The following is a 72,089-nucleotide window of genomic DNA, read 5'->3' as shown; positions in this document are numbered from 1 at the left end:
GTCTTCTCCTATCATTTTGGATCTTCCCCTCCCCCTCCCACTTTCAAATCTCTTACTATGTCTTCTTTTAGTTAGTCCTGACGCAGGGTCTTGGCCCGAAACGTCAACTGTGCTTCTTTCTATAGATACTGCCTGGCCTGCTGCATTCCACCAGCATTTTGTATGTGTTGCTGGAACAAATTGTCCAGTCTTTGGAGTGTACATGCACAAGTAAATGTGTTCGGTTGACCCTGCTTGAGAATAGAAGCCAAATTCTGATTGACTGTTGCTTCTTGCTTTGAAGGAAAAATGTCTTTGAATAAGTGGCAAGAACATGATTTACTAAATTGATCTTCTACTTAGTTTTTTTCTTCTTCTTCGAAAATGAAAATATAAAACGAACTACCAATGCTAAGAATCTGAATTGAAAACAGGAAATGCCATTTCCCCGTTCTGCTGAAGGGCCATTAACCTTAAAGTTGAACTTTGCTTCTCTTTCCACAGATGCTGCCTGACGTGGTGAGTGTTACCAGTATTTCCTGTTTGTTGTTTGTTCTCTGTTGCATCACATCCTGTGATAAAAACATACTGCTGATGGATATGTCAAGTTCCGATTGTCATGAAATATTTTCGAGAGTGGTCTTTTATTTCCTTCCTGGTCCTTGGAGTGAGATATATTTATTGCACTTCAGAATATTCTTTATCTGGCTAGCTCCAAAGCGGGATATAAATTTGCATTATATCATTTTGAGTCAACATACAACTTCATTCTAAGTTGAACTATGTTCAGTACTTAAATGAAATATGATGAGCTGCTCAAGAACGGAAGGAGTTGGGTCATTTGGCATCACTCAATAGTCAAAGTTGGAATCCATGTTAAGGAAATAGTAACAGAACATTTTGAAAATCATAAGGCAATCAAGCAAAGTGAACATAGTTTCACAAGAAGGAAATTATGTTTTAAAACATCTGTTCTTTGATGATATAACAAGCTAGGTGGAGAAAGGGGAACCGGTAGATGAAGTGCTGTTCGATTTCTAGAAGGCTTTTTGATAAACTGTCACATTAAGAATGTTTGGAACTTTTTATCAAGATGGTAGACTGTGGGGTGGTACAAGAGTCAGTGCTGGGACCCAAATTATTAGTGATCTATATTAATTCCTGGATCAAGTGGCCACACATCCGCCAGGGATACGAGATAGGTTGGAAAGGTTTGTGAAGAGTCCCGAATCTCTATCCCTATATCTACAGCTTCTGTCAATCATACTTCATTGAAAACCAAGATCTGACAAAGCCTTACCATCCCTTGCCACTGCTAACCTACAGCAGAACAAAAATCTTCTAAGTTATCTTGCAAGAAATGCTTAAGGGAATTGACTCAGCCTTTATAATTGCAACTTGTAGCTTGAGCAGGGACAGGCCATTTTACACATGACTACACTTTTGCAACCAAATAAAATACCAAGCATGTCAGAATGTAATGCTCTTGAACTTTAAACCAGCACAGGGGAGAAATTCATCTTCAGCCGCTTTTCCTTTTGTTTGCAAGATAATTGGTTGCTGATTGCAATCAGCTCTATGAAGTTATATTCAGCAGACAAAATAGGTTTAACAGGTGGAAGACATTTCTAAACATGTTTAGTGTTCCTGGCCACAGATTCATTTTTCCCCTTTTTTTAAAATCTTATCACAGCAATATAAGTGGAATTGAATTATTAATTTTTGAATGTATCATTTGAAAATTAAGATGTATCATATGAATTGCAAGTCATAGAAGTTTTGCTAAAGTGTTGTGGGATTGTTAATATATTTTTACCACAACAATTCATCAATTAATTGTATTTTATTTGTTACCAATAAAAAATATTGTATGTTGAAAGATGCCACCACTCCAGATGATCCAATGAGGGCTTTGCCAAGCTGGATATGGGCAGGGGTAGCTAGGTTTGCGCATAAGGATGCAGTAATAAATACAGGAGATTTTGCAGGTGCTGGAAATCCAGAGAAGCACATACAAAATACTCGAGGAATTCAGCAGATCAGGTAGCATCTTTGTAAAGGAATAAGCAGTCGATATTTTGGGCCAAGACTCTTCATCAGAAAGATGCAGTTATCTTTGGAATTCTGACAGAAAGTAAAATGCTAATAACACAACAGATAAAATAAATCTCTCTAGTGAGTGCTACAAATCTTTCTACATGATCTCTCCGATCATCTTCCTTTAACTCATTCATTAGATGATGCTTGATTACATGTTATCCAAATGCAGAATATAAAAAAAAGATTTAAAAATTCTGCAGATGCTGGATATCCAGAGCAACTTACACAAAATGCAGGAGGAACTCAGCAGGTTAGGCAGCATATATGGAGGGGAATAAACAGTTGAAGTTTCAGGCTGAGACCTTTCATCAGCGCCAAAAAATGAAGGGAAAAAAAGCCAGAATAGGAAGCTCAAGGGAGGAACAGAAGTACAAACTGGCCAGTGGTTGGTGAAACCAGCTGAGGGGAGGGGGTGTGGGTAAGTGCGGAAGGGGAGGCATGAAGTTAGAAACTAGAAGGTGATAGGTGGAAGAGGCAAAGGGATGAAGAAGAAAGAATCTGATAGGAGAGGAGAATGGAGAATGAAAGAAAAAGGAGTGGTATCAGAGGGAGGTGATGGACAAGTGAGGAAAAGAGAAGGGGCAAGAGTGGAGCCAGAATAGGAAATGGGAAAAGAGAGAAGGGGGAAGGCAGGTAAATTACAAAATGTAAAAGAATATGACATCAGGTTATTTGACTTTGCAAATCATTTATCCCTGTTTTGTGCCTTTTTTTCCTGTAAGGTTTTGATAATTTTGTCCAGAACATTATTTCACTTACAGTGAAAAATAATGTAATGCAATGGTTTGGAAGCTGGGTTCCAGCGACCAGGCTTGACAGAGAATTAGGGTTTTGGTTTGCTCCAGTGATTTCACATATTCTGCCATACTTTCTAAGCAGGCAGTGAAAGTCATCAAGATGCCTTGATAAATTGAAATTGCATTATGAAAGTCTGACTTCCTTTACAGATAAAGAAAAATTCTAGTTAGTGCTTCCAGCTAAGTGAGCATGTCTATTTCGGAACAAGAGATTATCACAAATGAAAATTGCCAGTTCTGAATTTCTTCATTGATTACTGATTTTAATTAAAGCATTGGTACATATGAAGCAGTTTTGCTTCTTCAAACACTTTGGATGCTTTGGAATATCCTGTGTCTGGTAAACACTTTAAAATGTTTCTAAGCAGTTCGCAAACAATTGACTTAAACTAAACTCCTCTTTCCTAATGGGAATGTATTTTAAAACAATGAGTGGTAGACACAGTTAACTGTTGCAACATTTGTGATCCATCCAGATGAGCACTCACAAGTTTCTACAGATGTACCGTGGTGGGCATTCTAACTGGTTGCCTCACCATCTGGTATGGAGGGGCCACTGCACAGGATCAGAAAAAGATGCAGAAAGTTGGGAACTCTGTCAGCTTCATCATAGGCACTAGCCTCCCCAAATCCAGAACACCTACAAAAGGAAATGCCTCAGAAAATCGACGTGTATCATCAAAGAAACCCATCACCCAAAACAAACCCTCTCCTCATTGCCACCATCAAAGAGGAAATACAGGAGCCTGTAGGTACACACTCAACATTTCACTAACAACTTCTGCCCCTCTCCCATCAGATTTCTGAATGGACACTGAACCCATGAACACTTCCTCAGTAATTTTTCTTCTCTCTTTGCACTACTTACTTAATTTATTTTAAAAATATATACTTGTTGTAATTTATAGTTTTTATTACTATGTATTGCAATGTACTGCTGCCAGAAAATAACAAATTTCATGACATATACTGTTGATATTAAACCTGATTCTGAATTGCATAGCTAAAGAAGGCGATGGACTGCTGTAGGTGCTGGTAAATGCGATTTGTATGGATAGGCACCTGAAGTTTGGCATGGACATGGTGAACCAAAGGATTTATTTCTGTGGTGCTTAAATTGCTAATTGCTGCTTTTTAAAAAATGTATTTTCTGATTTTAATGTTAACACCATCCTCTGTGCATCCTCCCCATGGGATGCATGAGATTTCTCCAGTTTCCTCCCACAATCCAAAGATGTCTCAGGTAGGTTGAATGGCTATTGTAAATTGTCCCTTGATTAAGTTAGGGATTATCTGGATTATCAAGAGTTGCTGGATGATGTGGTTTAAAGGGCCAGCAGGCCTATTCTGTGCTGTACCTCTAAATAAATAAACAAAAATATCCAAATTTTACATCATAGAGGAGGTGAAATTGGAGGCAAAAGCAAAGTGAGGTCAAAGGATTTTCAATGAATGGAAATCTGTTGTTGACAGCACATTTTGTACCATCATATGGGATGATCTTATGCTGGATATAACTCAATTTTAAAATCCTAAATTGACAGAAAATTATGAATTAATAAATGAAGTGGTTTGTTTATTTTTAAATGGATTACCATAGTTTCCTTGACAAGGTGAAAGATGTTGGAAAAGGAAGAGTTTCAGCAGTTTTAAGAATATAGGTAGATAGGCTCCAGTTACAAATTTCACACTTGTCTTTATTGCTTTTGTTCCATTGTCCTATTTACCTTTGCCTAAATTGTGGCATTTTCACTTGTAAGTCAGAAGAACTGTAACTGAAAGACAAGTTTATTGGTCTATCTATGTGAAATTAAAATCTAATTTTCTATGCCAATATTTATGTCAGCATTAATCTAGTCTTGCATGCCAACATTTTAATGCAGTATTGATAACATTACATTACTAGAGGTGCTGGCCTTCAGACGAAATGTTAATGAGCTGCTCATTCAGAAGCTGGATTCAAAAGATCTTTTGACACAGTTTGAAGGAAAGCTGAAATTCTACAAATATCCAGAACAACGTTAATCACCCAATCAATGCTATTTAATCATATCATCTAGACATGTATTCCATTTTTGTGAAACCATCATGTAAAAATTTACAGCATAGAAGCAACTATTCAGCACCCGGTCAATATCAGTATTGCTGCTCCATTATAGCCCACACCCACCTTATTGTGTTCAGTCTTAAATACTTACACATATTTATATTCTTTTATCACTGAAAGCTCCAGTGCAGGAAAATATTGGATCATTGGGCTCTCTTCCAATGCAGATGGAATCTGTACAAACGAGACTGTTTGCATCTGAGCTGGATGGGACCCAATAGCTTCCCTGGGAGGTTTGCCAGTGTTACTCGCAAGTTTGAACTGGAGTGGCAGAGGGATGTGAACTACAGAAGCAGGGCAACAAGTGGTGAGGTTGAGGGCAAGAAAGATGGTCTGACAAGTAAGACTGATAGGAAGGTGCAGGCAAATAATCACACTGGACTGGTGGGCTGAGATGCGTTTAATTCAATAGTAGGAGTATGATGGGTAAGGATGCTGAACTTAGAGCATGGACATACAATTACAATATTGCTGTTACCAGGTCTCTAGTTACATAATGGACCGGAGTGGTGGTTCACTGTTCCTGGGTTTAGTTGGTTCAGACGAGATAGAGAAGGGAGTAAAAGAGGTGGAGGAGTTGCATTACTGATAAGGAAAAATGTCATTTCATTACTCAGAGAGGACACACTGGAGGTCTTATCCACAGAGGCAATTTGAGTGGAACTCCAAAATAACAAAGATGCAGTTACACTGAGGGACTTATAATATTGCCTCACCCCACCAACAGCTATTGAGATATGGAGAAACAGATGTGTAGACAGATCATGGAAAGGTGGAATTGTTTTATAAGTTTATTATTATGTCAAATCCACCAAGGTACAGTAAAAAAGCTTATCGAGAAGTTCGTGTAAGGCATGTTGGTTGTGTTGATCCTTGTGGGCAAGCCATGTTTGAGTGTTTCTGCTTGAGTGCTGGACAGAACCAAATATATTTCTCTATTGGATATGGATAATCCTTAATTGTTCATTGTACTTAACATCACACTTGGAGACCTCCATCTGAGACCAATGATATATCAATCAAGGCAGTGTCAGTTTTCATCTGCCTTTGAAACCCTGCCTATTGTTGGTCTTGAGTTCAAGTTTCTGGACATCTTCATTCTCTGAAAGCCATCTGCTTATTTGGGAAGGCAAATGTTTGAGTTAGGATTTAGGCCCAAATACAGAAGATCAATGGACCTGGAAAAAAACCCTTTTACACCAATATTGTCCACTGTAATCTGGGAGAAAGAGCATTAAAAACTTTGCTTATCTGAAATGATCCTTGAACTTTACAAAGCATTTGAGCGTTCTTTACATATCTACCAAAACTTCAGGATCTTACTGCCTATTTAGATGTTTAAAGGAGGTTATTTTCTAATTGGGTGTCAGTTATTTAAAACTAATCTATTTGGAGCACACAACATCTTAGCAAAGTGAGCAGACAGAATCTGTTTGGAGCATTCAAGATATGTAGAGTTAATTCAGCCTTTACATTGATATGAGATACTGGAGGAAAATAATCATTTTGTGGATAAAGAATAGAAATTTGCTACTGAACTTGTAATCTTAATATTTTCATTTTAAGGAACTGAAAATGCAATTCATCCTTTAATAGGTACTGTTAATATAATGCTATTACCATTGTTTATTCACTAGAATATTTGTTAAAAGTGGTATATTAAACTCAACAGAAAGCATCGTGTTTTTATAATCTATTGCTTTCCAGAGAAATGAAATTTACAATAGCTACGTTTATCTAAACATCAAAGCTACTGAAAGTAACCTCAGTGTCAAAGGCAATAGAGAAACACTTCTGAAAATAATCAAGAGGGAAATATGAGTACAAGTAGAAACTCAGATAATGATTGCATAGAAATGAGAGTTTGGAAATTTAATTATCCAAATTTCTTATTTTTCAATATTTTAACAAATGCTTGAGTGTGTACAGATATCAAACTTCCAGGTATCAAATTACAAGAGTTATACTTATTTCTTATCTTATCGATTTACTATGTGATTCAAATGAAATAATGTAAAGGAGAAATTACTTCTTCATTTAACGTGCCATCATTATTAATTGTGGCAAAATTCTTTTAATATTAAATTAGAATGATTGCTAAAGGCTTTTCTTGCACTTAATAGATACATCTATGCTGACTAATGATCTTTCAGTATATAAAATTTGTAACAAAAAATCCATAATTTGTTTACTTTGATGGAAGTTAAGATTGACTTGTTATTGTTGAGATTTTAACCCAGAGAAACAGGATCTGACAAAAGAACAGGGAATGACATACAACATGACATGGATCTCCAAATGTTGAGATTGTATTTGAAATGAATCTGACCTAAGGCAAGTTAATGCTGATGTGACCTTTACTTGGAAAGGCAGAGCATGACTTTTTTTTATTGCATTGCACTCTTCCTTTGCATTTTCATTGTGTAAGGATGGATTGCAGCTGGAGGCAACTAAAAGTTTTGTAAATTTGGTGATGGTGTTTTCTGTGAAGATCAAGATTTGAAGAAATTGTAGTAGGGTTTTTAATTCCCTCATGGATATTCAAAAGGTAACAAATGACATCCTACAAGTTTTTTTTTCCTTTCCATTTCTGCGTAATATGCAGCTGAGGTCATTGTCTGCTAAAGATAAGGGTTTAGGTAAGTTATTTTCAATCAGGATCCTATGATGCAGATAAGAACCCCATCCTGTTTAGTAGTCTCCTGGGTGAAATCTATTTTATGGCTCAAAAAAAGATAGGTAAAGAATACTGCTTAATATTTTTTCCTGTTTGTTGGATTTTCAATCTGCTTCTTCAGAAAGTATCATGCTTTTAGGGCAGGTGAAGAGAATCTGTACTGTGGTGCATCAGGTATCAAGATCTTTCATTATGTTAAATGGATCAGTGGTTCTATATCAGTAAGTTATTACTTACCCACTTTTTCATTGAGTTAAAATCAAATGCTTCGGTCAATTTTGTTTGCTTCAATGCTTGAAAAATGTGACTGAAGGGATATATAGTTAGGGATTGGCCATCTCTAAAACTTGTGGCCGTCTCTGAAACTTGGCTAAAGGATGGTTGCCATTGGGAGTTGAATGTACAAGGACATACGATGTATCCAAAAGATAGGTTAGTAGGCAGAGGGGGTGGTGTGACCCTGTGTATAAGAAATAATATTAAATCATTAGAAAGGGATGCCATAGGATCGGAAGATGTAGAGTCTATATGGGTTGAGTTAAGAAATAGCAAGGGTAAAAGGACCCGAATGGCCGGTGTATACAGGCTTCTAAACAGCAGATGGGATGTGTATTACAAATTACAGCAGGAGATAGAGAAGGCACATCAGGAGGACAATGTTATGATAATCGTTGAAGATTTTAACATGGAAGTGGATTGGGAAAAGCAGGCCAGTACTGGACGTCAAGAGAGAGAATTTGTAGAATGTCTAAGGGATGGCTTTTTAGAACAGCTTGTTGTTGAGCCCACTAAGGGATTGGCTGTGTTGAATTGGGTGTTGTGCAATGATCTGCAGGTGATAAGAGAGCTTAAGGTTAAGGAACCCTTTGGGAACAGTGATCACAATATGATCGAGTTAACTTTGAAATTGAGAAGGAGAAACTAAATTCCAATGTGTCAGTATTTCAGTGGAATAAAGGAAATTACAATGGCATGAGAGGGGAACTGGCCAAGGTTGACTGGAACCTGGAACAAATACACTCAAAAACTTCTATAGTTGTACCATGAAGAGCATTCTGACAGGCTGCATCATTGTCTGGTATGGAGGGTCTACTGCACAGGACCAAAAGAAGCTGCAGAAGGTTGTAAATCTAATCAGCTCCATCTTGGGCACTAGCCTACAAAGTACCCAGGATATCTTTAGGGAGCGGTGTCTCAGAAAGGCAGCGTCCATTATCAAGGACCTCCAGCACCCAGGGCATGCCCTTTTCTCACTGTTACCATCAGCTTCTTCCCCTCTGCCATCTGATTCCTGAATGGACTTTGAAGCTTTCGACACTACCTCACTTTTTTGATATAAAGTATTTCTGTTTTTGCACATTTTTTAATAATCTATTCAATATGTTTGATTATATATTCAGTTGATTCGGAACGAGAAGGCAGTGGGAGTTCACCTAAGGATTTCCAGCGGGAAGACATTTTGAGTTCTTGGGGGAAGAGAGAGGCCAGACTGCGCAGGCGCGTGACGTCAGCCAGTTGAGCACAAACAGTTTAAAAAGAAGGCAGCCATATCCAGCGGGCAGCGTTGGGAGCAGGTAGCGGAGTGAGAGCCAGCAGTCTGAAAGGGCTTTGGCTCCACGGGCTTCGGTGGTAACGGGATGAGGTGAGGCAGTTGTTGATTGCAAAAGGAGGTAGTATGTGTGTGAGGCCAGATTTCTGTGGTCGGTGTCAGATGTGGGAGGTCCTGGAGTCTCCCGGCGTCCCGGAAGGCCACATTTGCACCCGGTGCATCGAGATGCAACTCCTAAGGGACAGTGTTAGGGAACTGGAGCTGCAGCTCGATGACCTTCGTCTGGTCAGGGAAAGTGAGGAGGTGATAGAGAGGAGTTACAGGCAGGTGGTCACTCCAGGGCCATGGGCGACAGAGAAATGGGTCACAGTCAGGAGAGGGAAGGGGAAGAGTCAGGTACTAGAGAGTACCCCTGCGACTGTACCCCTTGACAATAAGTACTCCTGTTTGAGTACTGTTGGGGGGGACAGCCTACCCGGGGGAAGCGACAATGGCCGTCCCTCTGGCACATAATCTGGCCCTGTGGCTCAGAAGGGTAGGGAAAAGAAGAGGAAGGCAGTAGTAATAGGGGACTCTATAGTCAGGGGGTCTGACAGGCGATTCTGTGGACGCAGGAAAGAAACCCAGATGGTAGTTTGCCTCCCAGGTGCCAGGGTCCGGGATATTTCTGATCATGTCCAAGATATCCTGGAGGGAGAACAGCCAGAGGTTGTGGTACATATTGGTACCAATGAGATAGGCGGAAAAGGGAAGATGTCCTGAAAGAAGACTGCAGGGAGTTAGGAAGGGAGTTGAAAAGCAGGACCTCAATGGTAGTAATCTCGAGATTACTGCCTGTGCCACGCGACAGAGAGAATAGGAATAGAATGAGGTGGAGGATAAATGTGTGGCTGAGGGAATGGAGCAAGGGGCAAGGATTCAGATTTCTGGATCATTGGGACCTATTTTGGGGTGGGTGTGACCTGTACAAAAAGGACGGGTTGCACTTGAATCCCAGGGGAACCAATATCCTGGTGGGCAGGTTTGATAGAGCTGTTGGGGAGGGTTTAAACTAGTTTGGCAGGGGGGTGGGAATCAGAATGTGAGTGCAGAGATTAAGGTAGAAGGACAAGGGCATGATGCTAAGAGTTCTGAGTTGATGAGGAAGGACAGGCAGGGGACAGAACATAATTGTAGCCAGTTAAAGGGGTTGAAATGTGTCTATTTCAATGCTAGGAGTATTAGGAACAAGGAGGATGAACTTCGAGCATGGATTAGTACGTGGAACTATGATGTTGTGGCCGTTACTGAAACTTGGTTGGAGGAAGGGCAGGATTGGATGATGCATGTCCTGGGGTTCAGGTGTTTTAAAAGGAATAGGATGGGAGGTAGAAAAGATGGGGGAGTGGCATTGCTGGTCAGGGATAGTATCACAGCTATAGAAATGGAGGATACTGCAGAGGGAGTGTCCACAGAGTCAGTCTGGGTGGAAGTCTGAAATAGGAAGGGATTAATCACTGTGCTGGGAGTAGTCTATAGGCCCCCAAATAGCCCTCGGGACACCGAGGAGCAGATAAGCAGGCAGATTTTAGAATGGTGCAGGAAATACAGGGTAGTAGTTATGGGTGATTTCAACTTCCCTCATATTGACTGGCAGCTCCTGAGTGCAAGGGGATAGATGGGGCTGAATTTGTCAGGTGTGTTCAAGAAGGATTCCTGACACAATATGTGGACCAGCCGATGAGAAGAGAGGCTATACTGGATCTAGTTCTGGGTAATGAACCTGGTCAGGTGACAGACCTCTTGTTGGGGGAGCGTTTTGGTGAGAGTGACTACAACTCCCTTAGCTCCAGCATAGCTATGGAAAGGGATAAAATCAGACGAAATGGTAAAGTGCTTAACTGGGGAAAGGCTAACTTTGAAGGGATGAGGCAGAAACTAGCGAGAGTAAATTGGAAACAGATGATCAAAGAGGAAAGCACAGAAGTAATGTGGGAGAAGTTTAGGGACCACTTGAGCTGGGTTCAGGATAGGTTTGTCCCACTGAGGCAAGGAAAAAATGGTAGGAAAAGGGAACCGTGGCTGACAAAACATGTCAGGCAACTCGTCAAGAGGAAAATGGAAGCATATGTTAGGTATAAGAAGCAGGAGGTAGGAGGGGCTCATGAGAAATATAGGGTAGCCAGGAAGGAGCTAAAGAAAGGACTTAGGAGAGCTTGAAGGGGGCATGAGAAGGCCTTGGCATGTAGGATTAAGGAGAACCCCAAGGCGTTCTATGCGTATGTGAAGAATAGGAGGATGACAAGAACAAAGGTAGGACCGCTAAAGGATAAAGTGGGCAACATGTGCCTGGAGGCAGAGGAGGTTAGGGAGGTCCTAAATGAATACCTTGCTTCAGTATTCACAAGTGAAAAGGATCTTGATCAGAATGAGGTTGAAGTAGAGCGGGCCTGTGTACTGGACAATGTAGAGATTAAGGAAGAAGAAGTGCTGGATCTTCTTAAAAACATTAAGATTGATAAATCCCCAGGGCCAGATATGATACACCCCAGGTTGTTGTGGGAATTGAGAGAAGAGATCGCAGGAGCATTAGCTATGATCTTTGAATCCTCTTTGGCTGCAGGGGAAGTGCCAGAGGACTGGAGAATGGCAAATGTAGTTCCCTTGTTTAAGAAAGGTAATAGGGAGAAATCTGGGAACTATAGACCGGTGAGTCTTACGTCAGTGGTATGCAAACTACTGGAACGGATTCTTAAGGATAGGATCTACGAGTATTTGGAGAAGTACAGTCTACTCATGGATAGTCAACATGGCTTTGTGAAGGGAAGGTCATGCGACACGAGCCTGATTGAGTTTTTTGAAGAGGTAACAAAAGAAATTGATGAGGGTAGGGCAGTGGATGTGGTCTACATGGACTTTAGCAAGGCATTTGACAAGGTCCCTCATGAGACACTCATCCAAAAAGTCATGAGGCATGGGATAAGTGGAACTTTGGCTGTTTGGATAAAAAATTGGCTTAAAGGAAGAAAGCAGAGGGTAGTTGTGGAAGGAAAGTATTCTGCCTGGATGTCGGTGACTAGTGGAGTACCGCAGGGATCTGTCCTGGGACCCCTGCTATTTGTGATTTTTATAAATGACCTGGATGTAGAGGTGAAAGGATGGGTGAGTAAGTTTGCGGATGACACGAGGATTGGAGGAGCTGTGGATGGAGCTGTAGGTTGTCGAAGGTTACAGGAGGATATAGACAGGCTTCAGGGTTGGGCAGAAAAATGGCAGATGGAGTTCAATCTGGACAAGTGTGAGGTGATGCATTTTTGAAGGACAAACCAGAAGACTGAGTACAGGATTAATGATCAGTTACTTAAGAGTGTGGATGAACAAAGGGACCTTGGGGTTCAAATCCATACATCCCTCTAGGTCGCTGCACAGGTTGATAGGGTAGTTAAGAAGGCCTATGGGATGCTAGGCTTCATTAATGGGGGGATTGAGTTCAAGAGTAGAGAGGTCATGTTGCAACTCTACAAATCTCTGGTGAGACCGCACTTAGAGTATTGTGTTCAATTCCGGTCACCTCATTATAGGAAGGATGTGGAAGTTATGCAGAGGGTACAGAGGAGACTTACCAGGATGTTGCCTGGTTTGAAGAACAAGTCGTATGAAGCAAGGTTAGCAGAGCTGGGACTTTTTTCTTTGGATCGTAGAAGAATGAGAGGGGACTTGATAGAGGTCTACAAGATTATGAGAGGCATAGATAGGGTGAATAGTCAGTACCTGTTTCCTGGGGCACCAATAACAAATACCAGAGGGCATAGGTACAAATTAAGGGAGGGAAGTTTAGGGGAGACATCAGGGGTAAGGCTTTTACACAGAGAGTTGTGAGTGCCTGGAATGACTTGACAGGGATGGTGGTGGAGGCTAAAACATGAGGGGTATTTAAGAGCCTCTTGGACAGACACATGGATGAAAGAAAAATGGAGGGTTATGGGGTAGTGTGAGTTTAGTACTTTTTTTTAAGGATTATATGGGTTGGCACAACATGGAGGGTTGAAGGGCCTGTACTGTGCTGTAGTGTTCTATGGTTCTATGCTTAATTTACTTGTTTATTTATTATTATGTTTTATTTTATTTATTATTACAAATTTTTTTCTGTCTCTGCTAGATTATGTATTGCATTGAACTGAACTGCTGCTGCTAAGTTAACAAATTTCACGTCACATGCTGGTGATAATAAACCTGATTCTGATTCTGAAAGAGACACTAGCAGGAAGGACTGTAGAGCAGCAGTGGCTGGTTTCTGCAAAAAATGAGGGAAATGCAAGACAGATATATTCACAATAAAAATAAATTTTCGAATTGAAGAAGGACTCCACCGTGTCTGACAAGTGAAGTCAGAGCCAAAGTAAAAGCAAAAGAGAGGGCTTACAAGGAAGCCAAAGTTAGTAAGAAAGTAAAGGATTGGGAAGCTTTTAAAAACTTACAGAAGGGAACTAAGAAGGTCATTAGGAAGGAAAAGATGAATTATGAAAGGAAGCTGGTAACTAATATCAAAGAAAATACTAAAAGCTTTTTAAGTATATAAAGGGTAAAAGTGAGTTGAGGGTAGATATAGGACCAATAAAAAAAATGACACTGGAGATATTGTAATAAGAGATGTAGAGATGGCGGAGGTACTGAATGTATATTTTACATTAGTTTTCACAGTGGAAGACATCTGCAGTGTACTGGATATTCAAAAGTGTCTTGGAACTGAAGTATGTGCAGTGAAAATTACAACTGAGAAGGTGCTCAAGAAGCTTAATGGTCTCAGGGTGGATAAATCTCCTGGACCTGATGGAATGCACATTCGGGTTCTGAAGGAAATAGCTGGAGAGATTGCGAAGGCATTAACATTGATCTTTCAAGAATCGATAGATTCTGGCATTGTACCAGATGACTGAAAAATTGCAAATGTTACTCCAATATTTAAGAAGGGTGGGAGGCAGCAAAAATGAAGCTATAGACCTGTTAGCCTGATATCAGTGGTTGGGAAGTTGTTGGAATTGATTGTTAGGGATGAGATAACGGAATGCCTAGAGGCACATGACAAGGTGCCGCACATGAGGCTGCTGAGCAAGATAAGAGCCCATGGAGTTACAGGGGAGTTACTAGCATGGGTGGAGCATTGGCTGATAGGCAGAAAACCAAGAGTGGGAATAAAGGGATCCTATTCTGGCTGGCTGGCAGTTACCAGTGGAGTTCCACTGGTGTCAGTATTGGGACCGCTGCTTTTTATGATGTACGTCAATGATTTGGACTATGAGATTAATGGATTTGTGGCAAAATTTGCCGATGATACAAAGATAGGTGGAGGAGTGGGTAGTGCTGAGGAAACAAAAAGCCTGAAGAGAGACAGATAGTTTCCAGCAATGGGCAAATGAAATACAATGTTGGGAAGTGTATGGTCATGCACTTTGCTGGAAAAGATAAATGGACAGACTATCATTTAGATGGGGAGAGAATTCAAAATGCAGAAATGCAAAGGGACTGTTAAAAGGCCTAAACAGTTTAGATATGGCAAATTTATTTTCCATGATAGGGGAGTCTAGGACAAGAGGGCATGACTTCATGATTGAAGGACATCCATTTAGAACAGAGATGTGGAGACATTAGTTTAGTCAGAGGGTGGTAAATCTGTGGAATTTGTTGCACAAGCGGTTGTGGAGGTCAAGTCATTAGGTGCTTTTAAGGCAGTGGTAGATAGGTTCTTAATTAGCTGGGGCATCAAAGGGTATGAGGAGAAAGCAGAGGCATAGGGATGACTGGAAAAATTGGATCAGCCCATGATTGAACAGCGGAGCAGACTTGATGGGCCGAATGCTCCTAAATCTTATGGTTTTATGGATTGAAATTAACATTAAAAAAACAGCTTAGAAATTTCAATATATTTGCACATTCTTCCACTCAAAAATCATATCATCTCCACTTTAGGAGAGAAATTTCAAAGGGCCTTTCCTCCAAAAATTGAAGGCTTTATTAAGCTTGTGAAAGAGCAAATTGTGTTTGATTTTAATGCAAGAGATTGTCTTCCTGAAAACGTTGCCTGATGTTCTTTGAGTAGTTTGCAAGAAATTTGCAGATGACACGAAAATAGGCAGACATGTGGAGAGTGTAAAAAAAGGTTGTCAAAGGATACAGCAGGAGATAACTTAGTTGGAAATTTGGTTGGAGAAATAGCAGATGGTATTTAACCTGGAGAAATGGGAGCTGTGCACTATTGCCAGTCAAACGCTAGAGGACATGTACAGTAAACAGAACTCTTAGGAATATTAATATACAGATGAATCTTAGGGTGGAGGTCCATTGCTCCCTGATAGTGGCAACACAGTTAGATGGAGTGTAAAGAAGGTGTATGGCACACTTGCTTTCATTGGTCAAGGCACTGAGTATAACGTTGCCAAGTCCTGCATAAAACTTTGATTCGACCGCATTTGCTATCTTATGTTCAGTTCTGTTTGCTTCATTACAGGAAGAATGTGGTGTCCTTGAAGAGGATGTGGAAGAGGTTTACCGATACGTTGCTAGGGTTGGAGAGTATTAGCTAAGAGATGTACAAATACGGTTTGTTTACTGTGGAGTGTTGGAGGCTCATAGGTAACCTAGCAACCTAGTAGAAGTGTATAAAATTATGAAAAGAATCATATACTCCTGAAATGCACTTTAAATCACCTACCTGTCACATTTTTTAAAAATGCGCTCTTGTTTTTGATATCCTTACCATGGTAAAAAGACCTATCTATACTTTTCCTAATCCTGTTTACGTCTATCATGTCACTATTCAGCCCTCCTTGCTCCAGGGAAAGTAATCTTGGTCTATTCATTCCCACGCCATAACGGAAGTCCTCCAATACAAAAAACAATCTGACAAATCTCCTCTGCCCTCTCTCCAATGCAATCACATAGTTTTGATTGTGCGGCAACCAGAATTGCACACAATACTCCAAATGCTATTTAACCAGTTTCTTTGTGAAGTTGCAACATAACTTCCGAACTCTTATGATTTATAATCTGACTGATGAAGGCATGCATGTCATATGCCTTCCTCGTCACCTGTGAATGAAGTGCTTATGTGCTATCTGGCCTGAACTAAGGAAAGAAGTGGTTGATTCTTCTTTTCTCTCTTGTAAACATTAAAAAGAAATCAATGCCATCTGAAGATAAATTGAGAATACTTGTAGCAGGAGTCAATATTCCTCCTGTTGATTCTGCTTTGTTTATCCATGGTTAAATCAATATCAATTGTGAACCTTTGCACTTGTATATCATTCTTTACTTTGGTTCTGCTGAAGGAATGTGGGTGCTGTTCCTAAGATCCGCAATTAATGCACATTCCTAATTCCCTTGAGAAGGAGTGGGGTGAGTTGCCTTCTGGAATTTGGCTAAAGTACGAATTGGTTTAAATTCTGTAATTCAGTATTTCGTAAACCAGTTTTACAATTTATGGCATATTTGACTAACACCTCCAAAATACCCAACCAAAGGGACTCAGTCAATACATAACCCAAGCTGACAAGCCATCATATCTGTTTTCTGGATGTGCCATATATGAGAATCTTATTAGATAAATAGTTCAAATAACCTCTTCAGATAAATAAGGAGACGCTGACAGTTCGTGCAAGCGTAGCATTCAGCTCAAATAAAAATGTTTACTTCATGACTCTTGACACGTTTTATCTAAATAAAATTCATTAATATTTGCAAAACAATATAAAATTTTGATTTCCTCTGTGTCACCATTGACTTGTATTCTGGGATAGCTGAGAAGTCTGTGTGAGATTATTGCTTTTAGGGAAGATGGAAATGCGTCTTGTAATTAAAATAAGACATCATGCTCTTTATCTAAAAGCTGATAGAAGTGTGATAAATCAAACCAGGATTAGGCATGTGTGGCTGGCAGGCTGGGTGTAGACTTTGATGTACATTTATATGGGGATCTGTTGTGGCTCTCAGTTGGATACAGGACTTAGATTTTTTGAGGCTGTGGTCTTTAAAGTCACATATAATACTAAATGCAGGACTAGAAATCATTATATTTTTCTGCTCAAACCACGTGCATGATATTGACTGCTGAGGTTTTTTTCTTCTCTCTTCTCTTCTGGAGATGCTAACTAATGCAGTGATATTTTCCTTAGGCATTGGGTACCCGCTGTTTTCTCAGCCCAGATATCATTCTCTACTTGTGATTCTACACAGTTAATGTCAGCAGGCTATTCAAGTCTAAGACAACCATAGAAAACACTTGAGTGTTAGGGGATAACATTGTTAGAAAACTACAGTACAAAAGCAGGTGAATATGATAAAAGAGATACTGGCTTCTGCTTTTACTTGCTGCTATGCCATATAAATGGATGTGGATCATATTTCACTCTAATAAAACAGAAACCTCAAGGGCATACACTTGGAGCAGATAGAAATCCTACAGAAGTGGCAGACTAACAAACTACCAAGCCACCCATGCCGTCCGGCTTCTCCTGTCCCATCGAGGTGTGGCAGCTTGTGGATGAGCCCACTGGAGGAAAGGCAATTCGGTATTGGGTGTTGTGTAATGAACCAGATTTGGTGAGGGAGATTCATGCAGAGAAACCTTTAGCAGGCAGTGATTACGATATGATAGAAGTTTGAGAGAGAGAGAGAGAAGCTAAAGTCGGATGTATCAGTATTACAGTGGAGTAAAGGGAATTGTAGAGGCATGAGTGAGGAGCTGGCCAATGTTGATTGGAAGGGGACAGTCTCCAGTTGGAGGAGCAACACCTCATTTTCTGTCTGGATAGCCTGTAACCTGTACATTGATTTCTCCAAATTCAGATGATTCCCCCACCTTCACTTTTCTTCCATGCCCCATACTGTCCCCCCTCTTACATCCTCTTTTCTAATTTTTCTATCACCTTCCCCTGATACCTTTCCTCTTTCGCTTTCTCCCATGGTCCATTCTCCTCTCTTGTCATATTCTTTCTCCTTCAGCCCTTTACCTTTTCCACATTTCACCTTCCAGCTTCTCACTTCATCCCCCCCTCCCCCACCCACTTACCCTCCCCTTCACCTATCACCTGCCAGCTTGTACTCCTTCGCCCTTCCTTTCCAGTCTGATAAATGATCTTGGCCATTCTAAAGAAGAGGTCTGACCTGCTGAGTACCTCCAGCATTTTTTGTGTGTTACTCCGGCTTTCCTGCATCTGCCAAATCTCTTGTGCTTAGGATCTAAGTACTCTGTCCTAATCACCTGTCTCTTGGAAGAGTTCCACCACTCAGGAGTCATGTGAAGAGTTGAGATTTGTAGTAGTCATTGGGAGTATGCATGATGTTCTACACTAAAATTTGGTTGTATTAATTCACATTAAAATCATTCATTTACTTTTTTTTCCACTTGGTGAGCACCTGATATGCCATCTTCTAACTTTGATAGATTACTGTTGAGCAATAGTGTCACAGATTTTCATGTTATATTGGAGAGAAGAAAGTGAGCTTCTATTAGTGATGTAGCTAAAATGAACTGAAAATCAACAAAGGTAACTGGACTTGCATTCTGTGCTCTTCATAGTGCCCTTGTCAATGGTTTACTTCTCGTTGTCATCACCCAAACATCCCCTAATTGACAAAACCGTTTTTCTGGGGATCTTGACTGCAAAGTATAGAAGGTGCTGAAACACCTCTTGAGAGTTGACTATTGCCACAAAGGTCCACAGTGCTGCTGAGATCAATGCAATTTGGTGATTGCACTATCACCTATCTCTACTATTTGTATTCTACAAATATAGGCATGAGAGCTATTTTTGATTAAATTACCACCAATAGTGTATCGTAGTCTGTGATGTTTGGAAGAATAATCTGCTTTCAAATCCACAACCTTTACCATCATGAAAAAAAAATAGACAGCAGGCATGAGAAGCTGGAGATCTTGAGCAATACAGACACAATTCTGGAGGAACTCAATAGTCAGGCTGCATTCACGGACAGAACACAGTCAATAGTTTAGGCCGAGACCCTTCACCAGGACTTGTGAGTCCTGATGAAGTGCTTTGGCCCAAAACATCAACTGTTTATTCCTCTCAACAGATGCTGCCAGATGAGACCATAAGATTTAGGAGCAGAATTATGCCATTTGTCCCATTGAGTCTACTCCACCATTTCATCAGGAATGATTCATAGAAACATAGATATCTACAGCACACTACAGGCCCTTTGGCCCACAATGTTGTGCCTACCATGTAACCTACTCTAGAAACTGCCTAGAATTTCCATATCATATAACCCTCTATTTTTCTAAGCTCCATTTACCTATCTATGAGATTCTTAGAAGACCCTATTGTATCTGGCTCTACCACCTTCACTGGCAGTACATACCACACTCCCACCACTCTCTGTGTGAAAAATTTACCCCTGACATCCACTTGATACCTTTTTCCTAGCACCTTAAAACTATATCCCTCGTGTTTGCCATTTCAGCCCTGGGATAAAAGCCCAATCAATGCCTGTCATCATCTTATACACCACTCATTCTCCAATGGTCCAAGGAGAAAGGGCCAAGTTCACTCAACCTATTCTTGTAAGGTACGCTCTCCAATCCAGGCGACATCCTTGTAAATCTCCTCTGCACTCTCTCTATAGTATCCACTTCCTTCCTGTAATGAGGTGACCAGAACTGAACACAGTACTCCTAGTGGGGCCAAATTAAGGTCTTATATAGCTGTAATATTACCTCACTGCTCGTAATCTCAGTCCCACAGCTGATGAATGTCAACACACAATACACCTTCTTAACAACACTGTCAACCTGTGCAGCTGCCAGTTTTGAGTGTCCTAGGGACATGGATCTCAAGATCTCGCTATCCTCCACGCTACCAAGACTCTGACCATTAATATTATATTCTGTCTTCAAATTTGACCTACTGAAATGAACCACTTCACACTTATCTGGGTTGAACTCCAATGCCACTTCTTAGCCCAGTTCTGCATCCTATTGATGTTGCTCTGTAACCACTGATGACCCTCCAGCCTATTCACAACACTCCCAACTTTTAATTGTCCTCTCAGCCCTAATCTCCAGCCTTCTCTTCATAACCCTTCATGCCCTGACCAATCAAGAATCTATCAACCTCTGCCTTAAATATGCATAAAGACTTGGCCTCCAGAGTTGCCTGTGGCAAAGAATTCCACAGATTCACCATTCTGTGGCTAAAGAAATTCATCTTTGGCCTCCTTATCTTCATTATAAAGGACACCCCTCTGTTTCTGAGACTGTGTCCTCTGGTCTTAGGCTTTCCCACCATAGGAAACATCCTCTCCACATCCACTCTATCAAGGTCTTTCACTTTTCAATAGGTTTCAATGAGATCCCCACTCATTCTTCTGAATTATAGTGGCCAAAACCATCAAATGCACATCAGATGTCAAGCTAATGTTGTAGCTATAGAAGACTCTGGTCAGACCCCACTTGGAGTACTGTGCTCAGTTCTGGTCGCCTCACTACAGGAAGGATGTGGAAGCCATGGAAAGAATGCAGAGGAGATTTACAAGGATTTTGCCTGGATTGGGGAGCATGCCTTATGAGAATAGGTTGAGTGAACTCGGCCTTCTCTCCTTGCAGCGAAGGAGGATGAGAGGTGACCTGATAGAGGTGTACAAGATGATGAGAGGCATTGATCGTGAATATAGTCAGAGGTTTTTCCATGGCTGAAATCAATGCCACAAGAGGACACAGGCTTATGGTGCTGGGGAGTAGGTACAGAGGAGATGTCAGGAATAAGTTTTTTACTCAGAAAGTGGTGAGTGTGTGGAATGGGCTGCTGGCAACGGTGGTGGAGGCAGATACAATAGGGTCTTTTAAGAGACTTTTGGATAGGTACATGGAGCTTAGAAAAATAGAGGGCTATAGGTAAGCCTAGTAATTTCTAAGGTAGGGACATGTTCGGCACAACTTTGTGGGCCAAAGGGCCTGTATTGTGCTGTATGTTTTCTATGTTTCATTCAATCCTGGAATCACTTTCATGAATCTTCTTTGAACTCTCTTCAGTTTCAGCACATTCTTTCTAAGATGAGGGGCCCAAGCCTGCTCACAATACTCCAGATGAGGCCTTGCCAGTGCTTTATAAAGCTGCAACATTACATCCTTGCTTCTATATTCTAGTCCTCTTGAAATGAATTCTAACATTGCATTTGCCTTCCTCACCACAGACTCAAACTGCAAATTAACTTTTAGGGAATCCTGCACAAGGACTCCCAAATTCCCTTGCACTTTTGATTTTTGTATTTTCTGTTCATCTAGAAAATAATCAACCCTTTTATTTCTTCTACCAAGATGCATGACCATACACTTCCCGACACTATATTCTATCTGCCATGTCTTTGCCCATTCTCCTAATCTGTCTATGCCCTTCTGTAGCCTCTCTACTTCCTCAAAACTACCTGCCCCTCCACTTATCTTTATACAATCTGCAAATTTGACAACAAAGCCATCAATTTCATCATCCAAATCATTAACATATAATGTAAAAAGAATCGGTCCTAACACAGATTCCTTTGGAACACCACTAATCACCGGCAGCCAGTCTTAAAAGGCTCCCTTATTCCCACTCTTTGCCTCCTGCCAATCAGCCACTGATTTATCCATGCTACAATTATTTCCTGTAATACCATGGGCTTATAGCTTGTTAAGCAGCCTCATGTGTGGCACCTTGTCAAAGGCCTTTTGAAAATTCAAGTACACAACATCAACCGATTCTCCTTTGTCTATCCTGCTTGTTATTTCTTTAAAGAATTCCAACAGATTTGTCAGGCAAGGTTTCCCTTAAGGAAACCATGCTGACTATAGTCTATTTTATCCTGTGCCTCCAAGCACCCTGAGACCTCATCCTCACTAATTGACTTCATCATCTATCCAACCACTGAGATCTGCTGAGATGCTCCTATATTTTGAGTGTGAGGAACATATGTATATGGATAGCATGACAAAAAGTTCCTCTGCAAGACACAGATCTGGAAAGGGCCTTGACAGATCTGGGAGCACATTTCAGTAGTTTCTATCCATGGTCCACATTCTGATTCCTATTTTTTTCATACTAGGCCATAGACTGAATTTCATTGGTGGGTTGGAAGTAGGGAGAGTTAGCAGCTTCATACTCCTACACCTCTTCCCTCACCACCATTCAGGATCGTAAACAACCCTTCCTGGTGAGGCAACACTTCAACTGTTTGTCTCTCAGGGTCACTCCACAAAGGTGAGACTAGGCACAGCTCAAATGTTTGCCGATGATACCACTATTGTTGGCAGAAATTTCAAAGGGTGATGAGGAGGTGTACAGGTGTGAGATAGATCAGTTGATAGGGTGGAGTCACAGCAACAATTTTGCACTCAGCATCAGTAAGTCTAAGGAATTGATTGTGGACTTGAGGAAGGGAAAGTCAAGGGAACACACACCAGTCTTCATTAAAGGACCAGCAGTGGAAAGGGTGAGCAGTTTCAAGTACCTGATGATCTGTTCTGGGACCAACATATTTATGCAATTACAAAGAAGGCATGACAGTGGCTAAATTTCATAAGGAGTTTGAGGCAAATTGGTATGCCACCAAAGACACTCACAACTTTCTGTTAATGTACTGTGGAGAGCGTTCTAACTGGTTGCATCACCGTCTGGTATGGAGGGGCCACTGCACAGAATTGGAAGAAGCTGCAGAAATTTGTAAACTTTGTTAGCTCCTTCATGAGTATCAGCCTCCACGGTACTGACGACGCCTTCATAAGGCAACGCCACAAATATGTGGCATCCATCATTACAGATCCACATCCCCAGAACATGCCCTTTTCTCAATGCTACCAGCAAAGAAGAGGTACAGGAGCCTGAAGAAAACACTCAATGTTTCAGGAACATATTCTTCCCCTCAACCACCAGATTTCTGAATGGACAATGATCCCATGAACATTACCTCAGTTTTTTCCCCCTCACTTTTTGCAATACTTAATTAATTTAATTTATTTTTATATATATAATTCTTAATGTAATTTATTGTTATTTATTATGTATTGCAATGCGCTGCTGCTGCTGCTGCAAAACAACTGGCTTCATGACACATGCCAGTGATACTAAACCAGATTCTTCAATTGCATCTGAAGCTCCCAGTGTAGCCTTCTCCACATCAGTGAGAGCCAACGTAGATTGGGGGACTGCCTTTTTGAGCATTATCACTCTCAAAAGGTGTGATATCACAATGGCCATCCATTTCAATTTGACTTCCCATTCTCAGTCCATCACATCAGCCCATGGCTTCCACTACTGAGAGGACGAGGCCACTCTCAGGTTGGAAAAGCAATACTTCATATAATATCTGGGTAGCCTCAAATCTGATGGCATGAATATTGATTTCTCTAACTTCTGGTAATTTCTCCCCTCCTCTTCCTTCTCCCTTTTTCCATTCCCCATTTTGGTTCTGCTGTACCTATTCTCTTCTCCTCACCTGTCCATCACCTCCCTCTGTTGCCCCTCCTCCTTCCCTTTCTTCTAAGGTCCACTCTCCCCTCCGATCAGATCCTTTCTTCTTCAACCCTTGACCCCCTTCACCCTATCACCTCCCAGCTACGTACATCATCCCCCCTTCCCTCTCACCTGCTTTCAATGATCACCTGCCTGTTTGTACTCCTTCCCTTTTCCCCCACCTTCTTATTCTGCCTTCTGCCCCTTTCCTTTCCAGTCCTGACGTCAGGTTTCCACCCAAAATGTCGACTGTTATAATCCTGTCCACAGCTGCTACCTGACTTGCTGAGTTCCTCCAGCACTTTGATTGTGTTATTCAGGACTTTCAGCATTGTGCTTATAATTCATATTCTGTTTTTTTGTCCTGAAATCTATGTGTCTGTGACAGTGCTGCAAGCTAGTCTTTCACATTACCATTACCTCACTGTATTTGTGTGTGTGACAATAAACTTGACTTGACATTAATTTTACAAATTAATTCTCAACAAGACTACTTACTTTATTTATATGAGCATTTTTTAATAAGTTAATTGTATATGTATCCTTAAATATTATTAATTAGAGCAAAAATACAAATAAGGATCTTCTGAATACTTAAGGAGCTATGAAGACTTGAGGCAATATTACAAATTTTTGTTCCTCTGCTGACCCTAATGAATTCTGTGGCTGTTGGCTACAGAAGTGATGATAAAGAGCAGATGCAATGATAATTTAATTCAGGGCCTGTTTTGAACTAGTACCACAGCAACATCAAAGACAATCTAGGAATATTGAATTAAAACCATTCATCTCACTTGTTTTATTGCACTGTTCACTCAGACAAGACTGCCTCCGCCAACATCTGAGGGAATTTACTTATCATAAAATGATATACATGTAAAAACTTAAATTAAAAAAGGAAGACAAAATATGAACTCTAATGGATGGTCATCAGACAAGAATAAAATAATGACATCACCACTGAGGAAATACACAATTCAATCTTTTACTGTTTCCACGGTAACAGAAAATGGGGATGCATTCAAAGCATGTTCTATGAGTTGCTTTTGATACCCATAAGCAAGAATTGAAGACCTGAACTTTGAAATCAACAAACACAGGAGGTCTCATAAAAACCAGATTTGAATATAAGGGTAATGTGCATGAATAATAAAGCTATCAAATGCAGTGTTTTTAAGAGATATTCATTTTGCTGGAGAAATACAAGTTTCCATTTTAAGAAAAGGACATGAAGTCCATTTCATGTTCAACACCATATGCCAATTTGCTAGGCATAATTGCCTCAAGTGCACAAGTGGAGTAGACACCTAAGGCACAGCAGTCTGTTTATGGCACTCCACATTAAATTTTAATGAACAAGAAACAATGTTTTCAAGGATGCAACACATTGGCAAGAATCGTGTTCATTCTATCTTCACCACTACCTTGATGTCTTTAAAGATTTATTGCTGAAATAGCGTAGTCAAGGTTAAAACTAGCATAATGCTTGATCATCAAAGTAGAAGATCCTGTCATAATGATTTGTTGAATCTATGGTTGAATATGAGAGGAAACATATCAGCAGTAAATTCAGAGAGAAGTGACCTAAAAGGCTGTCTATAGGTTAATTGTAAGTGCTGACTGTTTTCTTGCTTGATCACTCAGGACTACTTATAATCATAGCTACTAAAAAGTAATCAATTTTCATGAAGTAAGTCAGAGCAGATGGCAGTTAAGGCTGGAACAAGTAAAATAGCTGAAAAGGAATTGCATGATTTCTACCAACTACTGGTTACAGTTCACGTCCATTCAATTACTTCTGCCTTTTTCACTAAACATCTTCTGAGGACTATATTCCATGGAAAGATTGGATCCAGTAACTTGTGGGATGGGTAAGGTAGAGATGATGAAGTGGGAGAGGAGGCTGTTCAAGGGAATGGGTGATGGGCAGAAATGAATTACAAAGGAACAAGCCTCTGTCAGCATCTCAGCAAATCCTAGTGTTTTATGGAGGCAGTTCCACTTAATAGTCTGAGCTTTCACCATATACCTACATTTGGCAGACATTATACATTTTTGACCCATGTTTCCTCTGAGGAACAACTTCACCCTACCTGTTCCAACAAAATACCCCATTAAGTTTCCACTTAAATTTCCTGTTTCAGGGAGAACTATTTCAGTTACTACAACTAATACAGCAGAATGGCAACTTGTGGAGATGCCAGTGACCTGGGTTTAACCCTGGCCTTGGATGCCCTCTCTGTGGAGCTGGGGTGTTCACACTGTGATGATGTGGGTTTTCTCTGGGTAGTCCAGCTTCCTCGCACATCCCAGAGACATGGGGGATGAGTAAGTTAATAGACCAGTGTAAACTGCCACTCGTGTGGCTGAGTGGTAGAACCTGGCACATTGCTGAGAAGGAAAAATAAGAGCATTGCAGGCTGAGTGTAAATGGTCAGTACCATTTTGGTGAGCTGAAGGGTCTGTTCCCATGAGGTATCTCTCAGTGACTCTAACCCCTACTTCCCGACATGAAATTACGAAAAATTATTATTTTTGTATAAAAAGAGATAAGCAAGAACAAATTTTACACATGCATATTATCTTCTAAATGGAGGGAAAACAACTAAAATATCAACTGGAAAATTTAGGCTTAATTATTTACCTAGGAAGGGTAGGGTGATAGAATAATTGCGGTAAAAATGTTGATTGGATAATGAAAGATAATGTTCCATGGAAGATGAGCTGGCTGGGTTAAATGTTTTTTATCTGTTCTTCTCTTGTAATCAGATACATCAGAATCAGGTTTATTATCACCGGCATGTGACGTCAAATTTGTTAACTTAGCAGCAGCAGTTCAATGCAATACATAATCTAGCAGAGAAAATAACAATAATAAATAAAATAATAATAATAATAATAATAATAATAATAATAAATAATCAAGTAAATCAATTACAATATATGTATATTAAACAGATTTTTTTTAAAAAACATGCAAAAACAGAAATACTGTATATTAAAAATAAGTGAGGTACATTGTGATGGAGAGCACTTGATAAACAAACTCCTTACATGTGCGCATTTATACATACACAAACATTACCTTGACATCCTACTGTACGCACTTCAATGTCTTTCCCCGGTATATTCTGGAAATGGCCCTAACGGGTTGGCTGTTTGGTGCCTTTCCTGCCAGACCTGGTGGAATGTTCCATTTCTTTGGGGATGTGTAAATGTATACATGCTGTTTGTATACAGTACCGTATTTAAGGTAGATACCTCTCTTTATTTTGTAATATGATTGTAACTACATTGTGGGGTGCATCATATTCTAATTCATGTGCAGTCTTAGTTAACTTTGTTGGTAATTAAAGATAATATGCCTTGGTGCCTAATAAATGGAGCTCATCGCTCTTAGTGTGAGAGGGAGATCAGGACTATCAGGAGTTCATACTGGACAAAATAGAATGGAGCTTTTATTGTGTTTTCTGGTAGTGTCAGTACCTCCAGTTAAACTGTCCTTTTGTGTGTTTCCCCCTAGCTGTCAGTCTGTGGTTTTGTATCGCCATGTGCTCCTTCCCTGCTCCTGCTCTGTTCCGGCCCCTGTATCACTGAGTACTCTGTTTCTCATCTGTTTCTCATTATTACCTGTTTTGCTGCCACCTGTGTTCCATTGTGCTCCACCTATCATCTGCCTCTCTGTTTATTGCTCAGTGTATTTCAGTCCTGTGTTTTTACCTGCTTGTTGCCAGATTGTGCCGGTGAATTTTCCTGAGCCTTTCCAGTATCTGTACTCTGTCCGTCTGATTATCGACTCTGCTGTTTCCTGATTGTTTTTTAGATTTCTCTGGATGTTTTGATCTCTGCCAGAACTTTGACACCAACTTAATTCGCACCTTGGGATTTGTTACTCAATTAATATCACTATGTGCACAGTACTGGATCTGCGATTGGATCCCTGCTGCAGCACCCTGACAGGTAGATATCATTTTGTAAATATTGGCCCTTTTTTTTCCAGCGTTTTCACTAATGTTGGTAAGTTTGATTTTTGATGTGCTTAATAAAGACTCTTGCGTGGAAGTGCTAAGAGACTAAAGACATTTTTTTCCTTTGGTCATAGCCTGTGTACCTAATATACATGGTACACCATATCTCAGGGACAGTAAGGTTTTATTACTCTTAACTTTACAGTCAGAAATACAAAAGAAAGTGGGTCTTCCATTTCCACCATAAATTAAAGAGAAGAGTGCTTCCCTTTACTCTGCTTCCAGTATCAAGAGTCACAAAGAAAAATAACGTCAGTACACTGTAACATTAAACATCTACACTGTGAAAGCTTCGGATAAATGCATTAGAATGAGCACTTTTCATCACATTTTAGACATTGCAGCAAAAGGTTTGAAGCCTAATGATGATTGTTAGCTGCTTCTGGTCATACTGCTTTCATTTGTTTTAACAGCTACCTGCTGAGAAAACATTGGGGTTGACAGAATGAGGAAATATCACTCAATATTGTAGAAGGAAATGCTTTCTGCATGAGAGAGCTAGGATAGAGAATCAGACAGTTATATAAAAAATTACTATAGATCCATGAAAATTGAATTTTCACTCTGTCCATACTTGGGGTCCTTAAGGGAGGTTACCCTTTGTGAAGAAAACAAGATCATATATTAAAAATCAAATATTCTCTTTGTCTTTCTGGACCTCTATTTATCTCAACATCTCAGCTGCCAGTTTTAGAACATCGACTGCAAACAAAATGTGATGGAGCCTGGATTGAGGATGTGTACCAATAAACCTGTTAAACCATGTGTGACATTACACACTGATAGCAGCAGCCATCTTATGATTTTTTTTAAATTTTAAAAAGTACATGGAAGCATCTTTGTGCTTTAATCATATGGTAATAAAGCTGACTAAACATTAACATTAATACAAAATATTTAATTTGTCTTCAGGTATGAACAGCACCAATCCCCCAGCCCCTACCCTTGTCTGAGGTAAAATCAGTGCAAAATTAGAAGTATAACATGGGAAATTCTTGTGAGAAATATTGAAAGCAGAAACCAAAGTCAGAGCTGCATTTGGTGTGGGGAAAAGCCCCACTTTCATAAACAGTGTGGCAATAAAATAAATTAAATCTCTGAAACGAAAATAAAAATGCAATTAACACACACAAAACACTGGACGAACTCAGCAGGCTGGGCAGCATCAATATCATCCATGGAAAATTCTCCAGTCCCACTGAAAGGTCCGAAACATCAGCTGTATTCTTTTCCATAGATGCTGCCTGGCCTGCTGAGTTCCTCCAGCATTCTGTGTGTGTTACTTGGATTTCCTGCAACTGCAGATATTTTCTTGTTTGTGATAAAATGCAACTACTGGTCAATAAGAACATTTAAACAAGAAATACATGTCACCTTTATGGCGGCTACTCTTACGAAAACAGAAGTGAATCATTGACCCATCAAGTCCATATGAGTTTCCGAGGGACCAAATCCTTTATTGCTGTTTTCTTGCAAATATTATCTCTTACATGTGCTCATTAGTTTCCTTTTAATTCTTTTGGCCAGTAAACTACATTAAAAGATAATTTACTAATTGATCTACCAGGGTAACTTTGAGGGGAAGCTGGAGCACTCTGTGGAAACCCAATGGGTCATGGAAGGAATGTGCGAACTCTGAACACATAAAATCTGAAGTCAGGATCGAATTTGGATCTCTGGAACTGTGAGGCACACGCACTAATTCTGTATCACAATCAATGTGCAATGTGGTCCATCCACTGGTTGAGTTGTGGCTGATTTCAGTGAGAATATACTTATTGAAGCTCAAACATTTCTTTCACCATTGCAGCAGAAATTCAGCCTGCAGCTTTGTTCTCTTTGTGATCTGAGCAGGTCATGGACACTTCCTGTAATCCCTCAACTGGATGTGCTCCTCATTATCTTTGTAGCCTGCCCTGCTCTGCCAGCGCTCTGCTTCTTTTACTAGTCATGCTGTACACTACGGAAAATTGAACTATAAGAGAACAACACACACAAAATGCTGATGGAACACAGCAGGCCAGGCAGCATCTATAGGGAGAAGTGTGTCGACGTTTCGGGCTTATATCTACTATAAGCCTACAGACTCTCACAGCTACCTGGACTATTCCTCTTCCCACTCTGTCCCTTGCAAAAAGGCTATCCCCTTCTCACAATTCCTCCATCTCCACCGCATCTGCTCTCAGGATGAGGCTTTTCATTCCAGGATGAAGGAGATGTCTTCCTTTTTTAAACAAAGGGGCTTCCCTTCGTCCACCATCAACTCTGCTCTCAAACGCATTTCTCCCATTTTCCACACATCTGCCCTCACCCCATCCACCCACCACCCCACTCGGGATAGGGTTCCCCTTGTCCTTACCTACCACCCCACCAGTCTCCAGGTCCAATGTATAATTCTCCGTAACTTCCGCCACCTCCAACGGGATCCCACTACCAAACACATTTTTCCCTCCCCCCGACTTTCTGCTTTTCACAGGGATTGCTCCCTACATGACTCCCTTGTCCACTCGTCCCCCCCATCCCTTCCCACCGATCTCCCTCCTGGTAAACGGAACAAGTGCTACACCTGCCCTTACACTTCCTCCCTCACCACCATTCAGGGCCCCAGACAGTCCTTCCAGGTAAGGCGACACGTCACCTGTGAGTCAGCTGGTGTGGTATACTGCATCCGGTGGTCCTGGTGTGGCCTTTTATATATTGGTGAGACCCGACGCAGACTGGGAGACCGTTTCGCTGAACACCTATGCTCAGTCCGCCAGAAAAAGCAGGATCTCCCAGTGGCCACACATTTTAATTCCACTTCCCATTCCCATTCTGATATGTCTATCCATGGCCTCCTCTATTGTCAAAATGAATCCAAACTCTGGTTGGAGGAACAACACCTTATATACCGGCTGGGTAGCCTCCAACCTGATGGCATGAACATTGACTTCTCTAACTTCCGTTAATGCCCGTCCTCCCCTTCTTACCCCATCCCTGACATATTTAATTGTTTGCCTGTTCTCCTTCTCCCTCTGGTGCTCCCCCCTCCTTTCTTTCTCCTGAGGCCTCCCGTCCCATGATCCTTTCCCTTCTCCAGCTCTGTATCACTTTCGCCAATCACCTTTTCAGCTCTTAGCTTCATCCCACCCCCTCCAGTCCTCTCCTATCATTTCGCATTTCCCCCTCCCCCCACTACTTTCAAATCTCTTACCATCTTTCCTTTCGGTTAGTCCTGACGAAGGGTCTCGGCCCGAAACTTCGACAGCACTTCTCCTTATAGATGCTGCCTGCCCTGCTGTGTTCCACCAGCATTTTGTGTGTTGTTGTTTGAATTTCCAGCATCTGCAGATTTCCTCGTGTTTGCTCTTTAAATTGAACTATAAGAGCATTTTTTTCCACAAAAGAACCCTAAAGTTTCTGCAAATCTCCATCAGCAGCTACACATTCAACTATTTAGAAAATTTTAACCATTTGTAGCATCATCCCAATCATTGTAAAAATTCAACCAACAATTAACAAAAGGTAATCTTTGTGTTGGAGGCATCCTTCCTATCTCTGGAGCTTTCTCAAGGATACTAGGAAAAAATAATTATTGAAAAGCCTATGTTGTACACCGCAACATTTCCTACTATGGATTTGCAAGGACACACAACTCTTGGTTGCTTATACAGAGGCAGATTTCATGTCAGCTTCGACACTGGAAAAAAAAATGACACGAGAGAATAGATGGTTACATACTAATTGAAAAGAGCATCAACCAATATTAATTATGGTGCATTTCCTGTTGCTAATCACATATTCAGTTCTGCATGGTTAAAGAAGAGCATTCGGAAGATTGTTATGCTCTTGTGGGGGTATTCAAGCACATTGTCAACCTCTCATTGCCACAGTCAGAAATTCCCACCTGCTTCAAAAGGGCAATAGTTGTACCAGTACCCAAGAAGAGCAGCATGAACTGCCTCAACGACTATTGTCCAGCAGCACTCATATCTACGGTTCTGAAATGCTTTGAGAGGTTGGTCATGGCTAGAATAAACTCCTGCCTCAGGAAGGATCTCGACCCACAGCACAATAGGTCTGCAGTAGACATGATCTAAATGGCTCTCCACACAGCCTTGGATCACCTGGACAATGCAAGTACCTGACAGTAGCTCAGCATTTACCACTATCATTCTTACAGTCCTAATCAAAAAGCTATAGAAGCTGGGCCTCTGTACCTCCCTCTGCAAATGGATTCTCAACTTCCTAACCAGAAAACCACTATCACTGGGAATTAGAAATGACATCTCCATCTCACTGACCATCAACAATGGTGCACCTCAGGGATGTGTGCTTAGCCCACTGCTCTACTCTCTCATCACACATGAATGTGCGCTAGGGATAGCTCAAATGTCATCTGTAAATTTGCTGATGATACAATCATTGTTGGTGTGACGTGTGGCCAAGTGGTTAAGGTGTTGGACTAGTGATTTGAAGGTCGTGAGTTCGAGCCCTAGCTGAGGCAGCATGTTGTGTCCTTGAGCAAGGCACTTAACCACATACTGCTCCAGTCCACCCAGCTGAAAATGGGTACCGGCAAAATGCTGGGGGTTAACCTCGCAATAGACTGGCGTCCTATCTGGGGGAGGGGGGGGGGAGTCTCGTACTCTCAGTTGCTTCACGCCACGGAAACCGGCATAAGCACCGGCCTGATGAACCAATAAGGCTCAGGACAGACTTTTGTTGTTGGCAGAATTTCAGATGGTGATGAAAGGGCATACAGATATTCTAGTTAGCTGAGTGGTATCTCCTTGCACTCCAGCAACCACCTTCCACTCAATGCCAGTAAGACCAAAGATTGTAGACTTCAGGAAGGGTAAGATGAAGGAACACAAACCAATCATCATAGATGGATCAGATGTTAGAGAGTGAGCAATTTCAAGTTCCTGGGTGGCAATATTTCTGAGGAACTAACCAGGACGCAACATTGTGTTGCAGCTATAAAGAAGGCTATATTTATTTAGGAGTTTGAGGAGATTAGGTTTGTCAACTAAAACACTCAAAAACTTCTACAAATGTACTGCAGAGAGTATTCTGACTGGTTCCATCACCATTTGGTATGGCGGTGGGGGGGGGGGGGGGTTGGAGCTGCTGCACAAAATCAAAAATGTTGCCGAAATTTGTAAAATTAGTCAGCTTCATCATGAGAACAAGCCTCTGTAGTATCCAAGATATCTTCAAGGAACAGTGCCTAAGGAAGGCAGCATCCATCATTAAATTTGTCCACCACCCAGAACATGTCTTCTTCACACTGTTACCATCAAAAATGAGGTACAGAAGCCTGAAGGCACACACACACTCAATGATTCAGGAACAGCTTCTTTTCCTCTGTCATACGATTTCTAAATGGACATTGAACCAATGAAACTACCTTACTACATTTTTACTTCTGCTATTTTTAGCACTACTTATTTTGAACTTAACTATTTAATAGATATATATATATATATATATATTATATACACTTAATGAAACTCAGGTTGTTTGCTCTATATTTGTTTATCAGTTATTTCACTGTACTTCTGCTGTAAATTTAACAAATATTGCAACATGTGCCAGTGATATTAAACCTGATTCTGATTCAAAGCTGACAATAGTGCACACTGATGGACATTGAGGTTAGACTATTTTCTATGCTTCCTATTGTCTCATGGGTAGCAGGGTGGAGATAGGTCTCTACCAAAGGAGGTGTAAGGTGTTCCTTCCTTCCATGAGCCTGCAGGTTACCTTTGGCCAGGGAGCCAGCTGGTGGTGCAGTAGCATCAGCACTGGACTTCGGAAGTGAAGGCTCCCAAGTTTGAACCCAGTCGGACCCCCCAGGCACAATTTCCATCCATGCTGGGTTGAGTGCCCAGCTAGCCACTCGGCCTCGTAAAAAATCAAGGGTTGAGTCAGGAACGTTCATAACGTGACCCGGTTAATCTGAAAGCAGACCAATCTTGACGCTACGCACCAGACAAGAATGGCTGACTGTCTGTTGTGACAAGCTATAAAATGAACCTTTGGCCAAGGTGTAGCAGCTGCTCAGACACCCCAGCGATCAGGTTCATGTGAAGCCATCGGAGGTGGGGAGCTGGTGGCGGATGGTTGTATGAACTGATGGTGCATATCACAAGTCCTAGTTATGTGACTACTGACATCAGGCAGACAGCCTCTGAAGATATTGAAAATGGCTGGGGTCACCTGTCTTGTAATGACACTGCCCAGAAAAATGCAAAAGCAAACCAGTTTTGTTGAAAAATTAGTCAAAAATAATCTTCAAAAGATCATGATCACCCACGTCATACGGCACGCCACGTAATGATGATGATGATCCTATTGTCTCACACATTATCGTCCTCAACAACACAAGTTTACTGTTGTGATCAAACAATCAATGCAATCCTTCAGTGTAACTAGATTAAATGTCCTTCCCACAAACCCCTTTATATTGTAGTCATCCTAGTTTTGCAACTTTCATTTATGAAAAATCAATTTATGTCCACCCCCTTCCCTTCCAAAAGATTCTGACAAAGGCAGCAAGGATGAATTGCAACACTGTTGGAGATGTTATGAGGTTTTATTTTAACATGTTCTCTATGGTATCATATTGTACAATATAATATTGAATGTTGAAACTTCCAACTGTGGTAATAGCAATAAATCACCACAAATGCTCGAGAGGGGTGAAAAGTACATGAAGGAATGCACATTAGAACTGGTGAACAATAATGGAATGATTGATGCCATCTCTAATATCCTAGTAGTATTCTTGTAATCATGTTCACATTCGCCTCACAATGATTCCAGTACTGGTATTCCCTTGAGTGATGGGAGGTTTAAGATTCAAGTCAAGATTGTTAAATGTCATTTCCAGTACACAACTGTAATGAAGAACAAAATAATTATTACTCTGGATCTGATGCAGCACAAAAATGGAACTCAATAAGATAAACAAAAACAATTATAATATAATGCAATAAATATAATACTTAAGATAGCTTATATACACAGAGTGATGATATACCCATAAAGTGATGCTGGGCTCAGGAGTTTCTTTGCATAAGGTGACTTTGACAGGAAATTATGAAGTAGTGGTGGTTGGGGGTGTGGAGGGGTGGTTTAGTGGGTGGAGGTGTTGATCAGCCTTACTGCTTGGGAAAAGTGACTGATACTGAGTCTGGTGGTGCAGCTGTGGTTGCTACATAGCCTCCTCCTTGTTGGGAGTAGGACAAACAGCCCATGAGCAGATTGGGTGAAATTACTGGCCCTTTTCTGGCACCTTTCTGTATATATGTCTTCAACGGTGGATAGATAGATGGAGATGATGAGTTGGGCAGCTTTGACCACCTGTTGTAGAGCCTTCCTGTCTGCCATAGTGCATTTTCTGAACCATGCAATGATGCAGCATGTTCGATGCTCTCTACTGCGCATCTGTAGAAGAACGTGAATACAGATGGGCATAATCCAACTCTCTTCAGCCTCTTCAGAGGTGTTGCTGAATTTTCCTGATTGTGTAGAAGGTGTTCTTGGAACAGGAGAGGTTGTGCAAGATGTCAACTCTGAGGAGCTTGAAACTATCAGCAGTTTCCACTGAGGTGCTGCTGACGTAAACAGGGGTGTGAGTTTCCCTGAAGTCAATAATCATTGACTAGGGTGGCACATCAGTGCAATAGTTAGCACAAGCGCTTTATGTAGCAGCAACCCAGGTTCAATTCCTGCCACTCCCTGTAAGGAGTTTGTATGTTCTCCTCATGACTTTATGACTTCCTCTGGGTGCTCCAGTTGCCTCCCAAAGTCCAAAGATGTACTAATCGGTAGGTCGATTGGTCATTATAAATTATCCCATGACTAGGCTAGGGCTAAATCAGGGGTTGCTGGGCAGTATGTCTCAAAGGGCCAGGAAGTCCCACTCCACATTGTATCTCCGTAAATAAATAAATCTCTTTTGTCTTGTTGAAGTTGAAGAAGAAATTATTTGCCTGGCAACAGGCCTCGAGCTCTTCCACCACCTCTCTGTAAGCTGCCTCATCATTACTGGTGATGAATCCCACCACTGGCATGTCATTGCGAATTTGATGATGTGATTCCCTGTGTGTTTGTCTGTGCAATCACTTGTGAGCTATGTGCACAACAAGGGGCTCAGCACCCTGCCCTGGGGAGTACAGGTATTGAGAACGATTGGGAGGGAGGAGTAGTTTTAACAAACAACACACACAAAATGCTGGTGGAACGTAGCAGGCCAGCCAGCATCTTTAGGGAGAAGCACATTCAATGTTTCGGGCCCAGACCCTTCATCAGGACTAACTGAAAGAAAAGATAGTAAGAGAATTGAAAGTGGGAAGGGGAGGAGGAAATCCGAAATGATAAGAGAAGACAGGAGGGGGAGGGGTGAAGCTAAGAGCTGGAAAGGCGATTGGCAAAAGGGAGACAGAGCTGGAGAAGGGAAAGGATCAGGGGACGGGAGGCCTAGGGAGAAAGAAAGGGGGAGGGGAGCGCTAGAAGGTGATGCAGGACTGGTAAAGAGTGATTGTGAGAGGGGCAGAGAGAGAGAAAAAAAGGGGGAGGAAATAAATAAATAAGAGATGGGGTAAAAGGGGATGAGGGGCATTAATGGAAGTTAGTGAAATCAATGTTCATGCCATCAGGTTGGATGCTACCCAGACGGAATATAAGGTTTTGTTCCTCCAACCTGAGTGTGGCTTCATCTTGACAGTTGAGGAGGCCATGGATAGATATATCAGAATGGGAATGGGACGTGGAATTAAAATGTGTGAACTGTCAAGATGAAGCCACACTCAGGTTGGAGGAACAACACCTTATATTCTGTCTGGGTTGCCTCCAACCTAATGGCATGAACATTGATTTCTCTAACTTCCGTTAATGCCCCTCCTCCCCTTCTTACCCCAACCTTATTTATTTATTTATTCCCCCCCTCCTTTTTTCTCTCTCTCTGCCCCTCTCACAATCACTCCTTGCCTGCTCTCCATCTCCCACTGGTGTTCCCCTCCCCCTTTCTTTCTCCCGAGGCCTCCCATCCCATGATCCTTTCCCTTCTCCAGCTCTGTATCCCTTTTGCCAATCACCTTTCCAGCTCTTAGCTTCACCCCTCCTTCTCCGGTCTTCTCCTATCATTTCAGATTTCCCCCTCCCCCTCCTACTTTCAAATCTCTTACTATCTTTTCTTTCAGTTAGTCCTGACAAAGGGTCTCGGCCTGAAATGTTAACTGTGTGTCTTCCTATAGATGCTGCATGGCCTGCTGTGTTCCACCAGCATTTTGTGTGTGTTGCTTGAATTTCCAGCATCTGCAGATTTCCTCGTGTTTGTGTGGTAGTTTTAACAACATTATTTTTCACCAGTTCTGTTCCATGTTGAGGTTCATTAAAAGGGAGCGTTATAACAAATCCTGCTACAAAATAATGCATAAACATTGTTAATAAAAGTCTCATGGTAAATTTCACCAATTTCACTGTAGTTATTTTTCAATGTGCTTTAGGATGCATCATTATAATGTGTATAATAGCTTATTTAAAATGTATATTTTTGATTAGTTTATTAAAGTTGTAGACTAGGGGCAATGTGTTTTGCATGAGCCAGAAATCATCAACTGCAGTTTGGAATAACTTATTATGCGACTAATTTTTCTTCTTCAGAAGATGGAGCTTCTTGTTAAAGATTTCAATGTATATAAACCTAAGCCTCCACTCCATGTTTGAAGGCCAGTGATGCAGAGGTGGAACAATCACAGTTGGAAGCCAGGTCGGCAGACCAGCGTGAATGATGGCTGGTGGCTAACATACGATCAGCGAGTAGTCAGTGGGTTCCAGAGTCGGAGTCCCCAGTGGGCAGGAGGAACAAGGTCCAATTACCCACTGGATTTGCGAATCGGTGAGAATGGACTTTCGGAGACTGGAAGATTGAGGCCAAGGGTCAAAGAGGAAGCCCAGGAGACGAGGCCTGTAGGTTGATCCTCTTGTCTGTGAATCTCTGCAAGTTTACTAGCAATGTTAACCTCATCATCAGAAAAATAGACTTTAAGGAAGATCAGAATATCCTGAAGTAATTCTCACTACTGAAGTTCCTGGCAACAGCTCAAGTAACCTCAAATATGCTGAAGGTGGAAATTTAAGAAGGACATTCTTCCCATAAATTTCTCAATTTCCTTTGGCAACAGAGTTGTTTTAGGACAGTTGACCATCCCTCTCAGTTACCAGTCCGAATTCTCATTGCACAATTGTGCCAAAGTAGGATGCAACCCCAGGTGAATTTTCATTGTCAGCCTTTCATCTGCCTGTATTTGCAATCAAAGTGGCTCATTTCATCATCAGTGAGCAATGTAAGAAGGTGTAACCTGTGAACAGTGCTGTGCTTGCAGACCCGGAACATTTGCAGGGATTGAGGAGGCAACAAGAAATGTTGCTTTAACACAGTTCAAGTAATTTCAGTCCAAAGACTGATTTGATACAACATTCACATTATGACACTGGATAGGTAGAGTAAATGGGGTAAGGTTTCCACTGTAGAATCATAGACAGTACAGAATAGAAGTGGGCCCTTTGGCCCATCTCGTCTGTGCTGAACTGTTATTCTGGCTAATCTACATCTAGACCACAACACTTCATACTCTTCCCATGCATATACCCATCCAAACTTCTCTTAAATGTTGAAATCAAACTGCATCCACCACTTCCACTGGCAGCTTGTTCCACTCTCTGAGTGAAGAAGATCCCCTCATGGTCCCCTTAAGCATTTCACTTTTCACCCTTAACCTATGACCTGTAGTTCCAGTCTCACCCAACAGCAGTGGAGAAAGCCTGCTTCCATTTACACTGTCTAAAAACCCCATTATTCTGCATATATATCTGCAAATCTCTGCTCATTCTCTTGCATTCCAATTAGTAGGCTGTTCAACGACCACAGTGATGAGATTTAAAATTTTGGCCAAAAGAAAAAGTATGATCTGGACTTTACCTGTGAAGGTGGTGGAAACAAAATCAGTTGGGTTCTAGGCAACAGAAATTGATATTTAAAAGCGAAAAATGAGTAAATGAAATTATTTGATTGGAGTCGACATACGATCCAAAAACCAAGGGAGTTTTTTCAGTGCCTGAGCTATTCTATGATTGATAAGAAGTGAAAATAAGAGAGCCTGAAACATTTCAGTGCTGACTATTTCAGGTTAAGCACACAAAATAAACTAGTGGACACAGATAGTAAGAGCCCTACAGTGTCATGGCCAGGCCAATGTGGAACAACTTTCAATTCCCTGGGCATAACCAACTCATTTTCACCAAGAATGCCTTAAAGTTCTCCACTTCCTTTGTAACAAAAAAACCCAAGCAGTTTCACTCCACTACCACCCTACTTCATCTGACAGAACTGGTCCTTACCTTCAACAATTTCTCTTTTGGCTCCTCCTGCTTTCTTCATGCTCAAAGAGTAGCCATGAGCACTCGCATCGGTCCTGGCTATGCCTCCTTTTTGTTGGATATGTAGAACAGACCATGTTTCAAACTTTCCCTGATAATGCTTTCCAACTCTTTCTGCACTACATCATCTACTGCATTAGTGCTGCTTTATGCACTCATGCAGATCTCAACAATTTCATCAACTTTGCCATCAACTCCCACCCTGCCCTTGAATTCACTTAGTCCTTCTCTGACACCTTTCTCTCATTTCTCAATCTGTCAGCCTCCATCTCTGGATACAAACAGTCTAGGGACATCTTTTATAAGTTACCAATTCCCTCAGCAATCTTGACTATACCTCTTCCCATCCTCTCTCTAGTAAAAATGCTATTTCCTTTTCTCAGTTCCTTCGCGTCTGTCGCATCTGTTTCCAAGATGAGGCTTTCCATTCCAAGACATCAGAGATGTCCTCCTCCTTAGAAAAAACTGGTATTTCCCTTCCTCCACCATTGATGCTGTCCTCATCCACATCTCCAACATTTCCCAGACATCCACACTCATCTCATCTTCCCATCATCTTAACAGGGATAGAGTACTTCTTGTACTCTATTTGATTGGAGAAAGGCTAACTTTGAGGAGATGCGAAGGGATTTAGAGAGAGTGGATTGGGTCAAGTTGTTTTATGGGAAGGATGTAATAGAGAAATGGAGGTCATTTAAGGGTGAAATTATGAGGGTACAGAATCTTTATGTTCCTGTTAGGTTGAAAGGAAAGGTTAAAGGTTTGAAAGCGCCATGGTTTTCAAGGGATATTAGAAACTTGGTTCAGAAAAAGAGGGATGTCTACAATAGATATAGGCAGCATGGAGTAAAGGAATTGCTTGAGGAATATAAAGAATGTAAAAGGAATCTTAAGAAAAAGATTAGAAAAGCTAAAAGAAGATACGAGTTTGGTTTGGCAAATAAAGAGGAAGTAAATCCGAAAGGTTTCTACAGTTATATTAAAAGCAAGAGGATAGTGAGGGATAAAATTGGTCTCTTAGAGAATCAGGGTGGTCAGCTATGTGTGGAGCCGAGGGAGATGGGAGAGATTTTGAATGATTTCTTCTCTTCGGTATTCCCTAAGGAGAAGGATATTGAATTGTGTAAGGTGTGGGAAACAAGTAAGGAAGTTATGGAACCTATGACAATTAAAGAGGTGGAAGTACTGGCGCTTTTAAGAAATTTAAAAGTGGATAAATCTCCGGGTCCTGACAGGATATTCCCCAGGACCTTGAGAGAAGTTTGTGTAGAGATAGCAGGAGCTCTGACGGAGATCTTTCAGATGTCATTAGAAACAGGGATTGTGCCGGAGGATTGGCATATTGCTCATGTGGTTCCATTGTTTAAAAAGGGTTCTAGAAGTAAGCCTAGCAATTATAGACCTGTCAGTTTGACATCAGTGGTGGGTAAATTAATGGAAAGTATTCTTAGAGATATTATTTATAATTATCTGGATAGACAGGATTTGATTAGGAGTAGCCAGCATGGATTTGTGCGTGGAAGGTCATGTTTGACAAACCTTTTTGAATTTTTTGAAGAAGTTACGAGGAATGTTGACGAGGGTAAGGCAGTGGATGTAGTCTATATGGACTTCAGCAAGGCTTTTGACAAAGTTCCACATGGAAGGTTAGTTAAGAAGGTTCAGTCGTTAGGTATTAATGCTGGAGTAATAAAATGGATTCAACAGTGGCTAGATGGGAGATGCCAGAGAGTAGTGGTGGATAATTGTTTATCGGGATGGAGGCCGGTGACTAGCGGGGTGCCTCAGGGATCCGTTTTGGGCCCAATGTTGTTTGTAATATACATAAATGATCTGAATGATGGGGTGGTAAATTGGATTAGTAAGTATGCCGATGATACTAAGGTAGGAGGTGTTGTGGATAATGAGGTGGGTTTTCAAAGCTTGCAGGGAAATTTATGCCGGTTAGAAGAATGGGCTGAACGTTGGCAGATGGAGTTTAATGCTGAGAAGTGTAAGGTTCTACATTTTGGCAGGAATAATCCAAATAGAACATACAGGGTAAATGGTAGGGCATTGAGGAATGCAGTGGAACAGAGAGATCTAGGAATAACAGTGCATAGTTCCCTGAAGGTGGAGTCTCATGTAGATAGGGTGGTGAAGAAGGCTTTTGGAACGCTGGCCTTTATAAATCAGAGCATTGAGTACAGAAGTTGGGATGTAATGTTAAAATTGTACAAGGCATTGGTAAGGCCAAATTTGGAATATTGTGTACAGTTCTGGCCACCGAATTATAGGAAAGATATCAATAAATTAGAGAGAGTGCAGAGACGATTTACTAGGATGTTATCTGGGTTTCAGCACTTAAGTTACAGAGAAAGGTTGAACAAGTTAGGTCTCTATTCATTGGAGCGTAGAAGGTTGAGGGGGGATTTGATCGAGGTATTTAAAATTTTGAGAGGGATAGATAGAGTTGACGTGAATAGGCTGTTTCCATTGAGAGTAGGGGAGATTCAAACGAGAGGACATGATTTGAGAGTTAGGGGGCAAAAGTTTAAGGGAAACACGAGGGGGTATTTCTTTACTCAGAGAGTGATAGCTGTGTGGAATGAGCTTCCTGTAGAAGTAGTAGAGGCCAATTCAGTTGTGTCATTTAAGGTAAAATTGGATAGGTATATGGACAAGAAAGGAGTGGAGGGTTATGGGCTGAGTGCGGGTAGGTGGGACTAGGTGAGATTAAGAGTTCGGCACGGACTAGGAGGGCAGAGATGGCCTGTTTCCGTGCTGTGATTGTTATATATATGTACTCACCTACCATCCCGTGAGCTTCCACATCAAACACTTCATTCTCTGTAACTTCCGCCCTCTTCAATGGAATCCTACAACCAAGCACATCTTTACTTCACCCCCACACTTGTTTTCTGAAGAGATCACTCACTCCATGATTCTCTTGTCCATTCATTCATCCCCATTAATCTGCCATCTGGCACATGTTCCTGCAAGTGACAGAAATTCTACACCTGCCCATTTACCTCCTCCCTTACCTCCATTCAGGGCCTCAAACAATCCTTCCAGGTAAACACTTCACCTGAAAATTTGTTGGTGTGACCCCACATAAATTGGGGGGCAACTTTGTTGAGCACCTCTGCTCCATCTGCAAAAATTGGAATTTCCTGATGGGCAAACATTTCAATTCCAATCCCCATTCTTGTTTCGACATGTCAGTCCATGGCCTCCTACTTTGTCACGATAAAGCTATTCTCAGGATGGAGGAGCAACACCTCATATTGCATCTAAGTAGCCTCCAGCCTGATGGCATGGACATTATTTTCTCCTTCTGGTGTTTTATTTTCCTTCCTCCTTCCCTCTTCATCTATTACCCACCTGGGCCTCTTAACTCTTCTCTCACCTGCCTCTCACCTCCCTCTGGTGCCTCTCCTTCTTCCCATTCTCCCATGGTCCACTCCTCTCCTATCAGAATCCTTCCTCTCCAGTCCTTTACCTTTCCCACCCACCTGACCTTGCCTATTACCTTCTGGCTGGTCCTCTTTCCTGTAGCTCCACTTTTTTACTCTGACGTCTTTCCCCTTCGTTACCAGAAGGTGCTCGGCCCAAAACATTAACAGTTTAAAAATTTCCATAGATACTGTCTGATCTGCTGAGATCCTCCATCATTTTGTGTGTGTTGCTACACAGAATGAAATAGAACAGAAAGTAAAAGGAACAGAAGGTAGTTGTAGTGTATTTAATATTTCAGAAATATTTGAGTAATATTGTAAATATATTGTTTAATTAAACATTCTTTGTTGTTTGCATAATTCATGACAGGTAGAAGTTTGTGAATGGCAAACATCATCACATTACCACGTAATATGTGTGTGCCTCGTTTAACATAGAAACGAAACTAAGACATGTTCTCCTGGGCTCCTATCTTTTCGCCTTCAATTAGTTTTATGTTTTGGAGTTGCAAAACATAACAGTAATTCCCTGGCTCTAAAATCCCCTTTCAAATCTGGAGTGATGATCTCAGTGAGCAGTAAATGTAAGTGTTCCAGCTGCTACCTGCTATTGTACATAATGCCCACTTCAACAGTACAAGTATAGCTATCATTAAAGTGTATTCATAAATCTTCCCCAATGCAATGTAGTGACACCTGCAGAAGAGAAGCTTGAATAAAGTGGATGAATCTCACTGCCATGCTTGCTTCCCCTTCAAGTCCTCACTACTTCTTTGGAGTCTCAAAAACTGATGGAAATATTGCAACTGCTGTCAAAATTAAAAGCTGATGACTGACAGTAACCAATGTAAATCTGTCACACAGGAAAAATATATTATGCAAAATTCAATGGAAGTATAGGCAGAGGAAAGAGTAAATGGAACTGATCTGGCAATTCACTCAGTTTGCCAGGAAAATGTCTTCCAGATTAAGTTGTGAAAGAACCTTTAACCACCCAAATGCTATGTAAAACAACTTTATTATTACTATTATGAGCTACTGATGTCAGAGAAAAAAAAACTCTTCACAAATGGCCAGCAAATATCTCTCTGTTGATGACTTTCTTTTTGTAGCACCACAGTAGCTGTGAATTTTCTAAACAACAGCCAATCAAATTAGGTGATTTTCACTGGTAGTAAATCAAGAGGACTTCTCTTAATTAATATTTTAAAGCATTATGCTTATATCATAAGCATCTCAATTTTTGTATTTGAATGTCCCTTACTTTATCGTGCACGAGGTGGAATTGAGACCTAGGAATCCATTGGCAGCAAGCAGTTTGATGTTCAACTCAACCATGTGGAAATTCATGCTTGGCCAAATACAAAACCTGTGACAAGCTGGAGGTCAAGTACAGGTCCAACTGACCTTCTCTTATTCTGCACCTGGACTCACCATTGATTTCATCCATATGGCACTGGTATGTACTGGGGAAACGGACTACATAGAATTTGCATTTACTAAGCCAAGTGTATGTTTTGATATTGATTTAGATTGTGTCTACATACTGTATATTCCAGACATTTATGATGTTCAGAATTCTTTGATAGTGACACGTTGTCAACGGGTGACAGAGTAATGGAAGTGTTTCCTCTACTAAGGTGTGTTTTCTGCCAGGTTCCTTTTTAACCTCCTGGGACACCTACTGGATTTAAAAGCTAATTTACCCAGCATCTGAACCTGGAGAAAATGAACTTGGTAGGCAGGATCTGTGGGATGTAAATTCAAGCCACTCAAGGAAATTACTATGTGCATAGAAAAAATGGAATATTTAGGCCCAGATTGTTTCCTAAGCAGTAAATTTGACTTAATAAACCATTAGTGCATCATTTCAACCTTCAAAGAGTTTCAAGATTTGAAAATAAAATGGTGGAACACTTTTCCATGATTCTGTCAGTGAAAGCCATGCACTTTAACACTGAAACACTGATACAATTTTTATGCCTCTCTGTTGAATTCCACATGCATAAAATTTCCAAATGCTGTCAGTTTCAAGTGGTATTGGTGGTGAACGATGATAGATGTTCATCTTCAGTACCATCTCGGAATTCAGGCCAAGATGAAGTAGATATGCAGAGCCAAGAGCAGTTCAAATCAAGATTGAAGATGTAGAACAGATGGTTGCAGCATAAGTCAGAAACTCTTCACTCCTGTAAACATAGCCTTTAATCCTTCAGCATCAATTTATGCAACATTCTCAATATATGATAAATTGAGCATATGCATGATGAAAATCAGTCAATTATTTGATAAGTGGTTTACTCTTCCTTTTTGTTTCTTTAATTATTAATACAAATGTACGTTCAATATTAAAGCATGCCATCATTCATGCAAGTTGCCCAAATGTGGCAGGGCTCCATGGAGGAAGGTTCAAATTAATTTGGCGGGCCTTTTCCTTTCTGAGCTGCGATCCAAGTTCTGAGTCATTCATGGTGATGTTTAACTTTTGTTTCATTTTCAAAAAGTTTCAATTATTGTTACAATTGACGACTCCAGTTAGAGTATTTTTCTCTCTCTGACTGGTGTAGAAGTTCAAATTCTTTTGAATGTATTGACTGCTGCTCAGCGTCCAATGGAACTTTTGGGCTTTGCCTCGACTCCATCTCCTGGGCAACCTTTATCTTTGCATTCAGTTACTTTAACAAGTAATTAGGGGGGCTGAAAGGGGCTGTGAAATGCCCCCAATACAAAGGAACATGGAGAATCCCAAGGCATTTCATACATAATTAGGCGCAAGGGAGTAGCTAGTGAAAATACAGATCCACAGGAACAAAGAAGGGAATTTAAAAATGGAGCTAGAGGAAGTGGATGAGTTCCTAAATGAATACTTTCCATTGGTACTTACTAAGGACGTGGAAAATGATTAAGGTGAGATCAGTAAAGACAATGTCATTATTCTAGGGTATCTTGTTAGTAAGAGGATGTGTTGGGTGTTTTCAAAAGCATTAAGCGGATAAGTCCTCATGGCCTGATAGAAGCTATCTCAAGATACAGAAAAACACAAGGGAGGAGACTGCTAGGGCTTTGATAGAGACCTTTATGTCCTTTAAAACCACAGACTAAGTCCCACAGAATTGGAGAATAGCTGATTTTGTTATTTTATTTTAAAAAAGGCAACATAGGATATTCAGCAACTTATATGCTAACCAACCTTACATTAATGGTAGAGAAATTCTTGGAGAAGATTGTTAGAAACAAGATTTACAAGCATATGGAAAATAACGGTCCTAAAAGGGATGGTCAGTGTGGTTTTGTGAGGGGAGATCCAGTCTCAAAAAATTGATTAAGCATTTAGAAGAGATAATGATTTACAAGGCACATTTTTAATTCAGAGCATATTGAGGATTTGGCTGTATGGAGTAATAACAACAACCTCTCACTAATGTCAGCAAGACTGAGAAACTGATTGTAGACTTCAGGAGAGGGAAACCAGAGGTCCAAGAGCCAGTACTCATTGGAGATTCAGAGGTGGAAAGTGTCAGTAACTTTGAATTCCTGGGTGTCACCATCTGAGAGGACCTGTCCTGGGCACATTATATATATATATATATATATATATATAAAATTGCATGGAAAGCATGACAGTGCTTCTACTTCCTTAGGAATCTACAGCGATCTGGCACATCATCAAATTCCTTGACAAACTTTATAGATGTGTGGTGGAGCATGTATTGATTGGCTGCATTCCAGCCAGTTATTGGAACACCAATGCCTTTGAGCAGAATATCCAACAAAATGTAATGGATTCAGCCCAGTACAATAGGTAAAGCCCTTTCAACTATTGAGCAAACCTACATGAAACGTTGCTATAGAAAAGCAGCATCCAGCATCAACAATTCTCACCACCCAGGCCATGCTCTTTACTCGCTGCTGCTATCGGATAGAAGGTACCTCAGGACTCGCACCACCAGGTTCAAGAACAGTTACTACTCCTCAACCAAAAGGCTGTTGAACAAAAGAGGGTAACTACACTCATTCTATTTCAGATGCTCGCACAATCGATGGTCTCACTTTAAGAACTCTTTGTTATTTCATGCTCTTGTTATTTATTGCTATCTATTTATGTTTGCCTTTGCACAGTTTGTCGTTCATTGATCCTCTTCACAGTTACTGTTCTAAGTACACCCGCAGGAAGACAAATCTAGGGGTTGTGTGTGCTGACATGTATGTATTCTGAAAATAAATTTTACTTCGAATGTTGAGATGGCTGGAACATGCTGCCAGGGGAAGCAGTAGAAGCAGATACATTAGCAATATTAAAGCTGCATTTGGACAGACACATGAACAGGCAAGGAATATAGTCATATGGACATGTGCAGGCAAATACGATTAGGTAGATTGGCATCATGTTTGGCACAGACATAATGGGTCAGAGGCCTATTCCTATACTGTGCATTTCTGTTCTATTTCAACACCATTTATAGATTTGAGTTGCTGGCCATATGTCCTTATACTTTACACTTGCCTGAACTGAAATCTCACCTTTCATTTGGTCCATCCTTTCATATGTATTCTGTAATTTTGGGGAACCTTTATCATTTCTTCTCTTGTTCCCTTGATATGATTGTATCTTCTCTCCAAAATGAGTGAGTCCTTGAAAGTCTCTATCCAGAGAGTTGTGAAATGGTCTATCATAATTATTTAAAGTGGAGGCTGATAACTTTTTGGATAATGAAAGGTATGAGGATTTAGCACAGAGGAGGATATGAGGCCTGGGATTGATCAACTGTCATCAGACAAAATGGTGGGACAGGCTTGATGTGGGCTACTCTTCCCACTTCATCATGATCTTTTAGACAGATAGGTAGATACCACCTTCCCATCTTGTCAGTAACTCTCTCTTCAGATCTGGTTCACCATCTTAAGTCTAGTACTTGTACTAATTAGTTGCTCTATTTACATAGCACAAATAAGCCCAAAAACTTGATTGGCATCTCTTTCAATTATAGGGCAGTGTACTGATTATTGTTCATACAATGACCTGGCTCTGACACATTTAGAATTCCAAGAGGGGTCCAAGGTGTTAAACACTACTGACAGCCTTACACACAAACAACACTTCCCTGTGCATTATGACACTGGAGATCTCATGAAGGAGATCATTCTTGTTCCCCGTCATGATCAGCCATGGGAACTGGGAAAGGGCAATGGAGTGGGGGCTCAGCACTGGAGAGTGCTTCTCCTGGTTTCTCCTGTCAGGATGAAAAGGGCAAAAAACTAGAAGGAAAGATGGGGTTTGTTAGGGGTCACAAGCTCAGAACTTGAACAGTTGTCCTTCAGGGATGACAAGGGTATAGGGAGTGTCAGTAAATAGACAGTAGTGAATGTCAGGACAGTTAATGAATTAGGACTCAGACCATGAAATTAATATGGGGATGGTGTGAGGCAGGGCACAAGGTCATTTGTGGACCTGGGCAGGAGACTGCTAATGACCTTGGAGCAAGGATTGGGGCAGTAGTTAGTGGCTTGGGCTGGAGATTTGCAGATTGTTATGGAAGGGTTTGATAGTTATGGGGAAGTTTGGGATAGTCTAGTAGTTGGATGGGATTTAAATTAAGATCACAGAGTAACAAGGATTACTTTTCAGGGGTTTCAAAGGAGGACCCAAGACAGAGTCATCATAAATATTTATCTTAAAGAAGACCTACCAGAGTATAGTTTCATGGCCTCATTAGGTAGAATCTTTTAAGTAATGCCTAAAGTAGCCTTGAAAACAGAGTGTAAGCCAGTTTTGACATGTGTTTTGGCATCTGTCTACAGGATTAACATGAATGATCCAAAGCTATGGGAGCAGAAATCTGAACTCTTTCCCTTTGTTCATGTACAAATTCCAGCATATTTTAGTTTCTCTATTGAAGGAAGGCTATATGGTTTTGTGGATCTTGGAGTAACATATAGTTTTCCCTTGGAGATTGAATTTTTATTGAAATTGAATTTCATTTTGTACATAAAACATGGCACAAAGTGATTCAGCTATATGATTACAAAGACACATTAACTACTGTATATGCTTAAGCCTAGACCAACCATTACTTTTCAGAGGGACATTTTTTTCATTTCCTGGAACTATCTGTGGACTTACTGAATGATGTTGCTTATTTAAGTCAACTTTCCTCTGTGCAGCGGCACTGTTGTCATTAAACCATCTAAAATGAGGATATTGTCTTCCTTTGCCCAGAATTAGCTACAATTTTAAATCCTGGCAATCTTCCCAGTGAACCAGACAGTGACAGTCCAAGATAACTTTATGTAGGACCTTACAGTTGCTAGATAGAGGAGGTTTTCATCTGATCATCTGGACTGAACCAAATCCAGATGCCTGAAATGAATGGTCAGTGTCAAACCCATTACACCCACCCAGTTCCCCATTACTCTTCATGCATGATTGTTGAATTAAAAGATCTGAGTTATGTTTAGATAATGGGAGTTTACATCTCATTCCACGTTGTGACAAAGAGCCTGTTAGAGCAAATGCTGGGACCGATTTCATGAATATAGAATGGAGCAACTGTTCATTTTGGAGCATTCAAGGTTTTTAAAATTGCCATGTGTTGAGGCTTTGGGTTTGATCCAAAAAAACAGGCAGACACTAATTAATCCACAATTAAGTTTATATTTTGTGCATAATCAGTAATGGACAAATAAATACAAATGAGTTGCTTCATTAACCAGCACCGGGAAACTACCAGAACATTGCATTAATGTGCTCTTAATAAATGAAAAATATTACAAATACTGTAAATCAATAATGATTTAGACCTTCTCAGCAAATACTGACTTAACTGTCATGCACAGTTTTTGGAAATTTTGGTTGTGGGCTGAAATAATTTTAATTGTTTTAGTCTCAAAATCGGTGTACTCAGCATACTGTTACATATTGTCTTGTTCTTTCTGTAATCCTACCAGAATGGTACCAAGAGAAAATAGACCTGCATGAGAGATGATAACAGTTCATTTTGATCTGTGCTGGTTGAAGAAAAGCTCTGCTTAATGTAAGGCTGAAGCATTCATTTTAACCCAATTCATGCCCTGAATCAGACAGTTACTATTCAGGGTTTTCAATGAGTAATAATGCTCTTAATATCAGCATCGCCCAGTTCTTTCTTTCTGCAGTAAGATACAAATAAAGATAATTGTAATGTCATTCAATGGAGTAGGATGGTAAATCATAATATCTTCCTATAAAGTGTTCTGTCAAGCAAGTGTACTAATTTTCTGGGGACATAATTTGATATAATGTCATGATTGTACTGATTCAGTAGAAAAGATGTTTTTCCTTTTTCAGCTTTAATGTTGTTGAAGCAATGCTGACGGTATTGTAGTAACTTGCTTCATAGCGTTTAACTCTAATGCTGCTTATTGAATGTACAGATGAAGCATTAAATTGTGAACAATCAAAGTACATTGGATCACTCCCGAAATTAGTTGCTACTTCTTATTTGTCCACGCATTCCTTTTCCTGGACTATTCATTAATTATTTTAGCATCAGATTAAGTGGACCTCACCTCAAAATAGACTTCATTCCAGCATTAATTTTGATGTGGAATTATTTCCTAGTTTTGGAAAATACAAATGAAATAGATCGTCAAAATGCAAAGATATTGTGTAGCGCTTCATTATTGTTGTTATTGGTGGCGTCGGGACCAAAGTTCAAAGTAAATTTATTATCAAATTATATATATGTGACATTATACACTCTGAGATTCATTTTCTTGTAGGTATTCATAGGTGAACAAAGAAATACAACAGAATCAATAACTACAAAGACTGATTACCAATATGCAAAAGACTAATTGTACAAATACAAAAAAAACCAATAATAATAATATTAAAACAAAGCTTGACAGTAAAAATATAACAAAGGCAATAAACACTTTTGCTATACCACATTAATGTATTCTTTTGGCATAATATTTTGGTCCAAATCCGATTTGGAAAATTTACAAAGTAAAATAAGAACTGAAAGTCTTGCCTTAAAATGCAAACTTAAAAAAGACACCATACCTTACTATAAATTAAAGGCTGATCCAGTTTTAGATTCAGCATCCTACAAACTATATTATAACTGATCTATTATTACAAATAGGATAATCCATGATAACTGTACAGATATAATATAAAGATGAACAATTTAATAAATATAGGCATTCCAAACACACATAACATATAGAAATCAATAAGTGAAAAACACTAGAAATATGCTGAATTAAAAGAGGAAATTGAAACTGTGGAAAATGACAGGGTATACTGTACATTGTTCCAATACTACAATTGGTATCATCCCAAAGTCACTACACAATAACATTAACCTTATCTGACCTGCAGAGGAATTTGCAATGGGAGGGGAAAAATCCAGTTGTCATAGTCCATGTGGGTACCACTGACAGGTAGAATGAGGAAAGAGGTTCCGCTGAGGGAATTTGGGCAGCTAGGAGTTAAATTAAAAAGCAAAACCATTAAGATGGTAATCTCTGGATTACTATTTGAGCCACGTGCAAATTGGCAGAGGGTCAAAAAGAGTAGCGAGTTAAATGTGTGACTCAAGTATTGGTGTGGGAGAAATGGGTTTCAATTCATGGGTAATTGGCACCAGCATTGGAGAAGGTGGGAACTGTACCAATGGGATGGGCTCCACCTGAACAGTGATGGGACCTGGATCCTAGCGAATTTCAGAACTAGGGCTGTGGATGGGGTGTTAAACTAAATAGTAGAGGGGTGGGTTCAAGAGATTGGAAATGTATGGATAAAATAAAAAAGAAAAGTGTGGATAAAGATAAAGAAAAAGCAAAAAATAAAAAAGAGAAAAGCAAGAGTTGAGTGAAGAAAAGTCAAGTGCAAAAGAGTAAAAAATTACAAGACGTTAAAAGCACAATGAGTGTGAGGGCACTTTATTTGAATACCTGCAGTATTCGAAACCAGGTCAGTGAATCTGTGGCACAAATCAGTACAAAGGGGTATGATTTAGTGGCCATTACAAAGACGTAATTGCAGGATGGAGAGGATTGGGAATTAAATATCCAAGGATATCAGGTAATACGGAAGGATAGGCAGGAAGGAAAGGAAAGTGTATTAGTGCTCTTAATTAAAGATGAGATCAAGGTAGAAATTAGGAATAGAAAAAGGAAAGAAATCACTGGTGGGAGTTGTCTATCACCTCCCGAATAGTAATATTACAATGGCACAGGCAATAAACAGATGCATGTAAGAATGGAACAGTAGTTATCATGAGGGTTTTAACCTGCACAAGTTGGTTGAGGCAGTCTTGAGGAGGACTTCATGGTATGCGGTCGTGATGGCTTTCTTGAACAGCATACTACTGAACCTACAAGGAAACAGGCTATCTTAGATCTGGTCCTTTGCAATGAGACAGGTAAAATTACTGATCTTCTAGTCAGGGACCCTCTTGGAAAGAGCAATCACAGTATGGTTGAGTTTCTCATACAAATGGAGTGTGCAAAATTTTGATCTAAAACCAATGTATTATGTGTAAACAATGGAGACTACTTTGGGATGAGGGAGTATTTGTCAAGTGTAGACTGGGAACAGGCTATATGGTGGGATGGTTGAGGAACAGCAGAAGACTTTCAAAGAGATTTTTCACGTTGTTCAAAAAAAGTATATTCTAGTTAAAAGTAAGGACAGTAAGGTTGGGGAGAGCCAGCTTTACATAACAAAAGAAATAAAAGAAGGCATCAAACTAAAAGCTCGTGCATACAATGTTGCCAAGAGTAGTGGGAAACTGGAAGGTTGGGAAAACTTTAAAAAGCAATAGAGAACCATTAAGTGAGCAATAAGAAAGGGAAGCTAGATTATGCAAAATAAACTAGCACAAAAGATGAAAACAGATAGCAAAAGTTTTTATTAATATATAAATTGCAAAAGTGTGGCTAAAGTGAATGTAGGTCCCTTGGAGGACAAGAAGGGGGAATTCCTATTGAGTAATGAGGAAATGGCCAAGGCTTGGAATGACTATTTTGTGTCAGTCTTCATGGTGGAGGACACGTCTAACATGCCAAAGAGAGATGTTATGGATGTGGTGAAAGGTGAAAACCTCAATACAATAGCTATAACTAAATAGGCAGTGCTGAGCAAACTTGCGAGCCTGAAAGTAGGTAAGTCCCCTGGTCCTGATGGAATGCATCCTAGGGTATTGAAAGAAATGGCAGAAGTTATAGTAGAGGCTTTAGTGATAATTTACCAAAATTCTCTAGACTCTGGGCATGTCCTGGCGGGTTGGAAGATGACGGATGTCATGCCACTGTTAAAAAAAGGAAGAAGGTAAAAAAACAGGTAACTATAGGCCAGTTAGTTTAACATCTATGGTTGGAAAAATGGTTGAGGCTATCATTAAAGAAGAAATAGTGAGGGACCTGAAAAGAAATGGATGCATCAGGCAGGCGGAGCATGGATTCAGCAAAGGCAGAGCCTGCTTGACACATTTACTGTTCTATGAAGATATAATGAGCACAGAGGGGAACAGATGGACACTTTACTTGGATTTCCAGAAGGCGTTCAATAAGGTGCCGCATAAATGACTTTTGCATAAGTTCTCAGCAATTGAGAGATGAATGTTCTTGGCTATGCCTGTACCTCAGGTTTTACCAGCTTGAGCTGAGAAAAAATAAAAATACAATAATAATTAATAAATAAATACAAGCATACATAACACCGAGAACATAAGTTGTAACATTCTTGAAAGTAAGTCCATAGTTTGTGGAATCAGTTCAGTGTTGAGGTGTACGAAGCTATCCACATTGGTTCAAGAGCCAGATGACTGGAGGGAAATAACTGTTCCTGAACTTGGTGGTACTGGATCTCAGGCTCCTGTACCTCCTTCCCGTTGGCTGCAGTGAGAACAGAGCATGGCCTGGATTGTGGGTGTCCTTGATGATGGATGCTGCTTTCATCTGGCAGTGCTCCTTCTGAATATGTTCAATGGTGATGGGGGGAGTGCACTTGCCTGTGACAAACCAGGCTGTATCCACTAACTTATGCAGTATCACACCTGATTTTCATTATCATTGACTATTGACTGCATTGGTACACATTGTAGTCAATCGGAGGTTAATATAAGAATGACTTATATCATGTTGTATAACTTTTGATATATTATTGCTACAACTACTGGCATTATTTGAGATTTATCAACCTTCTGTAAACTTCGTTGGAAGTGCTACCTCTATTATTTCTTTTCTCAGCATAACCTATGAACATTGGCAACAATTGTGGAATGTTTCTGCAGTTTGTGAGAGTAGTTAGGTAGTATCAGATTATGGGGTTAACATAGAATGGCGAGTAATCAGTTGGTGAATTATTGGTCAAGCTGAAGACTGACCGATGCAGTTAAAGTGCGAGAAGAGAAGCTGAAAACAGTCATCGTAAAATTGTGAGCATTTCAGACAAACGGAGAGGGTAATTTTATTTTTAAAATGGCCTTTAAGGAAGCAGAAAGGTCTAATGTCTTAATTTGGTTAGATCAAGCATTATTATGTGGGATTCAGAAAAAGCCAGACAACGAAGGAAGAGCATACAATCAGAATCAGAATCAGGTTTATTATCATTGGCATGTGACGTGAAATCTGTTAACTTAGCAGCAGCAGTTCAATGCAATACGTAATATAGAAGATAGAAAAAAATAAATAAGTAAATCATCTTTATATTAAAAAAGCGAGATAGTGTCAAAGGGTTCAATGTCCATTTAGGAATTGGATGACAGAGGGGAAGAAGCTGTTCCTGAATCACTGAGTGTGTGCCTTCAGGCTTCTGTATCTCCTACCTGATGGTAACAGTGAGAAAAGGGCATGCCCTGGGTGCTGGAGGTCCTTAATAATGGACGCTGCCTTTCTGAAACACCGTTCCCTGAAGTTGTCTTGGGTACTTTGTAGGCTAGTACCCTAGATGGAGCTGACTAGATTTACAATCCTCTGAAGCTTCTTTTCGTCCTGTGCAGTAGTCCCTACCCCCCAATACAGACGGTGATGCAGCCTGTCAGAATTCTCTCCACAGTACATCTATAGAAGTTTTTGAGTGTATTTGTTGACTTGCCAAATCTCTTCAAACTCATAATAAAGTATAGCCGTTGTCTTGCTTTCTTTATGACTACATCAATATGCAGGGACCAGGTTAGATCCTCAGAGATCTTGACACCCAGGAACTTGAAACTGATCACTCTCTCCACTTCTGATCCCTCTATGAGGATTGGTATGTGTTCCTTCGTCTCACTCTTCCTGAAGTCCATAATCAGCTCTTTTGTCTTACTGATGCTAAGTGCCAGGTTGTTGTGTAGCACCACTCCACTAGTTGGCATGTCTCACTCCTCTACGCCCTCTCGTCACCACCTGAGAATCTACCAACAATGGTTGTATCGTCAGCAAATTTATAGATGGTATTTGAGCTATGCCTAGCCACACAGTCATGTGTATATAGAGAGTAGAGCAGTGGGCTAAGCACACATTTCTGAGGTGCACCAGTGTTGATCGCCAGCGAGGAGGATATGTTATCACCAATCCACACAGATTGTGGTCTTCCAGTTAGGAAGTCGAGGATCCAATTGCGGAGGCCCAAGTTCTGTAACTTCTCAATCAGGATTGTGGGAATGATGGTATTAAGTGCTGAGCTATAGTCGATGAACAGCATCCTGACATAGGTGTTTGTGTTGTCCAGGTGGTCTAAAGCTGTGTGAAGATTCATTGAGATTGCGTCTGCCATTGACCTATTGTGGTGATAGGCAAATTGCAATGTGTCCAGGTCCTTGTTGAGGCAGAAGTTCAGTCTAGTCATGACCAACCTCTCAAAGCATTTGATGCTTTGTCGATGTGAGTGCTACTGGGCAATCATCATTAAGGCAGCCCACGTTATTCTTCTTATGCACTGATATAATTGTTGCCTTTTTGAAGCAAGTGGGAACTTCTGCCCGTAGCAGTGAGAGGTTGCAAATGTCCTCGAATACTCCTGCTAGTTGGTTGGCACAGGTTTTCAGAGCCTTACCAGGTACTCCATCGGGACCTTCCACCTTGCGAGGGTTCACTCTCTTTAAAGACAGCCCAACATCGGCCTCTGAGATGGAGATCACAGGGTCATCAGGTTCAACAGGGATCTTCACAATTGTAGTTGTGTTCTCCCTTTCAAAGCGGGCGTAGTAGGCGTTGAGTTCATCTGGTAGTGAAGCATTGCTGCCATTCATGCTATTGGGTTTCGCTTTCTAGGAAGCAATGTCTTGCAGACCCTGCCAGAGTTGCCGTGCATCTGATGTCGCCTCCAACCTCATTCGAAATTGTCTCTTCGCCGTTAAAATATCCCTCCGCCAGACTTGAATGCCACAGATCTAGCCTTCAGCAGACGACGTACCTCCTCGTTCATCTACAGCTTTTGGTTTGGGGATGTACAGTAAGTCTTTGTAGGCACACACTCATCCACACAAGTTTTAATGAAGTTGGTAACAACTGCAGCATACTCATTCAGGTTTGAAAATGAATCCCTGTATACAGTCCAGTCCACTGATAAAAAACAGTCCTGTAGGTGCTTCTGTGCTTCCCTTGTCGATACCTTCTTGGTCCTCACTACTGGTGCTGCAGTCTTCAGTCTCTGCCTATACTCAGGGAGTAGAAGTACAGCCAGGTGATCAGACTTTCCAAAGTAAGTTTGTGAAATAGCACGGTAGGTTTTCTTGATGGTGGTGTAGTAATGATCTAGCGCAGTGTTTCCTCCGGTATTGCAAGTGATTTGTTAATGATAATTGCTTAGTGATTTTTTTCAGACTGGCCTGCTTAAAATCTCCCAAAACGATGGTGAAGGTGTTAGGGTGCGCTGTTTCATGCACGTTGATCCCATTGCTCAGATAATCTAAAGCCTGCTTGACATTGGCCTGAGGTGGAATGTAAACTGCTACCAAACTGACCCCAGAGAACTCCTGTGGTAGGTGAAAAGGACGACACTTAACTGCTAGATATTCCAGGTCTGATGAGAAGAGTTCTGACAGCACTGATATATTTGTGCACCAAGAAGAGTTGATCATGAGGCATACTCCTCCACCTCTGCTTTTGAGAGACTCTTTTGACCAGCCCTGATGGTGTAGTTGAATTTATCCCATCTTTTATGCAGAAAAATATATCATACTATTGCATAATGTCATAATCTGACACAGTCTTATTAGAATGTATATTGATTAATGAAAATATTTCATGCACAGAGAAACTACATGATACAAAGTAATTACAGTTATGTAAAGGTAACAGCTAAAGTACAGTTGTGTGATCAATTTCTAATGCCTATCTGGGAAACAATCCACTGAAGTCTTGCCTGGAATGGATCATCAAATAATTTACCATATAGCCTATGGGTAAAGGGATTGGTAGTTGAAAAATGAGCTCAGAGGCTTAGCAACTATAAGCTTGATTAGAATTATAACTGCATATGTAATCTCTGTTAGTGAAATTAGTGAACTGCATAATCTCAGAGAATCACAGAATGGTTATAGCGCTCAAACAGGCTATTTAACCTGTCAATTATACACCAGCTCCGTGTAGAGCATTCCTGCACATCCCACCCCCACAAACTCTGAGTGTAGCCTTGCAAATTAGCATCATGGATTCATGGAGTTATGTAGCATGGAAAGAGGCGCTTCAGCCAAATGCATCCATGTTGGACAAGGTGCCTCTGTAAACTAGTCCCATTTGCCTGCGTTAGGCCCATGCCCCTCTAAACCTGTCCTATCCAGGTACCAGCCCTAATGTCTTCTAGGTGTTGTAACTGTATTTGTCTCTGCCACTTCTTCTTGCAGCTTGTTACAGAGAATATCTATGTTCATTCATAAGAATGTAAGAGTTAGGAGCAGGAGTAGGCCATCTGGCCTGTCGAGCCTGCTCCACCATTCAAGAAAATCATGTCTGATCTGACCATCTCCACCTGCCTGCCTTTTCCTCATAACCCCTAATTCCCTTACTATGCAAAAATCTATCCAATCTTATCTTAAATGTATTTACTGAGATAATCTCCACTGCTTAAATGCCACAGTCTTCCTCAACTGCTTCTCATGGTACATGTATTCCAGAAACTAGCAAACTTGCTGTGTGATCCATATCTTAGCTCATATTTAGCTCATATCAGGATTGGATTGGACAGGACAGACTAGATGCAGGAAGATTGTTTCCGATGTTGGGGAAGTCCAGAATGAGGGGTCACAGTTTAAGGATAAAGGCGAAGCCTTTTAGGACCGAGATGAAGAAAAACTTCTTCACACAGAGAGTGGTGAATCTGTGGAATTCTCTGCCACAGGACACAGTTGAGGCCAGTTCATTGGCTATATTTAAGAGGAAGTTAGATATGGCCCTTGTGGCTAAAGGGATCGGGGGTATGGAGAGAAAGCAGGTACAGGGTTCCGAGTTGGATGATCAGCCATGATCATACTGAATGACGGTGCAGGCTCGAAGGGCCGAATGGCCTACTCCTGCACCTATTTTCTATGTTTCTATGTTTCTATCTCTTATAGTTTTTTGCCAATAGCTTTCACTCAATATCCTTTAGTTACTAACCCTTTTCCAACTGGTAACAATTTCTCTCCATTTCCACTCTTTATTACCATAGCTTTAAACACATTTAATAGAACACCTCACATCTTCCTATTCCAAGGACAACAACCACAATTTTTCTTGTCCGTTAACAATACCAAACTCTCCCATTCCTGGAATAATTTTAGTAGGTCTCTTCAATTTTCTCCTAATCCTATACGTTTCCTAAATATGCAGTTAAATAAAGATGTCATTTTATGTATCTATGTACTTGATTGTTCATAGAGGTTATTTCTCTTTTACAGAGAAAGCAAGGCAGTACATAGAACACAGAATATTGAACAGTACAGCACAGTACAGGCTCTTAAGCATATAATATTGTGCCAAGCTGTTAACCTACTCCAAGATCAATCCAACCCTTCCCTCCCACATATAACACTATAAGACATAGAAGCAGAATTAGACCATTCTTTCTATCGAGTCTGCTCCACCATTCCATCATGGCTGATTTATTATCTCTCATTAATCAAGAACTTATCAACCTTCATTTTAAATATATCCAATAACCTACACAGCTGTTTGCGACATGAATTTCACAGATTCATCACCCTCTGGCTAAAGGCATTTTCTTTAGTTCTGTTCTAAATGGATGTCTCTCAGTTCTGGGGCTGTACTCTTTGCTCATAGACTCCTCCACTATTGGAAAAATCCTCTCCAAATCCACTCTATGTTTTTCAATATTTGATAGGTTTCAATGAAATCCTCCATCATTCTTCTAAACTTCAGTGCCATCAAATACTCCTCATATGTTAACTACTACACTCCAAGGATCATTCTCTTGAATCTCGTCTGGATCCTCTACAATGCTAACACATCCTTTTTTAGATATGAGTCCCAAAACTGCTCACAATACTCCAAGAGAGGCCTCACCAGTGACTTATAAAGCCTCAACATTACATTCTTGTTTTTGTATTCCAGTCCTCCCAAAATGAATGCTAACATTGCTTTTGTCTTGCTTACCACTAATCAACCTGCAAGTTAATGTTTAGAAAATACTGCATGATGACTCCCAAGGCCTTTTGCACCTTGGATTTTTTAAAAAAAAATTCTATCCATTTAGAAAATAATCTGCACCTTTATTCCTTCTACTAAAGTGCATTCCCATGTACTCCCCTACACTATATACCATCTGCTACTCCTTTGCCCATTCCCTCAATCTATCTAAGTCCTTCAATTCCATCATTCAAATCATTGACATATAATATGAAAAGAAATAGTCCCAACACTGAGCCCAGTGGCACGACACTGGCAGCCAACCAGAGAAGGTCCCATTTATTTCCTTTCTTTGCCTCCTGTTAGTCAGCCAACCTTCTAAGCTAGTACCTTTCCTGTAATACCATGGGCTCTTATCTTGTTAAGCAGCCTCACGTATAATGCCTTGTCAAAGCCTTTCTGAAAATCCAGATATAAAACATCCACTGACTCTCTTTTGTCTGCCCTGTCTGCTATTTTCTTAAAGAATTTTCAATAGATTTATCAGGAAAGATTTCCCCATTAGAAAATCATGATGATTTTGGACAGTTTTATCATATGCCTTCCAAGTAGCTTGAAACCTCATCCTTAATAATAAACTCCAAAATGTTTCGAACCACTGAAGTTAGGCTAACTGGCCCATAATTTCCTTTCTTCTTCTTCTTCTTCTTCTCCCTTCTTAAAGAGTGGTGTGGCATTTACAATTTTCCAGTCCTCCAGAACCATTCCAGAATCTAGTGTTTAATGCTCCTTTGAGAATTAGTAATGCAAAATGGTATGAGTTTAACTCTTGATCATGGAGTTAACTGCTCTAATAAGGAGTAAATTGTTGGTAGATTCATGTGTCGCAACCATGGACATTGCTACGAAGTCTGGACGCTCTCTCAGGCAGGCAGCTGAAAAAAGACAGCAATCACGCATGTGAAAATATACAAATTCCAGCCAAGTAGGGGTTCTTTGTATTTAATTCTCTTCCTTTTGTTTCTGTCTTGTCAAGTTTTGACCAGAGTACAGTGATGACAGCCCTCCTTGCTTACCTTTGTTCACATTCTGGGAAAGAAGCTCAGAGATTTAGAAAGATGCTGTTAAAGGAGCAGTATTAATTTAGTTTTACATTACCACTTCTGATCCGAAGTGACGTTGTTAGTTTTCAGTTAGTAGCTCTGTTGGCCTAGTGTTTATTATTTTCCTTTGTTCTCTACAGTTCTTGTTAAAACTCAGTGAACTGTTCATTCAGTGTCTGTGTCTCGTTTAGGCCATCACTGAACTCCTGTCACAATGACAGTTGGCGGTGGTGGTTGCTCCTCAAGTCCGTTGCTGACAGAAACCTGTGCGGGAGAGTTTTGGAAGTGGAAAAGCTGTTGCACTGGGGCTGTTCCGCTCCCTCGACCTCAAAAGTCCAGTCCAGTGGTAGGAACAGGCGTCACAGCAGTGGTCTTCCTTGTTTGCAGTGGATGACCATGACCTCCTCTGTGCCTCATCATGCCCTTCGCTCTCCATGGAATATCATAGAGCTACCTTCCTGGCCATTGGATCTCACTGTAGATCTCATCTGCCCAGTCCACCGGAATAACCACGTCAGTTATTCACCACACTAAACAGCAACCGGCATATACAGCAGTTGACTCAGTCTCAGTGACAGCATTGGGCAAAGGGAAGGAATATCTGCCAGGCAGAGTGGACGACCACTGTTTGATTGCTACCAGTAGTCCAGAAGCAATCTCAGCAGTTTGCAGGTGGAAGAGAAAGTAAGGGGGTGAGGGTGAGGAATGAGCTACCAGTGAAAGTGGTGGATGTGAGTTCAATTTCAACATTTACAGCAAGAGAAGTGTGTATAACTACAAGGATGGGAGGGGCATGGAGGGCTATGGTCCAGGTGCATGTTGATGGAACTAGACAGAATAGCAGTTTATCAAGGACTAACTAGGCTGAAGGCCCTGTTTCGGCGCTGTGGTGCTCTATGAGTCTATAAAAGTGGTTATTGTTTATCAATTGTGGAAGGCGCTTTATATGTACATGCATTTCTTTTTTATACAATCTTCATATAATTTGTGTTCTGTAATTTTCATGTTGTTTAGATTTCCACTTTATTGTGTACCTCTTGTTTGTGGTCTTTTGCTACTGTAGGCCATTCACTTCAAGGATTGACAATCCTCTTCTGCACACCACGGTTGTTCTGCATGGTTATTTCAGTTACTGTCACCTTCCTGTCAGCTTGAACCAGTTTGGCCATTCTTCTCTGACCAGAAGACCAACAGTTTCTGAAATGCTCAAACCACCCTATCTGGCACCAATAATCATTCCACTGTCAAAGTCATTTAGATCATATTTCTTTCCCAGTCTGATGTTTGGTCTGAACAACAACTGAACCTTTTGACCATATCTACATGCTTTTATGCATTGAGTTGACACAACATGATTAGCTGATTAGAAAGTTGTATTAACTAACTGGTGTACAGGTGTACTATATAAAGCGGCCACTGAGTGCATGAGGCAGTAGCTGGGTTTTTAATCTGTTGTTCTTTCTTTGGATGAGGAGGAACTGCTACTTCCTCCACATCTGCAACCCTCTTCCATCACCCTCACTTGAGACACTGACTGGCCTGTTAGACATAATGCCTGAAATTAAACCAGATGGATCACAGCCTTGCTCACCTGTATTAGCCGAGCTTTGGATCATATCTACACTTTCACTAAGATCAGTAATTTCTAACCCTATCCATCGTTCAGCTTCACCACTACCTTCTCCATTAATTCACTGTTCTCGTGCTTTGCTGACCTATCAGCATCATTCTGCTCTTCATTAACGTGGAGTCATCCAAATCTATCCACATCTTAACTTGTTCCATTCACCCATCAGCCCTGCAATTGCTAACTGGCACTGGTATTTTTTAAAATCTCCCATAGCCTGACCTTTGATATTTCTGCAATCTTTTCTTGCCCTACAACATCTAGCTATCCCTGTGTTACCCCCATTTTGACCTCTTACTCATTTGTAAATTTAATCTTTCAATTGTATGTGACTTTAATCAGAGCTGCCAGACACCCACCCCTGCAATTCCTTCCTTAAATCACTGTGCCCTCTCACTTTCTTCCACAAATGTTTTGGTCACCTTCTCTAATATCTTAGTAAGTGTGTTGCTATTGATTTTTTTTTTGTTGATGATGTTCTAGTGACGCTCCTTGGGGCACTTAGCTTTGATAAAGGTGCTTTATAAATGCTAGTTTTTTTGTGATCTGTTGTTACTGTTTTTGTTATTTGTGGAATTTTCTGATTTAGCATTACAGTTCCCTACACCCAAGGCACCAGAACCTTTGGCTGTATTAGTTCACATGAGACACAGAAATGGGTTCTGATCTGCTGAACTTAATCACTGCTGCACTGCTCTCTCTTTTGATAGTGTGCTTGTCATTCACAACATAGGTACTGAATGCAAATTGGGATCTGCCAGCTCCAATATTTGTAAGTGGATGCAGTTGAATAGCTTAATCAAAGTTACATTATGCTGAATCCACTCATGGCATAAATACCATTTCAACTGAGACCTGATATGTTTTCTGTTGACAGTACTGTATAAGATGGACGTTTTAGTTAAATGGATATTGCAAAATGTGTAACAGAAATATTTAAAAACAAGACTTCTCAGATGAGTGAGATCTGGAACACAAAGTGCCATAGTTTTCACCATTCTCATCATCCAGCAGAGAAGTTGTTATCCCAATGCCTGTGAAGGGCATAACATTATTGAATTTGTGGTATTGACTTGAATACCACTACTGACCTAAATGTTACCATGCAATTTAATTCTTAAATTAAATATAATGGAAAGGGGTATGTATTGTAACTTCAAAACATTGAACTGATTCAAATGAAGGCACAGGAGTCTAAAGTGCGGGTGTTACTTCGTCTTTACTGTAGTGGAGGTGCGCATGTATTGTGTGGTGGCCCAATGGTGTATGCAATTCACGTATTTATACATATAACCCATAATGAATTATTTAAGCAAACAAAAATGCTTAATCAAATAATATACATACAAGATTACTCAAATATGGCCAAAATATTAAATACACAACAGAAAGGGTTATAGTGCAAACAATATAAAAATAAGGGATGTCAGAGTTTATGCACCAGCACCATAGTCTATGTGTTCTATTATGAGATGCACTGGGTCAAGTGGAATTTTTTTGAACAACAGGTAGGGAAAGGAAATGTATTCAGCAAGAAAAAAGCTGACAATAATTTTTCATCTTGTTATTGCAGTTACAACTTGTTTTACTTCTGATTATTGTAATTTTCTTGCAGTCGAAATTAATTGAAAAGCAAACTTGGGCATTGTAATTTATTGAGTTCAGTTACCTACCAGATCCATTATATTAATAATGTATCAAACAATTCCCTGACCATGACTTAAATTAGCAGGATAACTGTAGACTTTTAAAGGCTGCTTCAGAATAAAGATGAAGATTAACTACGTATATAAGTATTAGCTTTATTTGTCACATGTACATAAAAACATCCAAGCATGCAGTGAATTGTGTCGTAAATACAAACGTTTGTATGAGAAATTCCGCAGATGCTGAAAATCCAAAGCAACACACACAAAATGTTGGAGGAACTCTGCAGGTCAGGCAGCATCTAGGGAAATGAATGAACAATCTATGTTTCAGGCTGAGAAACTGAAGTGAAATTAAGTGAAATGTGTCATTTAAATCAATGGCCAACACAGCTCAAGGATGTGCTGGGGCAGCCCACAAGTATTGTCGTGCTTCCCATGCCAACGTTGTATGCCACAATTTCAGAGTCCAGAGTTCAAAGTTAATTTATTAACAAAGTACAAATACATCACCATATACTACCCTGAGATTCATTTTCTTGTGAGCATTCACAGTAAATACAAAGAAACGTAAAAGAATCAATGAAGAATTGCACACAGCTAAGACGAACAAACAACCAATGTACAAAAGACAACAAATTGTACAAATACAAAAAGGAAAAAAACAGTTATAATCAGAAAGAAAGAAAGAAAGAAAGAAAGGAAGGAAGGAAGAAAGGAAGAAATAGTATTGTAGAATCCTTGAAAGTGAGTCCATAAGTTGTGGAAACTGTTCGGTATTGGGGTGAGTGGATTTATCTACTATAGTTCAAGAGACTGATGCTGAGGGGTCGTAACTTTTCCTGAACCTGGTGCTGTGGGACTTGAGTCTCCTGTACCTTCTTACTGATGGAAACGGTAAGAAAAAGGGCGTGGCCAATAAGGTGGGGATCCTTGCTGATGGACACTGCTTTCCTGCAACAGCACTTCTTGTAGATATGAAAGTGAGGAGGGCTTTACCTGTGATGGACTGGGCTCTATCTATTACTCTTTGCAGGTCCTTCTATCAAGGGCTTTGGTGCTTCCATACTGGGCTGTGATGCAACCAGTCAGCACACTCTGCACGATGCATCGACAGAAGTTTTTAAATTTTAGTTGAAATGCTGAATCCTTGCAAACTTCTGAGAAAGTAGAGGTGCTGTGTGCCTTCTTTGTATTGGCATTTATGTGCTGGACTCAGGACAAGCATCGCTAGCAACCCAACCTGAAATAATAACGCAGAGAAATTTAAAGTTGCTGCTTCCCTCCACTTCTGATTCCCGATTGAAGACTGGCTCAAGCACCTCTAGCTTCCTCCTCAGTTTTCTCAGTCAGTAGTCAGCCTTTTGGTTTTTCTGATGTCCAGTGAGCGGTTGATGTCGTGGCACCATTCAGTCAGGTTTTCAGTCTCCCTCCTATATGTTGATTCATCACCATCTTTGATTTGGCCATTGATAGCGGTATTGTCAGCAAGCTTAAGTATGGCAAAGGAGCTGTACTTATCCTTACAGTTATAGACATAAAGCAAGTAGAGAAGGAGGCTAAGCACCCAGTCTTGTGGTGGAACTGGGCTGATGGTAATTGTAGAGGAGATGTTGTTGCCAATCTGAACTGACTCTGGACTGCAAGTGAGGATGTCAAGGATTCAACTGCACAAAGAGTTATTGAGGCCTTGGTCCTGGAGCTTATTAGTCAGTTTTGAGGGGATGATATTGTTGAATACAGAATTGTAGTCAATGAATGTCATCCTGATGTATGCATCTTCATTGTCTAGGTGTTCCAGGGTTGAGTGAAGAGCCAATGAAGTAGCATCTGCAGTAGACCTCCTGTGACGGTAGACAAATTCGAGTGGATCTTCGGCACTCCTCAGGCAGGAGTTGATACGTTTCAACACCAGCCTCTCAGGTACTTCATCACAGTGGAGGTAAGTGCTTCTGGATGATAGTCATTGACGCAGGTCACCACATTCTTCTTGGGCACCTCAGACTGTTGATCGAGGGGTTAAAGATATCAGTGAACACACCAGCCAGTTGATTTGCAGAGGTCTTCAGTACTCAGCCAGGTACAGTGTCTGAGCCAAATGCTTTGTGTGGGTTCATGGAAGGATACTCTCATGTCTGCATTAAAGACTGAAATCACAGGGCTGTTAGGTACAGTGGGGGTTCATGAAGGTGCCACCATATTTTTTCATTGAAAGCAAGCACAAAAGGCATTGAGCTTCTCTGGGAGTAAAACCTTGTTGTCACATACGTTGCTTGGTTTTACTTTGCAGGAGATGATAGCATTCAAGCCCTATCACAGCCGTCAAGTTAGGTCACCTGCGAGATTGCTTACTAACCTGTATGACTTTGGAATGTGTGAGGAAACCGGAGCACCTGGAGGAAACCAATGCAGTCACAGGGGTGCATGCAAACTCTTTAGAGACAAAGGCGGGTATTGAACCCCGATTGCAGGTGCTGTGAAGTGTTATGCCAGCTGCTACACTACTATGCTGCCCATGATATATCTAAATACCAATGTTCCGAATCAACCTTGTTGTTCAATTCATTCCACTATTACCATCACCCCCTACACCCCAGCAGCACTCCAGGCCAGATCCGACAATCTATCTTGCCCCTCAGTTACTGGTTCAGGGCCTGCGTATATGCACCAGGTGCATTCTTTATCTCAGTGACCCAGATTAACAAAATCCATAGAGAATGTTATTAGCACAAAGGACATTAATGCAGACCCAATCTCCACACCAAATGAAGAGAATATTTCCAATGTTGAGTGTACATCAAAGATTGACTACTGAGTCATTGAAAGAGGTGAGATTAAGCAGAAAGGCCGATATGTACTTACATTTAGAGAATGAGATATGACCCCATTGACGTAAGTAATTCAGCAATCACTGGAAATCTTGAACAACCCATATACAATCACATATAAATATCACAGTTTAAGAATAAGGGATAGGCCATTTAGAACAGAGATGCAGAAAAACTTTTTCACCCAGAGTGTGGTGGATATGTGGAATGCTCTGCCCCAGAAGGCAGTGGAGGCCAAGTCTCTAGATGCTTTCAAGATAAAGTTAGATAGAGCTCTTATAGAAAGCAGGGTCAAGGGATATGCGGGGAGGGCAGGAACGGGGTACTGATTGTGTATGATCAGCCATGATTACAGTGAATGGCGGTGCTGGCTAGAAGGGCCGAATGACCTACTCCTGCACCTACTGTCTATTGTCTATTGTCTAAAATGCTAGAGAAACTTAGCAGCTCAAGCAGTATTTATGAAGAGGAGTAAGCAATCGTAATATTGACTGTTTATTCCTTTCTATATACGCTGCTTGACCTGTTGAGTTCCTCCAGCACTTTGCACATGGTGGTCTCATTAAAATACTCACAAGGAGCTGGTCAGGGCACATACAGGTTATTTCCCCTGGGTGAGGCTCACAGTCTTAGAATATTATGTCAACTACCCATTGAAGAGATGTGTAGAAATTCCTTCATTCAGAGGGAAATATGGTTAGATTTTCTACCCCGAAAATAGTGGAGGCTCAGTCACTAAATATAGTCAAGACAGGAATAATAGATTTTTAGATGTAAAGTGAACAAGGATATGTGGTACTGCAGGTAATTGACACCAAGGTATTGAATAGTACAGAACACCTGATGGAACCAAATACCCCTTTCTTGTTCCTGTTTCTTATGTTCTTTTTATCTGAAAAGCTTATCTGTATTCCGACTAAAGTCATACATGATTGCCTCTGTAAGTGCAGTTGTAGGTCCAAAGTAAAATTGCACCTCCAATTGCTTTAATTAAACAAGAGTTTTCAGTTGAGTGTTCAAATTTATTGTTTTATAGACATACACACAGAGGTTATAAATGCCCTGAAATGAAGCTTTTTCAGCAGCAGCCCACCATATTTACAAGACAAGGACATAAATACAGAAGTTATCATGGACTTAAGTTAACATAAATTATTCAATTATGTGTGCCAAATAAATAAACATAATGATACTAGTGCAAGATTGAGGGAGAGAAAAGAAAAAAAATATAGATTGAGACATTGTAATGGTTCTTCCAGCTGTTTCAAAAACCTGGTACCAGTAGGAAAGAAGCTGTTGTTGAAACTTTGAGGTAGGGGTCTTCAGGCGCCTGTTTTGGACAAAGTGTTATGTTTCCAGTGCTGATCTTTTGTAATGCCTTATTGGTTACAAGTTTCACCCAGTATTAGGCTCACAGAATCATCTTGCCCTTTAATCATAGTGAATGTCATTGAGCAGGAGTGCAATAGATAAATGAATAGTTGAGGAGTAGCTTAGTACAGAATTAAATGAATGGCTTGTTCTAATAATGGAAGTGCAATGCAAGGAGAGAATGGCTATCTTTTACATCGGATGAATCTTCACAACATTAATACATCTCTGGTGGTAGAGTAAAGCAGATGCTTCCCACCTTCATCGTTCTCTTGCTCTACCATCTCCTATACATTCTCATCTGAAAATCAGATGACTATTTTTCCTTACCATACAACTGTGCAGGGTGTAGTCTGTCATTATTATTCTCTATATCCTGACTTGCAAGTTTGGATGCTTGCTTCAGGCCAACAAAGGCAATGAAACAGATATTCAATGTTTCAATAGCCTGCACTATGACACTTTAATTGTGCCTGAGGCTTGCAAGTCTAAATGAGGTATGTTAAAAAAGTGTAAGTACTCCTTGTCTTCAGCAAAGTAGTCATTAAGTCCGAATCCTGGAACCGAAAGGCTTTTGACTGTCACAATAGGCTGACAATGCAAAGATTGGTGGAGGAGAAGGTAGTGCTGAGGAAGCAGGGGATCTGTAGAAGAACTTAGAAAGATTAGGAAAATGGACAAACAAATGGCAGATGGAACATAATGCAGGGAAGCATATGTTCATATATTTTGGCAGAAGGAATAAAGGCATACACAATTTTCTCAATGGGGAGAAAATTCAGAAATCAGAGGTGCAAAGGGACTTGGGAGTTCTCGTGCAGAAGTCCCTAAAGGTTAATTTGCAGACTGAGTTGGTGGTAAGGAAGGCAATTGCAAAGTTAACATTCTCTTTGAGAAGATTAGAATAATAAAGCAAAGATATAATACTGAGGCTTCAAAAGGCATTGGCCAGGCTGCACTTGGAGTATTGTGAGTAGTTTTGGGCACCTTATCTAAGAGGGCACAGCCTCAGAATAAAAGGTCAATTCTTTAGAATAGTAATGATGAGGAATTTCTGTCAGCAAGACGGTAGTGAATCCATGGAATTCAATGCCACAGACAGCTGTGGAGGCCAAGCAATTGGGTATATATAAAGTAGAGTTTGATAGGTTCTTGATTAGTAGGGGTATCAAATGTAATGTGGAGAAAGAAGGAGAACATGGTCACAAGAGATAATAAATCAGCCATGATTGAATGGTTGAATGGACTTGATGGGCCAAATGGTCCCAATTATGCTCCTATGTCATGGTTTTCATATCAAAACATTGTGTCGTCTGATTGCAGCACACACAAAATGCAGGAGGAATTCAGCAAGTTAGACAACATCTATCAAAATGAATAAACAGACAATGTTTCAGACTGAGAGTCTTTATCAGGATTGGAAAGGCAAAGTTGTGTGTTTAATATTTCAGTAATATTTGAATAATATTGTAAATATTATTGCAAGCATTTAGTTCATGATGATAGATGAGACATCTTAAATGATGTCTTTATTGCGACAAGTACAAAACAGAAAGTGTACTACGTCCTGGGTAGAGAGCCCATTCAGTCTCATACAGAAGGGGGGAGGTATTTAATACACAGCTGGTTACAGTCAGGGTGACACACTAACACACAAGTGAATAACTGTATAACCCAAGTTAAAATGTAACAATAAGTGAACTTGAACATCCCACCATAATCCCATGAACATATTTTTAAAACAAGAACAATAAATAGCACTGGCCACTAGGAATGCTGGGACAGGCTGTCAACCATGCCCTTGGAGTGTCACCTGAGGGGTCAAATGTCCTCAGCAACTCCGGAGTCCACAACAAAATCGAGAAGTCCAGGGGAGGCACGTTTGGTGAGACAAGAAGCAGGGCACACTGAGTGTCACTTCCTTCCTTCAGCCTTGCTGGGCTGGTGGTCGCCGAGGACCAATAAGGTGCCGGTGGTCTCAGCAGCACAACTGCCTTCATCCGATCAGGTGACCGCACCTGGTATACCACATCAGAGATGCGGTCAAGCGCCTCTCCCGGCCCCTTCTCGTGGCTTCCAAGCTTGGGGGCGGTTCCATCTTCCAGGAAGGTCGGTGGACCCATACTGATGCCACCACCAAGTATTGCGGCATTGGCGCCCTGGACTGGCAGCTGGGCCCCTTCTGGGACGCGGAAGCGTCGCGGCAGTGCACGAACGGCCCCACATCCTGCCTGTACTCAGGCCAATAGAAGCATTCGCACAGCTTGCTCAATGTCTTTGCAACCCTGAAATGACCGGCCCACGGAAGCCCATGCACCGACTGCAGCACTGTGGCATGGAGCTCTGAGGGCATCACCAGCTGCAGAAGATGTCTGTTGTTGTTGGAGAACTGCCACCGCTGGAACAGCAACCCATTGTGCATTTCCAGCATGCTGCAATGAGAGAAAGGCCATAAAACACAGGGGCTGAATTAGGCCATTCAGCCCATTGAGACTACTCTGCCATTCCATCATGGCTGATCCCAGATCCCACTCAATACCATTCACCTGCCTTCTTGCCATATCTTTTGGTGCCCTGACCAATCAGGAAACGATTAACTTCCTCCTTAAATATACACACGGACTTGAACTCTACTGCAGTCTGTGGCAAAGCATTCCACAGATTTGCTGCTCTCTGGCTAAAAAAATCCTTCTTACCTCTTTTCTAAAGGGTTGCCCCTCAATTTTAAGGCTGTGCCCTCTAGTTCTGGATACCCCCACTATAGGAAACACAATCTGTACATCCACCCTATCTAGTTCTTCAACATTTGGTAGGTTTCAATGAGATCCCTCCACATTCTTCTAAATTCCAGTGACTACAAGGCTTTGGACTCTAGATCCAGGGTGGAGACCTCTGTTTACTCTGGCCACCATTCCACACTCAGCCATCTTCTCACCCGGGCAAGCACAAGATTGCTCACTGTGCAGCTGCTGGTCAACGGTGGGGAGTTCTACCTCGCTGCTGGCTTCCATCTGAACCATCAACTTTGCTGCTTGCCCCTGTGTTGTGTTAGACCCTTGCGGGGTGTGTTGCACTGCGGGGGCCACTGTGAGACCGGTGGTGGTTGTAGCTGTGCCTGCCGGATACGCTTTCTGGGGCTGCCCTGCTGGAAAGACACGGCTTTAGCACTGAGGTAGAGTGTTGTTCCAGTACATCCACACGGCGCCCCCTCCCCCCCCCCCCCCCCCCCCCCCAGCGGGACAGCAAGTCCGGCAAGTCCGGGCCAATGATGTAGGAGTTCCGGATGTTGGTTAGCCGCACCTTGTGCTCCACTGTGGTTTTCCCCACTGTGATGCACAGTCACCTCTTCCTTCTCATTGCCACACAGGTGCTGGTGACCGTGGCCAGCTGAACCGCCACCGTTGTTCACCCAGGTAGGTCCGTGTTGGGGAGGACACCCTGACAGACAATGGTGATGGTTGACCTCATGTCCACCATTGCTTGGCATATGATGCCCCCAACCGTGCAGCTCGTGTATAAGCCTCGCTCTTCACCCAAGCGGTCCACCCAGAGAGGCGACAGTGGAGGGATTTTGCTGGAGGTCTCAGGAGGCACCATCCACTCAGCACTCAGCGTTCCCCGATGGCTGCACTAGGCTGTCGTGTGGCATTGGTGTGGGGCAGTCCTGGGCCACAGGGCATGCCTCCCACACCGGTATCAGAGAACACTGTGTGGCATGCGGTGGGCCTGGCACAGCACCGGCCAGATCTGTCTCATGGGCTTCTCCTCATTAGTTTCCTTCTCCACCTCGATGACAAAAGCCCCAACTCACGGTGTGTGGGGCAATGCTGGAGCACGTTGAGGTGCTAAAATTGCTTCTGCCCTCTCCACCTCTGCTGGCGCCTCATCCGGTGGTGATGGTGATGTCAAGCGAACATGCATCGGCATCTTTACAAAGGTGTTGAGGGCAAGCTCTTCCTGAGGGAAACTGAGGGTAGCTATGCTGAGCACAGTGGCAGAGATCTGCTGTGAATGCCCTCAAGCTTTCTCCCACACAGTGCCGTCTGCTGCCCTGTTCTTTCCTCATTACCTCCTCCAAAGGCCTCTGCTCGAAAGCTGCTATGAAGGCCCTATAGTTACATTGTTCTGTTGACGTTAGGTCGAGAAGGGCCCACAGGGCATCCTCCTCCAGCACCAGGAAAGCTGCACTGTTGTCTCGGTGGTGCTCCATCCGTTGTGTTATGTGGCAAGTTTGATGCGCCAGGTAAGACTCCAGGCAACTGGTACCGTTATATCTGGGGAGCTTCAGGGTGGACTTTGTAGCGTTCATCCGCAGGGATGGGGAGCCTTGGAATGCTCACCCTGTCAGGATTCCCTGGGAAGATGCGATGCTTGATTCCCAGGTCCTCCCT

Source organism: Hemitrygon akajei, chromosome 10, assembly GCF_048418815.1.
Source record: "Hemitrygon akajei chromosome 10, sHemAka1.3, whole genome shotgun sequence".
In the NCBI taxonomy this organism is placed as follows: Eukaryota; Metazoa; Chordata; class Chondrichthyes; order Myliobatiformes; family Dasyatidae; genus Hemitrygon; species Hemitrygon akajei.
Note: the sequence above shows the minus strand (reverse complement) of the source record.